The 69937-nt window shown below is 56.8% G+C and overlaps 1 protein-coding gene and 2 pseudogenes across 1 annotated transcript; 2 read left to right on the top strand and 1 right to left on the bottom strand.

The window, feature by feature from the left end:
- The window catches only part of LOC135974753 (fibrinogen-like protein 1-like protein), a 4707-nt pseudogene extending 526 nt beyond the window's left edge, over nt 1-4181 (bottom strand).
- Nucleotides 4182-36108: 31927 nt separating this feature from the next.
- LOC135974752 (fibrinogen-like protein 1-like protein) lies at nt 36109-40867 on the top strand. Its single transcript, XM_065563278.1, has 4 exons — nt 36109-36283; nt 37672-37815; nt 38584-38646; nt 39780-40867. Exons 1-4 carry the CDS (start codon nt 36280-36282, stop codon nt 40241-40243), a joined length of 675 nt encoding a protein of 224 aa, XP_065419350.1. The 5' UTR covers nt 36109-36279; the 3' UTR covers nt 40244-40867.
- A 6576-nt stretch (nt 40868-47443) lies between these two features.
- Nucleotides 47444-52142, top strand: LOC135974751 (fibrinogen-like protein 1-like protein; annotated as a pseudogene).
- The last annotated feature ends 17795 nt before the right edge of the window (nt 52143-69937 follow it).

Here is a 69937-nt window from a genome sequence, read left to right as displayed (position 1 = left end):
TTTATAGTTATGACAACTCTGGTTATACAGTGCTCTGTATACATCTGTGAAGCAGGAGTGCTGAAACCCCAGTCACAGACGGGGTCCAGCCTCAGAGAGCGCCAGCCTGGCCCTGGGGGGTGGGGGTGGGAGGGCGACATGGAGAGCAGTTTGGTCCGATGGAGGGCACTGCTGCCAGGTGGCTCATGGGGAGGGGAGGGGGTGGGCTGTGGCGTATGAAGAGTTCAGGTTGTTTTGGAAGGGGGGGGTAGCCATGTTCAGGGGGGAGTTGGGGTGTGGGTGGGACCCCAAGTTGGGGGGAATAGTGCAGGGGAACCCTGGGTTTGGCAAGGAGCCGCCAGTCAGCAAAACGGCTGAGCGAGCTGGTTGCCCGGGACAGGCTGAGGATGTCCCCGCTTGCAGCGTCATGCTCCAGCCTGGCGAGGGATGGCTGGCTGGGGAGGGCACCAAGCGCAGCCTGCAATGGGCAGAGTGGGGGGTGGGGGTGGCTCCCACCACGGACAGCGGAGATGGGAGGCGGGAAGGGGAGAGGTCAGTGCCCTGGGCAGGGGGATGCCCCGCTCCCCCACTGCAAAACAGCACACCCCCACCTCACCACCAGCAACCGAGATGGAGGGGACAGCTCAGTGCACGGGGGGGGCAGGGGTCCCTGATACTCCCAACTGGAAAATAGCAACCCCCTCCCCCCTGTCTGCACCCCAGATGCTGAGGAGGGAGGAGGAAACCTTCCAGCTGCACCTCAGCGGCTCCCAGCTTCCCTCCCCCTGAAAATATCCCTCTTTCCAAACCTGCCCCCCCAAACTCCCTCCTACGCATGCTCTCCATGCAGGCTCTGTCAGGAAGGCCAATTAGACAGGGCCTTGTGTCCTGGGGATGCACTGAAGGGCCATGGTCAGGAGGGGAATGGAAAGATGCAGTTTGGGGGGGGGGGGCAACACCCCTTCACATTTCCCCCCCCATCTTCACCCCTGCCAGTGGACCAGCCAGGGCTACGTCATGGCCCATCTTTGGGCTATAGCCCACGATTTGGGAGCCCTGCCCGAGGGTGAACTTCATCAGGCCCAGCTGACTTGAATCCATAGCGTTATTCTTTAGCCTGTTCGTTCCCTGTTCGGGGGGTGCTCCTGCCCCTGGCTGTTAGCATTAATGGTGTTCAGCATCTGGTCACAATGAACTTTGATTGAAGTGACTGAAGCCAAACAGGCAGGAAATGCTCAGAGATGCTCAGAGGACGTCAGCCTGACAGATAAATACACTGCTAGGAGCTGGATTATACCTTGTGATGGGTGGAGTTAAAATCTCATTGACACAGCTGTGAGGATGCACTCTTCATTTAAGACAGCTGGAAGCAACAGGTAAGGGGGCCTCATGTAGAACAAGCCATGATGGCGTGTGCCCAGAAACTAGCCCCCAGACTCCATTGCCAATTTCTGATCCCCATTGGAACATCCCCAGGGCCCCAAACTTTGACTAGCCCCTTGGGTTGAAGAGGGACACCAATATCTTTATTGTGCGGTTTCGTTGCACGTCTATCTAATCTCAATGGTTCATCAGCAACTAATTACTGTTGCAATGTTTTCTCATGTAATAACCATATTTATTAAAAACACAGAGGCCAGGTTTTTGAACCCAAACTCACCACTGCTAATACATGAAGGATTAAGATGTAAAGTCCTGGGTTTGAGTCATCTTCCCATTTAAATGCTCAATGACAGTTGCTAGAAATCCAGTGTCATGATTCATTGATCACTAATGCCAAGGGGCAGTGGCAGGGCTGGGAGAAGCAGAGGTTAATGTGGGTCTAAAGTTGTAGTGAGTGACATGGCTTCCAGCGAGGCAGAGTGGAAGTGGGGGTCCAGTTATACACACCAATCACACTCTTCGTGTCCTTTGAACGCACCAGCTGGGTCAACTCTCAGCATTTATTCCAGCGAATTTACCATGCAGAAGCCAACAGGGAAGGGGGTGAGCAGAGTGGAGGCATTGCAGGGACTGCACTGATTAGGTGGGGGATGGCGCGCCGTGTCTGATTTAATATTGTCTCCCCTTCTTAGCGGCGCCGGCTCCCAAGGAGGATGGGCTCCTCCTGCCGGACACAGCACACGTCTGTTGGCTTAACCAGGATGAGGGAAGACTTGCACTCCCCACTCTTACAGAACCCTGCCCAGTAGATGTAGCCTTTCCCATTGAGCAGGACATTCTGACACTTGTCGTACCACCAGCCTCCATAGCTACTTGCGCAATTCCCACTGGCCTGGTCCTGATCCTTGTCAGTCGTGCTGAACTTCATGTTGTCGTGTATGCCCCCCAGGCCGGAATGGTAGGTGGTGAGATAGTCCTTGCCGTCCCCAGAGTACCTGCCCAGCCTCAGAGGGTACCCGCTGGGCTCATCCTCGACACTGAAGATGTCGAACTCTGTGTAGCGGGTGTTGTTGAATTTGTCCTCCACGACAAAGCGGACCTTGTAGATGTTCTGCCGCGTGAGCAGGGACAGGTACTCGTTGCCCAGCCAGTAATCCTGCTGCACGTTCCCAAAGCCGTACTTGTAGGTGCTCCAGGACTCCTTCCAGGTGATCTCTGTGTTATAAGAATTTCTCTGGACAACGGTCCAGCCTTTGCCTTCGGTGTCCATGTCACACCACACCACTCGAGGGGGAGAGCCTGCCGGCTGGATGACATGGACCCCGCTGGGGCTGTCCCTGGGAATGTTGCTGCAGTCTTTGGGGAACCCTGAAATGCCACGAACATCAGGTTAAGGGGGCAGGTGTGGGGGGGGGGGGCGGGAGAGAGCGCTAGCTAGCTCGATCAAATCAGCCTGGGGTAACTGGAGGCTGGGTTTTAGAGGCAGGTCCTGTGTATTTCACAATACTACAGCCACAGAATCCACCCCGGCCATTCCTGGCCACAGAATCCGGCTCCAGATCTTACACTTTCATTTTACCAATAAAATAAAATAAGAATAGTTTCTTGCTCTGCTGGTTTTGAAGAAACCTTAAAGAGATGAATCAAGTGTAAACCAAGGCTCTGTATCCTTCCTGAGTCCGTACTGCTGAAGAAATCGTTTGGGGAGGGTGGGGGAGACGCTGCCAGATCCATCTCAGCGAATGTTAATTATGAAACCCATCAGTGAAAATTTAAATGGGAGTTTTCAAAGAGCCTAAGGGAGTTTGACACCCGACTGTGATTGGAATTCAGTGGGATTTAGGCACCCAACTCCCTGTGGAGCCTTTGAAACTTCCAGACATCCTATCGAGGGGCTTGTCTTTGGGGCGGAAATTGTCCCGAACTATCCTGGTAGAATGAGAGCACTGTGGTTATACTGCCCCTCCCCTCCCCAGGGTCCTCCCTCGAGCCTGAGCCCCCCCCAGCTCCCCTACCCCCAGACAATCCCCCTGTGTGCCCCTCCCCCATAGCTGAGCCGAGGGGGAGGAGCTGCTGAGCTCTGCGGGGGCAGGGGCTCAGGGCCAACTCTGGAGCTGGTTTGGCCCCTGGCCTGCCTGGGCAAGACCCTGAGCAGCTCCCAGAGCCGCTGGAGGTGTGGGGAGAAGGGAATGAAAACCCCTGACAAGGAGGAACTGGCTCTTCCTGCTGCCTGGACTCTGGGGGCAAGGCTTCTAGGCATGAGCGAGAGATCCCCAGCTGTTAGCCGGGGCTAGCCCTAGTATAGGAGTTGGTGAGATGGAAGGGTAGAACTCCCAGCCAATTTGGGGGGGGTGCCTGGTTCCCACACGCTGCCCTGCGGTTGGCACCAGCGCTCTTCAGTCACTGCCGGGGGCTTGGCAGCCGTTACCGGAGAAAGGGATAACGAAGCTGTGTAAAGCAAACAGCCAGTCGAGCAGCACCTCCCCCACCCCGGCTGGCCCATTCCCAGGCGCTGGAGGCCTGCGAATGGGAGTAGTGGGCTCACTAGCGCAGGCTGGCCTTGCGATCCCTTCGGAGAACTCAGCGTTTCTTTGGGCCCAGCGCTGGCGGGGGGGCTGGAAGGTGCATTCAGTGGATAAGTGGATCTAGGGGTGACCCCGGCATGGGGGAGAGGAGCAGAATCAGGCCCACGATGCCCTGATCTCGGATATGGCAGATGATAGAAGCCCTCCGACGGGTTCTCTACTTACCGCTCTCGACCTTCTTGTGGGCCAGGGCCCCGTTGCCCTGCACGGGGCTACGCAAAGGAGTGCCATCATGGACAGCGCAGACAGAAGCACGAGAGAGCTGGACTGGAACCCTGCAGGGGACAGAAACCACTGGACATGAGACCAGGAGAGAGTTTCACAAGTGCCTAAATCCCACTAGAAGTCACTGGGATTTAGGCACTTAAGTGACTTAGCCACTCTTGAAAATGTTACCCTTAGACGCTAAGGCCAGAGTTTTCAGAGGGCTCAACTACTGGGCCAGATTTTCAGAAGAGCTCAGCTCCCAGGTAGGCACCGCAGGACATGGCTGGATGTTCAAAGAGGCTCAGCATGGGGGGGGGGGGGGGGGGCCAAGTCTCTGGAGACGGGGTGAAGCCCACCATTCACCTCTCCCCCGGCCCGGCCACTGTCTCCGTCTCTGCAGCCGGCCCGATTAGCACACAGCTGGGACCCAGCTGCATGGTAAAAACCATTCAAAGATTGCGGCTCCGATGTCCTGGCTCCCGGGTCCCGGGCAGGTCAGGGCCGGCTGGAGCGCTCCCTGTGGTGGGGAAGGAGCTGCCTCCTCTCTCCCCGCGCTGCACCGCTGCAAGGGGACTGCTGCTCAGAGTAACCCCTTCTGTCCCAGCTCCCCCCGTCCACAGTCACTACCACCAGCCGGAGGGCAGTGCCCGCTCACCCACACAGAGACAGCAGCTGGGCAGCCTCCGGCAGGGCTCTGCCCCCCTCAGATGAGCGCCAGGTGAGAGGGGCCCAGGGCACAGAGCTGCTGTGTGCCCCACGCCAGGCACGCTGCCCCCTGCACTGCAGCCCAGCAGCCCAGAGGGGGACACGCTGCTGACACTGCAGCTGTTCTGTGGGCCCAGCTCAGGCCAGGCTTAAAGTGGGCAGAGTCACCAGGGGCCACAGTCCTGGCCAAAAAGAGTTCAAAATGGAGCCAGGTCCCCGAGGGGTGCACTGTAAGCGCTGCCCTAGCAAGGGCATGGCCATTTATTTCAGCCGGGATTAACATAGACACCCCTCCCCCTCCCCACACATGCTTTTCCCAGGCCACCTTCAGCACTCAGCGCAGGGATTCACAATGACCTTGCCGGGATCAGCAGCCCAGAGCAATCCAGACTCTTGGACAGAAACCGGCTCATTCACCCCCCGCCCTCCCCCCACCCCCAGGTATATCTATCACGGCCCTGGTATTACATCTTGTGTAGCTACAGCCCACATAACGCAGAGCACGGCATATGCAGCCCCCAATGGTAAATAGGTTGAGAACCCTACAGCAGAAGCTCACGTGTGAAGCTCCAGAGGTCCCAAGTTTGATTATAGCTGCTGCCGGCCCATGACAGTTGCAAAATGGCAGCTTTTTGCGGGGCGGGGCGGGGCGGGACGCGCCGGGCAGGGTGTGTGTGTGTGTGTCAAACCAGAACAGGCTAAAGCCGCACTGGAGTCCGGCACCGTGCTTTCTGTCAGCCATCAGTGTATTCATGTGGTGTTGCAAAGTTAGAAAGTCCACAACTAACCCCAAAAGTGACCGTGATACAAATGTGCAAATGAATTAGAGAGAGAGAGAGAGAACACCGTGTAAACGGCACACTGAAACACACTGTTGCAATGGAAACACTTTGCCCAGACATCATCCACAGACAGATTTAATTGGAAACACCTTCTTTTTGGAGCTGCCTGGACCCCAAATTCTTCAGACAATGTCACAACCCAAGTAACTGTGACATGCTGCCAGCAATCTCAGGTATCCCTGTGAGAGGGAGGAGAGAGGCGTAACCCATGGCAGGCAAAGGGTTAACGCTTTAAAGGAGAAGGATTTCAGTAAGTCTAACAAGCCAGAACTACAATGTTTGGAACTGAAGTGAAATAACAATCTGGAGTCACTCATCCTTGAAAACACGCCTCCCCTTCTCCGGACGCCCCAGAGGAGCGGGGACGCTGCCAGCTAGCAGCCGTTCACACACTGTAATAGTCTAAGACACAGAGGGCCTGAGTTTGACCTGTGACCTTGGAAAACTCATTACACTGCACCATACCTCAGTTTCCCCATTTTTAAAACATGGCTTATCCTAGTTCCTTTGTGTTCTAAAGTACTTTGGCCCCAATGCCCAGAGGTACCTGGGGCAGGGAGGGAGGATTCCTGCCTAGGGTCCAGCAGAGCGCTGGGCAGGGGATCCCCGCCAGGCTCCTGGTACCCCATGGCCCCGGGGCACTCTTTACCCACCAGGAGGCACTGCCAGACTCCTAGCTAGCCAGGCTCATGCTGCAGCATGCACTTGCTGGGGGAAATGCTGCTCCGTTTCAAAGGAAAAGCAGCATGTACCTCACTGCGCCCCCATCCCTTGTGCCTCGGCCAGGCAGGGTCGGGAAAGCAGAGGATGCACCAGGGCTCCCCTCCCCCTTGTGCACCTGCCCGGGCTGAGGGGCGGCACTGAGAGGAGTGCAGGCTGCCCCTCTCTATGCGGTAGTTACTGCGTCTGTCTGGGCATGTTCCTTCCTGTGCCCGGGCACTCAGGGCACATGGTGTCCCACAGGGGCCACATAGCATGCCCTGCCACTGCACCTCCCCCACGTGCCCACACCGCCTGGGGCTCTGGTGCCCACCACCAGGCTCTGGCCCTACATCTCCAGGCTGTGTGAAATACTGGGCATTTCAATAAAACTCACCCATCCCGACGCTGCAGCTGAGCGGGCGAGTTAGCAACCTGAAGTGTCCCACTTCCACATCAGAAACCAGAGCCAGGGCTCCATGCCTTTATGGGGAAAGCGCCACTCCACATCCAGCTTATCTTGCTTTCTCAACTGCTGGCCTCAAGCCTGGCCTGTGGGTAGGGAAGGAGCCCCCACCGGAACGTCTGCCCAGCCTTTATTTACCGCAGATACCAGATTTCTTGGGCTTCCTCCCTCCTCCCCGAGAACGCCAACGTTTCTGAAGCCGGGCAGGTGTGAGCCAGGGATTTAATTTCTCAGTGGGACTCTGCGGCATTACCGTATCATCGGCCTTCCAGACGAAGGACGCACTAAATGGAGAGGATCAAGTCAGAGGAGATGGCAGGAACGGGGGTTGTGCAGAACGTGATGGGGGTGTAACGCTTGTGCCAGGTGGTATTGGCAGTGACAAGGACGAGAATCAGGATCTCGGGGTTCCTCTTAGCATTACAAAGCAGAACCAGCTGGAGCGCCCCTCCCAGAAATCTGGGAAACTGACCAGCACGCCCCTAACAGGCAGCTGTTTCCCCGTTGCGAGCACTGAGTCTGTGTCCAACACACGAGAACTTTTATTCAGAGGAGAAAGAAACGCAGTATGAACTGGGGAAACCACCACAAGAGTGACTCAGCAGTACGTGAACTGTGAGTGAAACGCCCGCCCTACAATCCATTGGGCAGCAGCCCCTTGCCTCAGTTTCCCAGCTTGCGATGAGAGAGTCCAATGGACGAATGTCCCTTTGGCACACCCCTCCCATTTTCCCTCTGCTGTCCCCGTACCCGGTTTACGGGCCCAGCTCAGCAGAGTTTGAGAGTTCAGGGGATGTTGGGGGGGGGGGTTGGCCTCCTGCCCCAGGGAGAGAAGGGGTGGGCCAGGGATGCCTCTGCCTCTGCTCTGCACCGCTGCTGCTCCATGCTGCCGTCTCTGCCTGGAGCTGCGATGCCATGCTCTGAGGGGCCTCCAGCCCAGAGTGAGTCCAGCTCTTAGTGACTTCCCTGGCTAGGGGGAACCTCGCTGCTGCTCCCCCCTGTACTGTCTTTCACCACAGCACCGGCTCTATGGTGCCCAGGTCAACCGGCTTCACAGTGTTTTCAGCTCTAGGGATCACTGAGAAGAAACCAGGACTTCCAGCTGAGTCCAGTCAGCTCTGTCTTTAAGCACTGGGCAGACCCAACGTTTTGTAGGCGCCTTTCACCAAACCCACACACCCGGTGGGAACCCCTCTCCCCACCCCCCTCGGACTTTCAGTACCATTTGGTATCACTAACCCCTGCTTAGCACGTGAGGTTACAGAGACTGAACACCCGCTCCCGCCATTGTCCCGACAGGTCACGGCCGGGTGAGGAGATACCTGAGTGGGATGGGCTGGAGCGACACTGCGCTGCTGCTGCATCTGTCCCACAGGGAAGAGGATCAAACTGGATTCATTCAGCGACTGTCAAGGCAGCTGCTCTCTGTGTCCCAGCTCTCTGGCTGGGATACAGGGGGCAGGAACTGGTGCATTAGATGGAACAGCTCCACGTCTGTATAGTTCTGGAAAAGAGCACCCAGGCGGTTCACCCGCATGCACGCTTCTCGACCCTGCAACCTGCCAGCACCTGGCACACGCCATTGAAATGTGCAACAAAGGACACGAGATGGGACCTGTTTATTTTGTTGCACGTGGCACCAGTTTGTTTAGTGTGATGTGCTCCAGTCTGCTCATTTGGGGACCAGGTTTTGGGATGAGGGGGAGTTTGTGCTGTCACACAAACAACGAATGAATCTCCCACATGCAATTCATGCTGCCTCCCCCCCCCCGCCCGCACACCCCGAATGCCAGCTGCAGCCGGCCCCATAAGTCTGGCTGCCCCAACAAACTGGTAAAGCAGCTTCCAGTGGATTCTGGCTGATTCTGGCTACGCATCTGTGAGGAACTGGGACTGTTCTTACTGTGGTCTTTGAATGCTGACAGCGGAGTGTGGCTGGGATAGTCTGCATTGGGGGATGGGAGACTGACCGGAGAATACCTGAGCGTGTAACATGAGAACCCAGGAAGGGGTTAGAGGCCAGGTGACACCTTTGCCCAGGAAACTGAACAAAGGCTGTGGGAGGGGTCGCTGAAGGGAGAGTTTCAGGAGCTGGCTGGTGGAATGGCTGGGAGGCAGACAGGGCTCTGACCTCCCAAGGGGGCTGGGGTGCCCGAGGACCCCAAGATGGACCTAACTGAGGGGGTCCTGTTTTCTGTGCCTGCAGGACCTGTCTTGAACTGTGTCCCTGTCGTCTAAATAAACCTTCTGCTTTACTGGCTGGCTGAGAGTCATGGTGAATGGCAGGAAGCCGGGGGTGCAGGGCCCTGAGTCCCCCCACACTCCGTGACAGGATCACCCCCATCAGCTGGGCGTGCTGGGCCGACCCCATGCACAACAGGGGCAGCAGCGCGGCCACCCTCACGCTCTGATTGTGACTCGGGATTGTGGGGGCTTCTCACCTGTCCCATGGAATCGTGGCCAAAGGCGCCAATTGTCCCTTCATCAAAATGGTGCCATCTCCCACTGCTGCCAGTGGGGCTGAGGCCTGCGCGAGGGCCGCCCCGTCCCCACGCTCTGTCTGCATGTGGCAGGCAGGCTGCCCTCCTGACGCTGGCTGCCACCTCCCGCTGGGCTCCAGGAGGCTGAAGCCGAGCCCACAGGCAGACTGGCTGAGGCCATGGTTCAGGGCCTGGACAGCGCATGGGGACTGTGAGGGGATGTGGGGGGAAGGCTGAGCGGGTTGCAGGGGGGTGTGGGGGCAGGGATAGGGGGCAGGCTGAGGGGGACAGAGGGATATGGGCATGAGGGAGACAGAGTGTGCAGGGGGGACGCTGAAAGGGGTAGTAGGTGTGGGGGGCAGGGAGAAGGCTGAGGGGGCCAGGGAGTGTGGGGGGCAGGGGGAAGGCTGAGGGGGGCATGGGGATGAGGCAGAGGGGAGGCTGAGGGGGTTGGAGGTGATCATGTGGGATATAAGAGCGGCTGAGGGAGGTGCAGGGGCATGTGGGGGCAGGGGGCAGAAGAATGTGGGGGAAGGTTAAGGGGGCCGGGGTGTGGGGAGCCGAGGGAGGCTGAGGGGGGTACAGGGGGATGGGGACAGGAAGGAGGCTAAGGGAGGCAGGAGGGAGGCTCAGGGAGATGTGGGGGGCAGGGGAGAGGCTAGGGTTTGTGCACAGAGGACAGTCATAGAGTCATAGAATCATAGAATATCAGGGTTGGAAGGGACCTCAGGAGGTCATCTAGTCCAACCCCCTGCTCAAAGCAGGACCAATTCCCAACTAAATCATCCCAGCCAGGGCTTTGTCAAGCCGGGACTTAAAAACCTCCAAGGAAGGAGACTCCACCACCTCCCTAGGTAATGCATTTCGGTAGGGCTTAGGGGCCACAAACGAGACCAGGGCCCCCTGGTGCTAGGCGCTGTCCAAACACATGATAAGAGATTGGCCCCACCCCAGAGAGCCTACAGTCTACACAGACAAAAAGTGGCTGGGGAAACAGAGGCACGGAGAAATGAAGTGACCAAAGCTAAAGAGCAGGTCAGGAATAGAACCCAGGTGTCCTGACACCCAGGCCTGTGCCCTCAACCAAACCTCTACGGCTATCCTGAGGTCAGCACATCTTTCAAACGGGGACCTGTGCTCGGAACCAAATACAGGGCACATTCCTTTTGGCTTCTTTCTGATGAATAAAGGGTAGTTGTTGTTAAAGCCCTGTGGGGTTTGATTTGCTTTTACATTAGAAATGCAGATCTTGTCCACCCTTCTTTTTTCGTGGCTGGCTCTATGGGTGACGACAGAACTACTGGGTTGACGAGGTCGGTTTATTATTATTTAGCGTTTCTCTCGTGGTAGTGCTGAAAGACCATTATCAGCTGGGCCCTACTTTTGCTGGGCCTGTACAGTCATACCTCAAGTGTCACTCCCGTGCTATTCTGTTCTGTGCAGGTCATTATACCACGTTCACCACCACAGTATCACAGCACCTTCCAGTGGTGCATTACACTACATGACTAACACCCGTCACGTATTTGTTCCCTTGTCCTCTCCCAAGGGTGAGAAGTGTGTGCGATCAAGAGGGCTTTTTAATAATACATACACATAGCAACGTGTGTGTGTGTGTATATCAGAGAAGGCGCCGTAAAGAAATGCCTTGCATTGGAGCGGATGGTGGGGCAGTTTGGGATGGTCCTTAGTGGCACCTTAGAGACTAACAGGTATATACACAGCACATGAAAAGATGGGAGTTGTCTTACCAAGTGGGAGGTCAGTCTAATGAAGTCATCTGATGAAGTGGGTTCTAGCCCACGAAAGCTTATGCCCAAATATATTTGTTAATCTCTAAGGTGCCACAAGGACTCCTCGTTGTTTTTGCTGATACAGACTAACATGGCTACCACACTGAAACCTGTCTCTTGTTATAGCGTCCTACTGTGCCAGAGAAGCAAAACTATCACCCAGTCTGTGCCCCAGAGAACTTACAGTCCAAACAGGGTGACAGAGAAGTATACTAAGACGTGCACAGTACACTCAGTGTGATCACAGATTTGCACAGCTTTCTCACAAGTACCAAGGATATGAAACCTGAGTGATCAAGGGAGGAAGGAAGGGGGTTTTGGTCAGGCTGCTTGAAACAGGTGCATGGGGAGGAGGTCGGTTGTTCTGGTTGGCACCCATTTCACTCAAATGCCGAACACACAGTAGGGAGAAAAGCTCTCTTTGCTAAATATTCAGTGGTCATTCTCCTTTGGTTTGAGGGATTAGAAAACTCCCTCTGGAGCCCACCAGCAGAAACAGGGAAGCTAAGACTGGGTATGTCTAAAGTGAAAAACAAGAAAGAAACAATTTAAAAAAAAAGCCTTTTCATGCTTTCTTTATCCACCATAAAGAAGAAAAAAATAAGAGCTCAAACCCAATTGTTTAGCATGTCACCTTTAATGAGCAGAGGTGAACTTTGTTGAGATCCTAGGAACAGAGTGATGCACTGTATGATTATAGATGTGTCACTGTGTGTTTGTGTGTGAGTGCACCTTTGCTTACTCACCTATATCCACGCACATTTCAGAGGAGAGGGGAGGGAAAGGCAAGGCCGCCTCGGAAAGGTGAGCGGCGTCTGATATGGATTTTATTTGTGTGAACAATTTGGGTGGCCGACGCTCTCTTCCTTTCAGGCAGTATTTGCTAAATTAATGAGATGTCTCTGAGATGAATCACCGTGCAGCCTGGTGGCAGTACCTGCATTGCCGGCCGGCTTTGAACATTACTAGCGCACCTTTCACAGGAGTTTTACCTTCTCCCAGCAGCCGAGGCTGGGCCGTGCTGCAACGTTCCCAACTCTCAGGCAGGGCTGGCTCTAATTTTTTTGCCGCCCCAAGCAAAAAAAAAGAGTGCCGCCCTCCATAGCGCCGCCATAACACACGCCCTCAGCACCGCGACGCCACCCCACCAACGCGGAGCGCCGCGGAGCCGAACACCCCACCGCCGAGCCGTGCTGCCAAACACCGCCCCCGCCCCCCCGGAACGCCCCGCTTTGCCGCCACCCCCCCCGGGAGCACTGCTGCCGAATCCCACCCCCCAGTGCCCCCTACACGCCCAGCCGACGAAACAAAAACAACCCACCCCACCCCCAGCGACCAAACTCACCCCCCCCAAAAAAAACCCCACCACCCCAAGATTGGCCGCCCCTTATCAGGTGCCGCCCCAAGCACGTGCTTGGTCGGCTGGTACCTGGAGCCGGCCCTGCTTTCAGGGGCTGAGTGCGAGTCCCGGGCTTTGGGCACCAACAGGAGGAGCTGCCATGATAGTGGGAGAAGCTCCTTTGACGCCGTGATGTTCAGGGCTGGGCCTGAGGGCAGAGCTCTGTGCGAGAGCCCCGGGGCTGAGGGCACAGACCTGCCCTGCTCTCCCCGCGTGTCTGACCCCATAGCAGAGAGGGTGCCAGGGCAGGGCACGGGGGACCTCAGCAGAGGAGAGGGCAGTGGGAGGTAGAGGAGTGTTGCTGCTGGGTGCAGACAGTACCAGGCAGTGGCTGGCAGTTCCCCTGCCTTACGGGGAGGAGAGGGGAAGTGGAGTCTCCATCGGAGCAGCCAGCAGGAGCCGGGCATTACAGGCTGACTTTTCTACCTGGGATGATCACACCCATTGGCCGGGGAGTCAAAAGCCGGATGTAAAAACATGCTCTGATTTGTTTTCTTTTTAGAAGAAGGAACCCACCAGCCTCACTGTTCCTTCCCCCCCTCTGGTGAATACTGGGTCAGCCGCACGGACAAGCCAGTCTGGTGCCTTGCTTCAGGGCTCAGTTTCTTCTTCAGCTGAGGAGAAAGGAACCATGGAACAGCAACGTAACGTCACAGTCCCGTTCCCACCTGTCCTGTGGGGTCTTCTGGCCTTTAGAGCTACTGGTCAGGGCCTCCCCCAGTCTGCGGGGGGCCACAGGGCCTGCTGGCCTCCTCGCAGCCTCTGCTGAGGCTACAGGAGAGAGGCCTCTTCAGTTTGCAGAAAGAAAGAAATCTCTGGGGTGAGCACACAGCAGATGTCTGTTTTCCCAGGGCCAGATGCTGCCACCTTGTCACTGGAAGGACCCGTGTGACCTCTGATCACAGATGAGGGAGGACGCCCAGCCTGGCTAGACAGATTCCTTCCTGGCATGGCTGGGGACAGAAGCCTGCAGCCAAAGCTCACACTGCAGGAAACAACCTGCAGAGGCCTTTCATCTCCCCAGGGTCAGACGTCACCACTAGGAGAATGTGAGCGCCGGAGCACTGGGGGAGCTGGGCTGAGATGGCATCCCAGGGCACAACCACCTGTGTCAAGTCCATTCTGTTTCCACGCTCAGCAAAGATGCAGGGAGCTGTGCGGTCAGGAGAGGCGCTGGTCAGAATTTGCCAGTGGAACTGTTTTTCCATCAGAAATTGCCAGCTTGTCAAAATCCAAACGTTTCGTGGGAACACGTCGATGTGGACAAACCTTCAGACAGAAAGCAGGAAGGTTTTGCACGGAAAGCTGCTTGGCTCCCTGCCAGCTCGCCCGCCTGCCCACCTGCTTGACAGGCTGATGGGGGGCCTGGGCTTCCAGGCTGCTGAGAGAAGCCTTGGCTCCCAAGATCCCAGGGTCCCCGAAACCCTCTCCTCGCAGGGGTAATGTTCTGGTTACTGCACAGCTCTAGGAGGAGGGGAGGTATCCGATGCCCCACAAGCCACCAATCCTCCCTGCCCAGTAACTACGGTAGCCTGTGAAAACATCCTAAGCTTTAGGTCACTCTCCCTGCCAGGTGAAAGGGTGCGAGCTGGACCCCTCCCTGCCACCAGAGTCCAGCACTGCCGAGAAAGCCAAGTGTGGACTAAACTAAGCCCCTGGTTAACCCTTTCCCAGAGGAATCCAGAAGCCACTGATAATTGCAGGCTACATGGTGACCTCTCTCTCAGGTCACTCCCCCATCCTGGAATAGGGGTTGGTGAGTCCTGGACGAACGCCGTTCAGCTGGGAACATGCTCCCCCTTCTCGTGCCGAGGACTACATGAGATGGGTGTGGTGGGCACTCCCGATAAAGGGGACAGTGTGACAGCTGCCTTTCAAATAGGCCCCAGGCATGGGGGGGCCACAGCACCCAATTCCTCTGCCCCCCCAACTGCCTTCGCTGCTTTAACGTACAATCACAACCTGCTCCGCTGACACCTCTGACTCCTGAAAGCCCTAACGCTCCCGGGGAGCAGGCCATGCCCTGCCCTGCCCTGGCTGCCCCGGGTGTTACCTCGGAGGGAATCGTTCCAGATTCCAATGGGTGGCAGGTCCAGGGAAGAGCCTTATCTGGGGGAGGCTGTACCAGACCCGCCCGACCCAGGCAGGCTCCCAGGTACTCTCTGCTCGGGGCTGATAAGGCTCCTTAGCAGTTTCTCTCCAAACAAATTCCAGTTCAAGACACCTGAGAGCTCCACAGCAGGGCAGCATCCCCAGAGCGCAGCAGGGCGGGGGTTAGGAGGAGCAGTCGGTAGCAGCACCTGCCCCTCGTACGCAGGAGTGAGAAGTGCCAGCCTCTCTGCACAGAGCAGCAGCGTTCAGCCTGGGCCAGACGTGTTGCGGTAATGGGTAAGAGTGGGCTCAGAGAGCCAGAGGGTCTGTGGGGCAGCACTGGGCCCTTCTGCTCCGCACTAGGGCCGGGTGGGCGTGTTCAGCTGGGATTGGAACCCACCAGCACTTGTGGGTGCGAATGTGGGGCTGGAACGCAACGTGGAGCGCTCCCACCTTGCCCGGGGGCGACTGGAGGGAAGGGCAGAGAGACACCTGGGCTGAGACCCCAGCTCCAGGGAGACAGTCACCCCTGCCCAGCCGGGTTAAATTGCCCAGCTGTGTGACAGCCCCCCGATCCCCAAGGGGTCCCCCCCCGGTATGTCACAGCAGGGTAATGTGCGTATTGAACGGCCGGGGTTGCCAGAGACTGGCTGGGAGAGGCCTTTGGGGATGGAGTAAGCAGCACTAAGGTACATGCCAACCTCCCTACAGAGGAGGGGCCGTGCCCCGCAGGTGTGGGGCAGGGAGCTGGGACACTGCGCGGTGGGTCATTGTCTGGCCCAGGCCCTTCCTAGCCGGAGGCCGAGGCCGAGGCATTTCCTTCAGGTCACCTTCCGCTGCAGCTGGGCCACGGGCCCCCATAGCCACTAGCCCAGCCAGGGATCCCAAGTGGGGATTGTCACGGCTGGCTCCTCCCTGCCGCCAGCAGCTCTTCACTGCCAGGGAATTCCTGAAATCCTGTGTGCCCCTCCCCCACCCACCTCCTGGGGCTGTGAGTGCCCCCCCGGATAGCCCCTCCCCCCGAGCTCTGAGTGCCCCTGGCCAGTCCCTCCCCTCGCCCCCCCCACTTCCTGGGGCTCTGAGTGCCCTCAGCCTGTCCCCCTCCCACACCCCGGGGCTGAGTGACCTTGGCCAACCCACATCCCTTCAGGAGGAACTCCCAGTACCCACCCAGCCCCCACACCTCAGGGTTCCCCTCCCTGCGGCTCTGTGGCCATCCCCGCACCAGGGCCGGCTTTAGGCCAATTCAACCAATTCCCCTGAATCGGGCCCCGTGCCCAAGCCCCGGTACGGTGTACCGGCAAGAGCCTGTGCGCTGTACCAGGGTGGTCCGGCTTCCCCAGGGGGCAATTTAAAGGATCTAGGGCTCCCAGCAGGGGCCGGAGCCCCAGGCCCTTTAAATTGCCACCAGACCCCCACTGCTGCAGCCCTGGTGTAGGGTTGCGGGGCTCTGGGGGCTATTTAAAAAGTCCGGGGCTCCCGTTGCCTCTACCGCCCCGGCCCTTTAAATAGCCACTGGAGCCCCGCTGCTTCCCCAGGGCTCCCGCGGCTATTTAAAGGGCCGGGGTGGTAGAAGCAGGGGAGCCCTGGGCCCTTTAAATAGCCCCCAGAGCCCTGGGATAGTGGGGGGCTCGGGGGCTATTTAAAGGGCCGGGGCCCCAGCTGCCTCTGCTGCACCCCGTCCCCGCACCAGCCCCGCACCCCCTGCCCTGCCCGCAGCCAGCCCCCCCCCCGTGCCCTGCCTGCAGCCACCTCTGCACCCCCTGCCCAATGCCAGCCTCTGCCGCACCCCTTGCCCTGTCTCCAGGCAACCCCTGACGCACCCCCCTGCGGCCCTGCCCAAAGCCAGCCAGCCCCACACACCACTGTCTCCAGCCAGCCCCGCACCCCTTGCTCTGCCTGCAGCCAGACCCTATCTCCAGTGAGCCCCTGCCCTGCCTCCAGCCAGCCACATGTCCACTGGTGCCCTGCAGTTCCCAGGGCAGTAACTCTGCACACCTGCTTCAATGAGGGGGGCAGGGAGCAGCTGGGACCCACACATGTGCACACCACTAGGGTGACCAGACAGCAAGTGTGAAAAATCGGGACAGGGGATGGGGGATAATAGGATCCTATAAGAAAAAGACCGAAAAAACGGGACTGTCCCTATAAAATCAGGACATCTGGTCACCCTAGCACACCCCTACGGAGTGGCAGGGCCCACACACGTGAAACGGAGCTCATTAATAACCGATCAACAGCATATATGAAGCAATGTACATAATATATAATTTTATTATTTATATAGTTATGGAAAGTAAATAATACATGGAAGAAATGAAAGGCTTTTTTTTACATTATTTTTTTTGTTAGTCATCCCTGCCGGGGCCCCGCCAAAAATGTTCGAATTGGGCCCCGCCCTTCCTAAAGCCGGCCCTGCTGGAGAGAACAGGAGGATTCAGTCAGCAGGGGCTGTCGATCTGTCCCATTCACCAGGGCTGCCATCCTGCTGCTTCAGCATTAGTGGCTGGGGTGACTTGGGGAAAGGTCTCAACCTCCCCACATCCCACTTCACTGCTGCCAGAATCCCTCCTGCCCCGCCCCCGCTACAGTCCCCTCCCTACCCAACCCCGGTGGGGCTGTAGGAGAGGGGTCTGAGAACTTGAGCTGTGGATTGGAGGTGGAACAGCTGTCAGGGGTACTGAGAGGGAGGTGGCAGGAGCTCCCCATACAAGGACGGGGGTTGCCACTGGAGGTCACTAGGAAGGACAACAAGACTCCATCCTGGGGGTCAGGAGGGGGAATCCATCCCTCAGAGGTGGGCAGGGGCTGGGTGGAAATGCTGCTGGTTCCAGGGGCCGTTAATCCCCCCTGATTCCTCTGAGGCGTCTGAGTCTCAGACAGGTTCCCGTTCCCTTGCAGCAGGAGGACGTCACGGCCAATGTGATGCGCCAGCTCCGTATCATGCGGCACTTGCGCCAGGTGCCCGAGGCGCTGCAGGGCCTGTGCCTCTGAGGCCACCAGCAACTCCCGCTCCCTGCTGCAGGTACTGCTCTGGCTCTCTGTAAATGGGGAGCTAGTGGAAGGGGAAATGGAGCCCCCTGGCACTCACAGAAAGCTGATTACAGAATGAGCCCGAACTGAGAGGCACCATATCCGCCCCCCTAAAGAGCCAGACTTCAGTGGTGATACACCCCAGCTGGGGTAGCAACAGGATTGAGAACGAGGTAGGAAGTTCAGAGCAGCAAGGAAAGCCTGGAGGGGAACTTGAGAAGAGAGGTTGGAAAAGTGCAGCAAAGAGAAAGGTGCAGACCTAGCTGTTGGGTCCAGGGCCCTGAGCTGCTATCAATGTCAGGGTGGGACTGGGTTCCCCTACCGGCCCCAGAGGAGGCGGCGTACACGCACCTGGAGAGGGTTCCCAAGACGGTAAAGGCTTCAGAAGAGGCTCTGCAAGCTGCTGTTCATGAGACTGAGTGGCTGCAGGAAGAGCGTCGGGATACTGCAGAAGAGAAGGTTTGCCCCGAACGAGCTGGCAGTGGAGCTGCAGACACTGCGCACAGGCTGTACAAGCGCGCAGCCGGTGACAGCGATGAGATGAGGAGGGATGAAGCTTGGAGAAGAATAGAACTTGCCCCCGCGTGGGCCAGGTTCTAAGGAGGAGGGTATATAACGGGGGGCTTGGCCTGTGGGCTATAAAGCCTGGAGCTAGGCCAAATGGATTACAGAGTGAGCTCCAGCTGAGGGGAAACCAGGGGAAACCGCTACAAAGGTACAGGAGCAGGCCTAGCTGTTCGGTACAGGGCCTTGGGGCAGAACCTAGAATCCAGGGTAGGACTGGTTCTCCCACGGTCTCTAAGGAAGGGGATGTACAGGGCCATAGAAAGGGCTACCAAGGCCAGCAAGGGCAGGACGAGCCAAAGTCAGGCTGAGGAAAAGCCCCCAAGGGACAGAGGATCTTGTTTCAGTTCAAGACATTTTTTGACTTTTCGTTTGGGATGAGCGCGACCCAGGAAGGAGTGGACTAAAAGATGGTCGCCTGGCCGAAGGGCTGAGTTCCCAGCCAAAAACCTGCTGGCGAGCGTGCTAGCCCAAGAAATCTGTGACCCCAGGCCTTGAAGGAAGGGGCACCTATCGGTGAGTGAACTCTGTTACAAGCCTGCTTCCACTGTGGAAACAGCCTGGTATTGGAGAGTGGTGGGGATGGCCTGTGGGCGAGGATGGCTGGAAGGGTCATACAGGAGGGGCAGCAGCGTCCAGTGAGGAGATCAGGGAACGGAGTATTGGGGGACTCAGGGCCCTGCACCCCCGGCCTCCTGCGATTCACCATGACTCTCAGCCAGCCAGTAAAGCAGAAGGTTTATTTGGATGACAGGAATACAGTCCAAGACAGGTCTTGCAGGCACAGACAACAGGGCCCCCCTCAGTTAGGTCCAGCTTGGGGTCCAGGGCATCCCAGCATACCCCCCTTTGGGGGGAGGGGGTCAGAGCCATCTCTGCCTCCCAGCCATCTCTCCAGCCCGCTTCCCGCACACTGCCTTCAGCGACCCCTCCCACAGCCTTTGTTCAGTTTCCCGGGCTAAGGAGTCACCTGGCCTTCAACCCCTTCCTGGGTTCTCATGTTACACACTCAGGTATGCGCCTTCGGGCAGACTCAGACTCCCATCCCCCAATGCAGACTATCCCAGTCACACTCCCCTGTCAGCATTCACAGACCACAGTAAGAACAGTCCCAGTTCGTCACATCACAGACCACAGTAAGAACAGTCCCAGTTCGTCACAGAAGGGTCATACAGGAGGGGCAGAAGCGTCCAGTGAGGAGATCAGGGAACGGGTTGTTTGCAGTCCTGCCACTGAGCGGTAACGTGATCCTGGCCAGGTCACTCTCCCACCTGGTGCCTCACTTTCTCTATCTTTGAAATGGGGATCATCCCGACTCACATTAAGAAAGGGTTTGATCCTCTGCTCTTGCTTCCCAAATCCCTGCCCTCCTTGCGCCACACAGGCCTCTGCCCTGTTGCTCAAACTCCCATGCACATGTTAGTGCCTGTGTCACCCCCACAACTGCAAGGTCTCATGTACAGTCTCCTGCCAGCAAACTGAAGCTGCCACTAGATCCAGAATAGGAATCGCAGTTCCTGTGCGCTGCCCTGAATGGAGTCTAGACCCTGGGCATGGGGAAGGCCAACGCTCACATCCAGGTAGATCATCAACCTACTCCTCTGTCCCAGGAGCAGGAAGGCGTCTGGTTCGTGCTCCCTTCGGTAGCTGGAGCTGCTGAGTTGGGAGTGTGGTGGGCAGAGATGGGAACAGGCCATAGGATGAATCAAGTGTCAGGGGAAGACTCCCTGTGTGTGGGAGATGATGTTGCCCCTCTGTGGGGAATCCCTTCCTTGCAGATGCTGGGCTTTGGGTGCTGGACTCTGCCAGGAAGCCCAGCTCCCATCCCTAGCAGCTTGGCTGTTCCCTACACTGCTGTGCACCAGGCCCTCTGCAGAGAGCTGCTCTGGGCAAGGACTACAGAGCCTGCTGTCATCCTGGCAGGTGTCACAACAGGTTCCATAATCCTGACCCCTGGTCTCCCTCCGCTGGCAGGCTCTTGAGCAAGGCCTGCCCAGAGAACATGGATGACGAGCTCTCGATCCTGCTGACAGCAACCCCCAGCACAGACAAATTCCAGCACATCTTGGAGGTGAGCAGAATGGGGAGGGGCAGCAGGGGTTTTACCTTAGCCCTGGGGACTCCTAGAAAGAAGAGACTGGAAAATCCACTTTTCTATTCGATCCTTCCGAGTATGCATTCGTGATATAAACTCACTGGGTGACCTTGGGGTAACTCACTTCCCCCTTACGGCATCAGTCTTCTCCACTATCAAATCTACACTGGGGAAGAAGGACAGAAGCCCCGACAATCACCTTCACCTCTGGGTGTCTGGTCCTGGGAACTGAAACCAACTGGACTATCTGTCCCATCTCCTAAACTGCCCTGTCTTTCCCTCCTAGGGCCTGGTCCTTAGTGCTCAGCCTGGCCCCTTCCCAGCTTGTCCCTCACCTTTAAAGGACGCTTCAAGCCCCTCCCATGCCTGCTTCCCTTGGGTTCTCTCTCCTGGCTGAGCACAGGCTGCCCTTCTATCTCTCAGCAGGCCTGGGTCCTAGTCACAGGCTGCGTCTTGTCACGTGACACCCACACTTATTCCCTTCACCCTAGGGAGCTGCATCACCTGGGCCAGGTGCAGTTGAGCTCCAACCCCTTTCCTGGCCATCTCACCCTGGGACAGGTTGAAACTGGTAAGCTGTGGGTAACAGTAACTCTTTGCTCGCAAAGGTGCTGAAGACACAATGGAAGAGGAAATCCTTTGGCCTGGATTGAAATTATTCCGACTGAAAGTGAATGAGAGAAAATAGGTCCAGAGTTCTCTTCCTAGCAGCAGAAAATGTAGCAATTGATAGAGGTTCAGGTCAGAAAGGACCATTATGTGCATCTAGTCGCCCCTCCTGTATAACTCAGGACATAGAATGTGACCGGGTGGTTCCTTCAGCCAACTATAGCATGGGACTGAGCCAGAGCACGTCTTTTGGAACCACATCCACATGCAGGAGAGCCAGCTGGCTACCAGAAAATCTCTCTTCTGCAGTGACGTGGGGTTAAGGGACACGGGGGAAAAGACATGGAGGCTGTGACTAAACTTAGAGCAGGGTGGGGAACCGAGACACAGTTGGGACCTATGTACACTACAGGTCTGTTGTGCATTTGTAATCTGCTGACCCCCACATGTTGTTCAGAGCCTATGGACAACACAGCTCCTAAAGGTATGTTTGTTCTGTGCTTATCCCCTATGTACCAGCAGGGCTGGACAGCATTTCTCACTGTGATGTGGGGAGCAGGTCCTGGGTACTAAGGGTCTGAAGAAGCTCTCAAGGACTAATTTTTTAAAATAATTGTTATCAATGACTTGGGAGAAAACATACAATCACTGCGGATAAGATTGGGGGGTGACAAAATACAGGCAGAGTGGTAATTCCTGATGGGGAGAGGGCAGTGATACAGAGCGATCTGGCTCATTCGGCCAGCTGGACCCATTCAAAGAAAACAAATTTGAGCAGAGCCCAATGCAAGGTCCTATACGTGGCAACAAAGCACGCCGGCCACACCTCCAGAATGGGGACGTGTATCCAGGAAAGCAGTGACTCTGAAAAGGATTTAGGGGCCAGAGTGGAGAAGCCACTCAACATGAGCTCCCAGTGCGATGCTGTGGTGAACAGGGCTAAAGCCATCATTAGACGAAGGAGCAGAGCCGTGAGTAGGATAGGGAGGTGACACAGCAGCAGTGAGACTGCTATTGGAATACTGCCTCCAGTGTTGGTGTCCTCCTTTGAAAAAGATGGTCCTAGAAATTGGAGCTGGGGAAGAAAAGAGCCACCAAATGTTCTGAGGGCTGGAGAAAAATGCCTTCTAGTGAGCTATTGAAAGAGCTCAACCTGTTTAGCTTATCAAAAAACGATTGAAAGGTAACTTCACTGAAGTGTTGAAATGCCTTAATGGAGAGAAAATATTGGGTATTAAAGGGCTCTTTAATCGAGTAGAGAAAGGCAGATCAAGACCCAATGGCTGGAAGGTGAAAAGAGACATATTCCTATGACAAATAAGGCACAAATATTCAACAGCGAGGATGATTGACAACAGGAAGAAGCTACCATGGAAAGTGGTGGATTCTCCATCTCTGGATGTCATTAATAAAGACTAGATGCCTTTGCGGAATGTGTTTGCCTCAAAAGTAGCTATTGTGGTAGACAGGAGGCCTGTGATATGCAGGGGGTCAGATTAGATGCTCTAACGGTCTCTGCTGCCCATAAAGTTTACTCATTTCTGAGAAACCGAGTGTAGCATTGGGAGCAGCCTCTGCTTATTAAACAATCAGTTTGTCAGCACCTGCAGGACAATTTGGTTCTTAGGACTAGTGAGCATGGACTTGTCAAGAACAAATCATTCCAGACCAATCCTAGCTCCTTCTTTGGCAGGGTTAGGGGCCTAGTGGAGGTGGGTAAACAGTAGATGTGATCTATCTTGGTGTTAATAAGGCTTTTGACACAGTCCCATAGGACATTCTCACAAGCAAACAGATGCTGCTTAGCACTGTCAGAACAGCTTTTGCTGGGGGATTCTCCCAGCACTTTCCAATAGTGGGAAAGTATGAAATCCCCATTTGACTGCTGGGGACAGAGCCTAGAGGGGGCAGCAACTTACCCCAAGTCCACAGGTCAATAGGAAACCAGCAATGGAACCCAGGAGTCCTGACTCCCAGTTCCCTGCTCCAATCACTCCAGCGGAGCACACTCCCTCTCAAAGCAGGGGGACCGGACATGAGGGCCTGGTTGTAATTGCCAGCTGTGGGAGGGAGTGTGCAGCAGTGGTTAGCGAAGGGGCCTGGAAATAAGGACTGCTGGGTCTATTGGAGAGTGTCACTAGGAGCAGTGCATAAGATGTGGTGTCCTATCATGTTTACTCAGATCAGATTAGGACATAATAGAATGGCTGAAATAGTTTATTTTATTTGTATTGTATTATTTTGCAATTGTTAAGAGCAGCAACTACTTAGCTCAGACTGAAGCATCTTATCTAATTTTTGAGATCTAAGTGTCTCCTCTTTGAGTGCGACGAGACAATTTAACACATTGTGACAAAGAATTTTCATTGCCACTTGTTATGATTTCAAGAAACAAACTGGTTTAGTTTGAATAGGATTTTCGGTCAGAAACGGTTTCAATGAAATTTCCCCACCATCTCGATTCCTGGGCTCTATCTCTGCCTTTCGGGGGAGGTTGCTGTCTGTTAGAACAGGAGTCTGATTTGGATAGGGATAGAGACCTCTTCAATGTTTTTAATGAAGTAAATACTAATGGGAATTGTGTGATCATGGGAGACTTTAACTTCCTAGATATAGACTGGAGGACAAGTGCTATTAATATAATAGGGCTCAGATTTTCCTAGATGTGATAGCTGATGGATTCCTTCACCAAGTAGTTGCTGAACCAACATGAGGGGATGCCATTTTAGATTTGGTTTTGGTGAGTAGTGAGGATCTCTTAGAAGAAATGGTTGTAGGGGACAGCCTTGGTTTGAGCGATCATGAGCTAATTCAGTTTAAACTAAATGGAAGGGTAAACAAAAATAGATCTGTGACTAGGGTTTTTTTTTTCAAAAGGGCTAACTTTAAAAAATTAAGGAAATTAGTTAGGGAAGTGGATTGGACTGAAGGACTTGTGGAACAGATGGATCAGACTGAACAGGTTCCAAACCTCTCGGAGGCTCTTACCTTCTAAACAGGGACGTCTGTTTTCTAGTGAAATCAGGAAAAAAAAGGAGAAAACTCAAAAGAGGTTCCTCCTTGCACTCATGTACGTGAACCTAAATACTCTCTCAGTCCTCAAAGAGAGACCTCGAGAAAGAGACTTGCTGAAGGAAAGCTACAGGGGACTCAGAGGTTTCTCTGGCCCTGTGCCCCTGTCCTGCCTGACTGATGTCAGCATCCCTCTGTGAGGTCACCACCTCCCCTGCACCTTTGGCCAATAGGTGAGGTCCTGCAAAAGGCCTTTGTGATGTCACTGTCACACCCACCCCCTGCAGTGCTAATGTCCTGCCGCAGGCCAGACCCTTTGGAGGTTTGAGCTACTCCCTGTGGATCACCCCGCTCAATGAGTGTTCATTCTAGGAAGCAAGCCGGCTAGACAGTAAAACAGCAGAGGCTGCTCCCAATGCTACACTCGGTTTCTCAGAAATGAGTAGACTTTTTGGGCAGAAGAGACAGTTAGAGCATCTAATCTGAGCCCCTGCATATCACAGGCCTTTCTGCACCATATGGGGCAGGCAGAGCTCTGCCTGGGTGCAGGGGGAATGGGATGGGGGTAGATCAAGGAAAGGGGGGAGGGGAATGGGTGTGAGGGAAAGAGCTCCTGTCCCAGATGAAGGAATTTGGGGGCAGAGGAAAGGACCCTGCTCCACAGAGAGGGGAGAGGGTTTCTGTGAGTGCCAGGGGGCTCCATTTCCCCTTCCACTAGCTCCCCATTTACAGAGAGCCAGAGCAGTACCTGCAGCAGGGAGCGGGAGTTGCTGGTGGCCTCAGAGGCACAGGCCCTGCAGCGCCTCGGGCACCTGGCGCAAGTGCCACATGATACGGAGCTGGCACATCACATTGGCCGTGACGTCCTCCTGCTGCAAGGGAACGAGAACCTGTCTGAGACTCAGACGCCTCAGAGGAATCAGGAGGGATTAACGGCCCCTGGAACCAGCAGCATTTCCACCCAGCCCCTGCCCACCTCTGAGGGATGGATTCCCCCTCCTGAGCCCCAGGATGGAGTCTTGTTGTCCTTCCTAGTGACCTCCAGTGGCAACCCCCCTCCTTGTACGGGGAGCTCCTGCCACTTCCCCCTCAGTGCCCCTGACAGCTGTTCCACTTCCAATCCACAGCTCAAGTTCTCAGACCCCTCTCCTCCAGCCCCACCCAGGTTGGGTAGGGAGGGGACTGTAGCGGGGGCGGGGCAGGAGGGATTCTGGCAGCAGTGAAGTGGGATGTGGGGAGGTTGAGACCTTTCCCCAAGTCACCCCCATCCCATTTCCCTTTCCCTAGCCACTAATGCGGAAGCCGCAGGATGGCAGCCCTGGTGAATGGGACGGATCGGCAGCCCCTGCTGACTAGGGTTACCATACGTCCGTTTTTTCCCGGACATGTCCTGCTTTTCGTCAATCAAACCCCCGTCCGGGGGGAATTGCCGAAAAGCCAAACATGTCCGGGAAAATGCCGGCCGGGCACTTCCCCTCCCGCGGCTGCTCTGCTCCGCTCCTCCCCTCTCAGACTTCAAGAGCCGAGCTGCCCAAGCCAGCCCTTCGGGCAGCCCCCTCTGCCTCCGGGCCCCGAGCCACGGGCCAGGCACTTCTCCTCCCCGGCTCCAGCTGAGCTGCTCCGCTCCTCCCCTCTCAGACTTTAAGGTTCCAGCTGCGCTGGGGAAGCGCCGGCCGGGGGCGCAGGGTCTGGGGGCTGCCCGGCAAACCCTGAAGCCGGTAGCACTGGGGCAGCCCTTTCCCCATGGCTGGGAGTGGGAGGGAGGAGGGGGAGGAGTTAGGGCGGGGAAGGAGCGGAGTTGGGGCAGGGCTAAGGGTGGGGAAATGTTCGGGGCCAGGGCCCGTGGAGGGTCCTCTTTTTTTATTTATTAGACATGGTAACCCTACCGCTGACTGAATCCTCCTGTTCTCTCCAGAACGGGTCCAGCCTTGCCAGCAGCAGGACAAGCATCCCCTGCCCATGTGCCTCAGCCCTGCCTGGTCAGACGCCATCACCCGTCAGTCCTTGGCCTCCCAGGCTGCCAGTGATGGGAGCAACTCTGGGTGGTGGCTCGGGTGACACAGACACCAGACAACTAGGAATTGGGTGCGGCCCTGTGGGACAGGAGAGTCTCACAGAGGGCACTTGGGGGACTCTCCTGCCCTTCCCAAGAGCGATAGCACCCTGTCCTAAGAACATAAGTCTGGGATGAGGCAAAGCTTGTCGTTAATTAGCCTGGCTAAAGAGCTGGGTGGAGCTGCTCCGCGGACAAGCTGGCTCGCTCCTGCTCATGGAGGTGAATTCATCTCCCTTCCCAGGAGCACCTGCTCTCCCTTTCATTCCCCACCAGGCTCCTTGTGCCAGGCCAGCGAAGGGCCACAGGATGGGAATGAGGCCTGGGGCCCGCCCCAATCTCCTGTGTCTAATGCAGCTGTTCACCTTGTCCCCCATTAGCTGCTGGGTTTCCCCCAGGAGGGAGTAGGTGACAGGGAGAGAGACACATACACACATTTGTCCTTCTGGTTGCAGGGCTTCTGTCCTTCCAATCCCATTGGTGGCTGCACAGTGGGAAGAGTCCTCGCTGCGTGCCCGGCCCAACAGAATTGCAGGGCGTGGTGTGGAACACAGAAAGAGATAGAGAGACTCATCCTCCAGCCGGGGTCAGTCTGAGAGAAATTGGCTGGGGTCCCAGTCTCACTCTTCTAGCGGGTGCCATTTCCCAGCTGGGTTCCTTACCCCTCTGGTGCAGCAGCAGCTGGTAGAGCCTGTAAACCACCTCCCTGGCCTGCCGGCTGATGTCCTTGGCTGGGTCACTGACGGACAGAGCTAGCTGTGCCATGTGGTGACCCATCCTGGGGAATTCCGCTGAGTTCTAATGGATGGGAGAGGGAGAGGGGACTCCATCAGCATTTTCCTGTCAGCTCCCAGTCCCCCCCGGGCCAGGACTCTCCTTCCCCTCAGCCCCTCTGCAGGAGATGCTAGAGGATAGGAGCTAGAGCCAGACCCTTAATTTCCTCTGCCCCAAAGGAAGCCTGGAGCACAGGGCTGTGGGCAGGGCCCTCCATGAGGACTTGCTTTCTGCTGCTCCAGGATGACAGGGAGGCATGAACCTGGAGCACAGCCCCCTTAAAAGCCCAGAGTCACCACTTAACTAAAACAAGAAGAACTTGACTCAAGCCAGGCTCACTCTCTGCTCTGCCTCTGCCTCCCCAAGAGGAACACTCCTAACCCACAGCCCCTGCAGCAGCAGATCCTACAGTCCGTCGGAGCCAGCTCACCTACCCCTGGAGTCAGGAAGCTGGGGTCAGAGGTCACTTACGTCAAACTCAGGGAGGGTGATGGTGGATCTGAGCAGGGCCGTGCTGCTCTTAACGGCCCTGGCTCTCTCTCGTGGCCCCCTGGACACGATCCAGTAGTTAATGTGCTCTGGGGAAAGGAGGCATTGCACTGACTGCCCTGACCAAGGATGCCCACTGGGGGCCCAGCTAGGAGGACGGACTGGAAAATGGATCTAAGAGTGAAGGTAAAATTGCCCCCATCCCTCTCATCGGGCTCACCTCCAAGATGTACTGGAGCCTGTCGGTGTCTGGGGACTCTGCCAGCAGGTTCCCCAGCATGGCGTCCAGGAGGTCTGGCAAGACCCTAGGCAGATCCTGAAAGCAAGGGAGAGCCATGGGTCAGAGTTAGGGAAACTGGGGCTACATCTGCCACAGGATGGGAAGTGGGGTCTCTGGGAAGCACTGGTGAGACCCCAAACACATATCCTGGCCTCTCTCATTCACATCCCACTGCAGGCAATTAGCAAGGATTCATGGCAGGATGACAGCTGGCTCATCTATCCATGACTTTAGCATGATCTACCTGCACTTGGGCGGTGTCCTTCTCCATGCCCAGGGTGAAGACGGCGTGCAGGGCAGCTCGGAGGAGGTGGGTCTCCAGCTCTGGCTCCTGGGCAGGCGTCATGGTGCTGGCAAGAGAGAGGAGCCGGTATTAGACTGTGCAGTGCGGGGATGGGACTGGCACCAACACGCAGGTGAAACTGCAGTGAAATAGGCACAGGCTGGCAAGAAGGGAAACTGAGGCACCGAGCCAGGGAATGACAGGGCCAAAGTTTCTCAGACAGACAGTGGCAGGGCAGGAATAGCACCTGTTCCCTGGACCCTGCTGCCCCTCTGTATCTGATCCTGGGAGTGAGCCTCTTCCCAAAGCCAACTCCTTCAGGAGCCCATAGCAAAGAGACCCCCCCAGACTGTCCTGGACTCCCTGAGAGGTGCCTCCCCCGAACTGGAGCACCAAGGACCAAAGTGGCAGCATCTAGTGTCAGTGGGGTTCATGTGGCTCAGGCCAGACCCCTGGGCTGGGGACCCACCCCCATAGCACTGATCGAGGGCCTGGGCCCAGGGTGTTCACAGCCCCGCCCTCACCTCTCCCTGAGCCCAGCCTGACTCCTCACCTGGAACAAAGCTGCGGCGTCCATCGGCCTCGCTGCTGCCCGAGTCCCAGGCACTGCTGCTGTCCCATGGGGAGCGGGCCGAGCTGCTGGTGGTGGGACAGGGATCCTCCACCTCCTGCCCTGGGGAGGCTGGAAGGTCCTCACTGACGGGGCAGGGCGATGCCTCCTGCTGGGAATCAGGGCTGGGCTCCTGGGGCCGCTGCTGCCCACACAACATGCCCCAGAGTCACCCTGCCCGGCTCCCCTCCTGCGCTGGGTCCTGCCTGCCCAGCCGCATCCTGGCCCAGCTCCATTTCGACCTGGCCTCTCCCACCTCGGCACCTGTGCTGGGAGCGGGTTTTCTCCGCCAGAAGGCTGGGCACTTCCACCTCCTGGCCTGGCCGGGAGCTCCTTCCCCGCCAGTGGGGACGGAGGAGCCGCTCTGCTCCTGGGGAACATGGCAGCTGCTTCCCTCAGGCTCTGGGGCCACCTGCAGAGCCTTCTTCCTGAACATCCTCAGGAGCCTGGCCATCCTGGAACCGAGCGGGGAGCGGGCGTGAGTCTGGGGTCAAGGCAGCCTCTCACTAACCAGCCTGTTTGGTCCCTCCCCATCCCTGCCCCAGCCAGAGCAGCTCCTCCTCCCCCACAGGGGTGCACGTAATGCAATCTACACGCACTGGCAGGAGTTCATTGCATGATCTGCTTCCTGCTGTTTGGTTCTGGGCTGTTGGAGTATGGGCTTGCAACCATCTGTGCACACATATTATACTAATTGCATCTAGACCACATCTCCCTAGTTTGTTTGTGAGAATGTCCTTATTAACATCAAGATGGATCACATCTACTGTTTACCCACCTCCACTAGGCCCGTAACCCTGCCAAAGAAGGAGCTAGGATTGGTTTGGAATGATTTGTTCTTGATAAGTCCATGCTCACTAGTCCTAAGAACCAAATTGTCCTGTAGGTGCTGACAAACTGATTGTTTAATAAGGAGTTCCAGTATCTTTCCAGGTATGTTAATGGATGGGAAGATGTTCTTTTTCAGGGATCTCTGACGAGAACTGGGGCACAGCACTTAGTTTGTTGAGGCCATAAAATGGAGACAGGCACCTCTTTTCTTCTCCCAGCACCCCAGATACCTAAAAGGGTGGGACTCACATCCCTCAATGGGCTTTAAAAAAGACAATGGTTACAATGTGGCTTCGACCATTTCTGGTTTCTGCAGACTAGATGTTTTAGCAAACTTTAGAATTCCTTGGTGCTCAATACTGTGAAACTCCCCTTTCTCCTTCACAAAGGGCTTTAACGCCCCTTATCTCACCCAGGCTCTCGACTGCCCAAAGTTGGAGAATTGTCCCTGTTCCCACTGCAGAGCACTCCCAACGACACACACACAGAGTCCTCCTGGTGGTGGGAGGGGAACAGAGGAAAGGACAGAAGATGTAAGAGATGAAGAGAAAGGAGGGAGGGATGGAGGAAAAGGTAAAACAAAAAGGACAAACCCTAATGTCCCCAGTGATTCTAAGGGACAAAATCCCAGGTGAGGAATAAAATTCGACCACCTTAAGCTAGTGTTTTCCATGCCTAGAATTCAGCTGGCGCCAGATACATCAGACTGAACAGGTTCCAAACCTCTCGGAGGCTCTTACCTTCTAAACAGGGACGTCTGTTTTCTAGTAAAATCAGGAAAAAGAAAAGAGAAAACTCAAAAGAGGTTCCTCCTGGTGGTCACATACATGAACCCAAATACTCTCTCAGACCTCAAAGAGAGATCTCGAGAAGGAGACTTGCTGAAGCAAAGCCACAGGGGTTTCTGAGGTTTCCCTGGCCCTGCGCCCCTGTCCTGCCTGGCTGATGTCAGCATCTCTCTGTGAGGTCACCACCTTCCCTGCACCTTTGGCCAATAGGCTGAGGTCCTGAAAAAGGCCTTTGTGATGTCACTGCCACACCCACCCCTCCCCTGCAGTGCTAATGTCCTGCCACAGGGCAGACACTTTGGAGGTTTGAGCTACACAAAGAGGAAACACTTAGATCTCAAAAATTAGATGAGATGTTTCAGTCTGAGCTAAGTAGTTGCTGCTCTTAACAATTGCAACATAATAAAAAATAAAATAGACTATTTCATCCATTCTATTATGTCATAATCTGATCTGAGTAAACACGATAGGACACCTCATCTTATGCACTGCTCCTAGTGACACTCTCCAATAGATCCCCATCCTCCACCAGCCGGGAGGTAGGTAGGGGCGGATTGTTATCACTACTTGAAAGAGGGAGAAACTAAGGCTGAGAAAGGAGAATTGACTTGTCTTAGGTCACACAGCCAGTCCGTGGCAGAGTTGGGAATAGGACCCAAGAGCCCTGATTTTCAAACTAACCATCGGATCTTGAATTTCAGACATTGAATGACCTGACTAAAGTGCTCTCAAGTGAGTTCCAGACCAGCAAGAGTTCATAGTAATTATTCAGCAAGTATTTTAGGAGAACTGGAATGGTAGAGAAAATAATGAACTGCAGAGAAGCAGCAAAATTTGTCAAACATATGACTGGTTATGACTATTTACTTGGTCTTAAAAGAAAACAACAGGGACCTGAGTCTCCTCCCTGTCAATAACCCCCTGCTCAGCCAATCAGGGTAGAGACCGAGGGGCGGGAGGATGAGGGTTCTCACCAGAGAGCCCAAAGGATGGCCCAGGTCACCGCTGGGGATCACTGTCTGAGCACTATTTCAGCCCCACATTTTTCGGTGGACCTCCCACAATGGGAGTTGTAGCGCACCTCCCACGACACAGACACACCCCTCCTGGTGGTGGGAGGGGAACAGGGAAAGGACAAAAGTAGTAAGAGATGAAGAGAAAAGAGGGAGGGATGGAGGAAAAGGTAAAAGAAAAAGGACAAACCTTAATGTCCCCAGAGATTCTAAGGGACAAAATCCCAGGTGGGGAATAAAATTTGGCCACCTTAAGCTAGTGTTTTCCATGCCTAAAATTCAGCTGGCACCAGATGCAGCAGACTGAACAGGTTCCAAACCTCTCGGAGGCTCTTACCTTCTAAACAGGGACGTCAGTTTTCTAGTGAAATCAGGAAAAAGAAAGGAGAAAACTCAAAAGAGGTTCCTCCTGGTGGTCACATACATGAACCCAAATACTCTCTCAGACCTCAAAGAGAGATCTCGAGAAGGAGACTTGCTGAAGCAAAGCCACAGGGGTTTCTGAGGTTTCCCTGGCCCTGCGCCCCTGTCCTGCCTGGCTGATGTCAGCATCTCTCTGTGAGGTCACCACCTTCCCTGCACCTTTGGCCAATAGGCTGAGGTCCTGAAAAAGTCCTTTGTGATGTCACTGCCACACCCACCCCTCCCCTGCAGTGCTAATGTCCTGCCACAGGGCAGACACTTTGGAGGTTTGAGCTACTCCCTGTGGATCACCCCACTCAATGAGTGTTCATTCTAGGAAGCAAGCCGGCTAGACAGTAAAACAGCAGAGGCTGCTCCCAATGCTACACTCGGTTTCTCAGAAATGAGTAGACTTTATGGGCAGAAGAGACAGTTAGAGCATCTAATCTGACCCCCTGCATATCACAGGCCTCCTGTCCACCACAATAGCTACTTTTGGGGCAAACACATTCCGGAAAGGCATCTAGTCTTTATTAATGAAATCAAGAGATGGAGAACCCACCACTTTCCTTGGTAGCTTCTTCCTGTGTTCAATCATCCTCGCTGTTGAATATTTGTGCCTTATTTGTCATAGGAATTTGTCTCTTTTCACCTTCCAGCCATTGGGTCTTGTTCTGCCTTTCTCTGCTAGACTAGAGAGCCCTTTAATACCCAGTATTTTCTCTCCATTAAGGCACTTCAACACTTCAATGAAGTCCCCTTCAATCTTCTTTTGATAAGCTAAACAGGTTGACCTCTTTCAATAGCTCACTAGAAGGCATTTTTCTCCAGCCCTCAGAACATTTGGTGGCTCTTTGCTGCCCAGCTCCAATTTCTAGGACCATCTTTTTCAAAGGAGGACACCAACACTGGAGGCAGTATTCCAATAGCAGTCTCACTGCTGCTGTGTCACCTCCCTATCCTACTCACGGCTCTGCTCCTTCGTCTAATGATGGCTTTAGCCCTGTTCACCACAGCATCGCACTGGGAGCTCATGTTGAGTGGCTTCTCCACTCTGGCCCCTAAATCCTTTTCAGAGTCACTGCTTTCCTGGATACACGTCCCCATTCTGGAGGTGTGGCCGGCGTGCTTTGTTGCCACGTATAGGACCTTGCATTGGGCTCTGCTCAAATTTGTTTTCTTTGAATGGGTCCAGCTGGCCGAATGAGCCAGATCGCTCTGTATCACTGCCCTCTCCCCATCAGGAATTACCACTCTGCCTGTATTTTGTCACCCCCCAATCTTATCCGCAGTGATTGTATGTTTTCTCTCAATTCATTGATAACAATTATTTTTAAAAAATTAGTCCTTGAGAGCTTCTTCAGACCCTTAGTACCCAGGACCTGCTCCCCACATCACAGTGAGAAATGCTGTCCAGCCCTGCTGGTACATAGGGGATAAGCACAGAACAAACATACCTTTAGGAGCTGTGTTGTCCATAGGCTCTGTGGGGGTCAGCAGATTACAAACGCACGACAGACCTGTAGTGTAGACAGGTCCCAACTGTGTCTCGGTTTCCCACCCTGTAAAATGGGGAGAACAAACAAAACCTTGATTAGCTCCATTTGATAGCTGGGGAAACCGTGGCACCCAGCGGTGCAGAGACTCGCTCATGGTCCCAAAGCCAGGAATAGAAAACAGCAGATCTGATAGCCAGGCCTGGGATCTAACCCTGGTTTTCCTGGCCTTGCTGCTCTAAGTTTAGTCACAGCCTCCATGTCTTTTCCCCTGTGTCCCTTAACCCCACGTCACTGCAGAAGAGAGATTTTCTGGTAGCCAGCTGGCTCTCCTGCATGTGGATGTCGTTCCAAAAGACGTGCTCTGGCTCAGTCCCATGCTATGGTTGGCTGAAGGAACCACTTGGTGACATTCTAGGCCCTGAGTTATACAGGAGGGGCGACTAGATGCACATAATGGTCCTTTCTGACCTGAACCTATATCAATCGCTACATTTTCTGCTGCTAGGAAGAGAACTCTGGACCTATTTTCTCTCATTCGCTTTTAGTCAGAATAATTTCAATCCAGGCCAAAGGATTTCCTCTTCCATTGTGTCTTCAGCACCTTTGGGAACAACCAGTTACTGTTACCACAGGTTACCAGTTTCAACCTGTCCCAGGGTGAGATGGCCAGGAAAGATGTTGGAGCTCAACTGCACCTGGTCCAGGTGATGCAGCTCCCTAGGGTGAAGGGAATAAGTGTGGGGGTCACGTGACAAGACGCAGCCTGTGACTAGGACCCAGGCCTGCTGAGAGATAGAAGGGCAGCCTCTGCTCAGCCAGGAGAGAGACCCCAAGGGAAGCAGGCATGGGAGGGGCTTGGAGAGTCCTTCAAAGGTCAGGGACAAGCTGGGAAGGGGCCAGGCTGAGCATTAAGGACAAGGCCCTAGGAGGGAAAGACAGGGCAGTTTAGGAGATGGGGCAGATAGTCCAGTTGGTTTCGGCTCCCAGGACCAGACACCCAGAGGTGAAGGTGATTGTCGGGGCTTCTGTCCTTCTTCCCCAGTGTAGATTTGATAGTGGAGAAGACTGATGCCGTAAGGGGGAAGTGAGTTACCCCAAGGTCACCCAGTGAGTTTATATCACGAATGCATACTCGGAAGGATCGAATAGAAACATGGATTTTCCAGTCTCTTCTTTCTAGGAGTCCCCAGGGCTAAGGTAAAACCCCTGCTGCCCCTCCCCATTCTGCTCACCTCCAAGATGTGCTGGAGTTCGTCTGTGCTGGGGGGTGCTGTCAGCAGGATCGAGAGCTCGTCATCCATGTTCTCTGGGCAGGCCTTGCTCAGACCCTGCCAGCGGAGGGAGACCAGGGGTCAGGAGCCTGCATTAGCACCGGTGTGCCATTGACCAGGAGCTGGCTTAGGTAAGCGCCGCCTGGCCGGAGCTCGCACCCAGAAACCCTGCCCCAGGTCGGAACCCCCTCCCACACCCAAATTCCCTCCCAGTCCTCACACCCGGCACCCCAACCCCCTGCCCCAGGTCGGAACCCCCTCCTGTACCCTAATCCCTCCCAGACCCCACACCCCCACTCGCACCCCAATCCCCTACCCCAGCCCTGAGCCCACTCCCGCACCCAAACTCCCTCCCAGAGTCCGCACTCCAACCCTCTGCCCCAGCCCGGATCCCCCTCTGGCACCCCAAACCCCTAATCTCCAGCCCAATCCCAGAGCCCGCATCCCCACCGGAGCCCTCACCACTCCCTGCACTCCAACCCCCAGCCCCAGCCCAGTGAAAGTGAGTGAGGGTGTGAGAGCGAGCGACTGAGTGAGGTGGGCTGGGCTGGAGTGAGTTCGGGTGGGGCCTTGAGGAAGGGCATGAAAGGGGTTAGGTCAAGGGCATTTGGTTTTGTGCAAGAAGAAAGTTGACAACCCTACTTAAGGACCTTTGAAAAGCAGCCTCCTTTGCACCGCTCCTGATACCAGGGGCCAAGGCTCCCCCGGACATGAGAACCACAATAGGCCAGAGCAAAACGCTGCGTTAGAAATCGGAGCTCAGGCTGCCTAGCGAACGATAGCTGACAGACAGGAGATGTGGGAATTAAGGTTGTGCCTTCAGCCAGCAACTGGTGTTCATCCGTTTGCACCACACACACACCTGTAGGCAGGGCCACTATTTCCTTGTCTGTCTGCCTGTTTAGCGTCTCTCGGTCCTTACTGTGCCCATCACCGTGGTGTCTGAGTGGCAAACCAAGGGTTTGACGTGTGCATATGAAACTGCCTGACTGGAAGGACGTGGTTTGGTGTGGATCAGTGACTGCTGGGGCGATTGGTGGCAGAAGGCTCTGAGGGCCTGGCTCATTCCGACCTGGCTCATTCCAATGGCTTCTACAGCTGACAGCAGCCCAGTCTCCTGCCTGGGTCCGACGCAAACCAGGAAGTACAGGACCACTTTTAATAAGAGCAGCTCAAAAGATCTGAGCCCAGCCCTGCACAGATTTCCAGCTTAGGTTTGCATTTTCAGCAAAAGTTCTTCTTGATTATTTTCTCCCAACCCCCTTCTGCCTCCATAATAGCCAGCCACCCCGTCAGTCGCATCCTGGGGCGCTCCAGGGACAGCGTATGTGCGTGTATGTGTACGTCTGTATATATATGTATGTGTACATGTGCGTATGTGTGTACGTGTATGTGCACATGAGTGTGTGCACATGTGAGTGTGCGTGTGTATGTGTACATGCATGTGCACATGAGTGTGTGCACATGTGAGTGTGCATGTGTATGTGTGTACATGTACCCCAGTCAGATGTATACATCTGGATTTCCTTTGAAAGAATTTTCAAATTGAGCTGATCAAGTGCAATGGCAAAGCACCCAATTCCTCTGCCCCCCAACTGCCTTCGCTGCTTTAACGTACAACCTGCTCCGCTGACACCTCTGACTCCTGAAAGCCCTAACGCTCCCGGGGAGCAGGCCGTGCCCTGCCCTTCCCTGGCTGCCCCGGGTGTTACCTCGGAGGGAATCGTTCCAGATTCCAATGGGTGGCAGGTCCAGGGAAGAGCCTTATCTGGGGGAGGCTGTACCAGACCCGCCCGACCCAGGCAGGCTCCCAGGTACTCTCTGCTCGCAGCTGATAAGGCTCCTTAGCAGTTTCTCTCCAAACAAATTCCAGTTCAAGACACCTGAGAGCTCCACAGCAGGGCAGCATCCCCAGAGCGCAGCAGGGCGGGGGTTAGGGGGATCAGTCGGTAGCAGCACCTGTCCCTCGTACAGCAGGAGCGAGAAGTGCCAGCCTCTCTGCACAGAGCAGCAGCGTTCAGCCTGGGCCAGACGTGCTGCGGTGATGGGTAAGAGCGGGCTCGGAGAGCCAGAGGGTCTGTGGGGCAGCGCTGGGCCCTTCTGCTCCGCACTAGGGCCGGGTGGGCGTGTTCAGCTGGGATTGGAACCCACCAGCACTTGTGGGTGTGAATGTGGGGCTGGAACGCAACGTGGGGCGCTCCCACCTTGCCCGGGGGCAACTGGGGGGAAGGGCAGAGAGACACCTGGTCTGAGACCCCAGCTCCAGGGAGACAGTCACCCCAGCCCAGCTGGGTTAAATTGCTCAGCTGTGTGACAGCCCCCCCATCCCCAAGGAGTTCCCCCCCCGGTATGTCACAGCAGGGTAATGTGCGTACTGAACGGCAGGGGTTGCCAGAGACTGGCTGGGAGAGGCCTTTGGGGATGGAGGAAGCAGCACTAAGGTACATGCCAACCTCCCTACAGAGGAGGGGCCGTGCCCCGCAGGTGGGGGGCAGGGAACTGGGACACTGCGCGGTGGGTCATTGTCTGGCCCAGGCCCTTCCTAGCTGGAGGCCGAGGCATTTCCTTCAGGTGACCTTCCGCTGCAGCTGGGCCACGGGCCCCCATAGCCACTAGCCCAGCCAGGGATCCCAAGTGAGGATTGTCACGGCTGGCTCCTCCCTGCCGCCAGCAGCTCTTCACTGCCAGGGAATTCCTGAAATCCTGTGTGCCCCTCCCCCACCCACCTCCTGGGGCTGTGAGTGCCCCCCCCGGACAGCCCCTCCCCCGAGGTCTGAGTGCCCCTGGCCAGTCCCTCCCCTCAGCCCCCCCCCCCCACTTCCTGGGGCTCTGAGTGTCCTCAGCCTGTCCCCCTCCCACACCCCGTGGCTGAGTGACCTTGGCCAACCCCCGTCCCTTCAGGAGGAACTCCCAGTACCCACCCAGCCCCCACACCTCAGGGTTCCCCTCCCTGCGGCTCTGTGGCCATACCCCCCACCCCCCTGTCCGTGGGGCTCTCATTACCCACCCTTCAGGCCTTCCCAGGGCTCTCAGTGCCCCCCCAGCCCCAATCTCCATTTTCCCTTTCTCTCACCTACTCTCCCGCCCTTCCCTGCCCGGTTATTTCCATGGCACAGGAGTGTCTCTGTGGGGCGGGAACATTTCTCCAGGGCGAGTCCCAAACTCCTCAGCACCCGCCCCCCTCCTGGGAGTCTCTGTCCCAACGGGGCCGGTTCCTAGCGTCTCCTCTCTGCCCCGTGCATGCCTGGCCGGTGGCCGGCTGCCCAGCCAGACTGATGAGTGAGGGCGGCAGTGCCAGGCTGTGCTGGGCGAGGCGGGAGGGTCCAGCAGTCCCAGCTCTCGGTTGTGCTGTTCCCGGGCAGAGGGAACTGGGAGTCGCGGCTCCTGAAGGGCGGGTTTGTGTTCCCAGCTTCTCACCGGCTCTTCCCTTTTGCAGCTCCCCGGTGCCCTCGTCTCCTGCTCCTCGCCGGCCTGCTGGCCCTGTCAGCCCCAGTTCTCACCCTGGAAATACACAACCTGAACATCTTAAAGGGACCCACCCATGCAATCCGGAACATCCACCCAAAGCACCTGAAGGCAGGTGTGTCATGTGTCTGCTTCTATAGCCCTCCCCTCTGGCCCTAGGGATCCCTGCCAGCCCTGGGGCCCCAGGACGTCACTCACTGGCTGCCTGGGGATTATGGAGGCCTGAAGCCACTGGGAGAAATTACAATCCAACCGTAGCTCTCTATTCAAACCACGCTGAGCTCTTTGGTGGTTTGAGGGAGGGGAGGGAGGGAGGGAAGTTCGGAGGGGCACAGGGGCTGGCCCATTGCAGTGCAGGGAGCAGCATGGGACAAAGCCAGGAGGTGCTGGTTGCCTTGGGCAGCAGAGGGGGCGCGGAGGAGTGAACTGGTGCAGCGTGGGCCCGAGCCAGGCAGGGGCAGAGGGGATGAGATGGGGGTGCTCGGGCAGCAGGGCGACTGGTGCAGAATTAACACAGAGCTCGAGCTAGGCAGGGCAGGGCTGTGCAGAGCTGGAGGGGAGGCGCGGGGGCTGGAAGCTGCTGCAGGAGGAGCTGCAGAGCCAGGGAAGGGACTGGAAAGCACAAGTTGGTGTGGGCAGAGCCACGGGAGCGGGCGGTGAGTTTGGTGGCTGCATTTGGGCCAGACTGGAGAGGAGCAGACGGAAGTCAGGTAGAGCGGTGAGGGGGGTTTACAGAAGTGTGGGCAGAAGAACGGTTTGTCCTGGATGAGGGTTTCAGGGACACGGAGAAGGGGAGGCGAATGCACTGCTAACACTCTCTGGTGCTTGGGAGTCTCTGAAAACCCCTCATGTCACGCGGATCTCCCAATTCCTGTCCCTACAGATCAGGGGAAAGGGAACCTGCGGCACAGCCGAGCCAGTGACCCGCAGTTACCAGAGGCCCACGGTAAGAGTATCCCACGCTTCACCTATCCACGCCTTGCAGAAATGAGATGCAAGAACAACAAGAAGCAACAGAGAGTCCTGTGGCACCTTTAAGACTAACAGAAGTATTGGAGCATGAGCTTTGGTGGGTGAATGCCCACTTCATCAGACGCAAGATTCACCCACGAAAGTTTATGCTCCAATACTTCTGTTAGTCTTAAAAGTGCCACAGGACCCTCTGTTGCTTTTTACAGATTGAGACTAACATGGCTACCCCTCTGATATGAAGAACAACAAGAGTTATTCACACAGCTTCTCCCTGCAGGGCAGAACAAGGCATTGGGATGCATTGTCTGACCGGGCCATAGGGGAATCCCCAGGGATTATACAGGCCCCTGGGAGCAGGAACTCTGGTGACAGAGGGTGGGAGGGTGTGGGGGAAAGGGCTTGATACACACAGGCTGTAACGTGTCCTGCAGAGGAGAAGCTTTGGGTCATGATCTTTCTGCAGGAAAAGTGGCACCACTGATAGACTGTGTGGGATCCAGGACCCAGGGCTGTGACCCACTGGGCCATGTCCCTCACTACTGCAGGTGTGGGGAGTTTGCAGCCAAAATTTGGGATGAGTGGCAAGATCCTTTGACTCCACAGACTCCTCCTTTCCCTTGCAGCTGGTGTCGGTGGCCTCAGCACACACGCCCTGTTGGAGAGCCCTTGGCACAGGAGTTTGCTGAGAGCTGAGGGGGTGCAGAACCCGCTGCTGTAAGATACAGTCACCCCACAGGACACACGGTGCTGTTAGCTCGCAGTGTCCCACGCATCATGTCTGCCGTGTTAAACACCTCCCCGAAAACCCCTGCAGAGTATGAACAGGGGCCTGTTTGTCTTCTGGGAAACCTATGTGTGCACGTGCAAAGTAGCTAGTTAGAGAATAAACTGCCCAGGAGTGGGTGACAGGACTGTGCCAGCAGATTCGGGCTCAGTGTCTGCATCCCTTCTTTGACAATGGGCTGGCAAAGCATGCGGGGTGTCAGTGCAGACACTGCTGTCTGTGACACACCGGAGGGGCCCTTTCTCACTGACCCAGGGTGGGAAGAGCTGAGCAGGGTTCTGTTCCACGGGGTTTAGTGAAAGCGATCTCTCTCTTGTGCACAGTCTGGCCCAAGGACTGCAGCGAGATAACCTGGAACAGGGTCAGTGGCGTCTTCGTCATCCAGCCCACAGGATTCCACCAGATTGTCGTTTACTGTGACTTGAACAGCACCAGCGAGGGCTGGACGGTCCTCCAGCGGAACCGGCACGACACACAGATCACCTGGGCTGAGTCCTGGAGCACCTACAAGTACGGCTTTGGCAACGTGCAGGATGACTACTGGCTGGGGACGGAGTACATCTATCGGATCGCCAAGCAGAACGTCTACCAGGTCAGGTTTGTCATCCACGATTCATCCAGCACCATGAAATACGCAGATTACAACCTCTTTGGTCTGGAAGACGAGTCCAAAGGCTACAGGCTGAGGCTGGGCTCTTACACTGGGACTGCAGGGGACGCCATGACTTCAAACAATCCTACCACCGTGCATGACAACATGAAGTTCTCCACTAAAGACCTGGATTAGGACACTTACGGTGGGAACTGTGCGTCTAGCTATGAGGGGGGCTGGTGGTACTCGGCTTGTCATTCTGTTCGACTGAACGTCAAAGGGAGCATCACTTGGGGTAGTTTCTGTAGTGGGAACTGCCAAGCCTCCGCCATCCTCATCAAACCAGCGTCCTACTGTTAGTCACCCCTTCCCCACCCTCCTGTCTGCAGTGAGGCCAACCCCTGCTCCACGAAGGGAGGGAAAAGGGTCAGCGTGTGTCATGGCCAAACCTCACACCCAACTCGGAGGGGGAAGTATCATGTTTATCCAAAATGGGGCAACTTTCTCTTTTCTTTTCTTCCGTGCACTTTCCGAGCTAATCTCTGCTGGGCACTTGTGCTTTGCATTGACTTGACATAGTGATTTTCGTAATCAGAAGAATCATTTGCAAAACCTGCAGTATGCAGATGTAGAAGCTCCGGGGAGAGTAAATGCCTCGGATCCGTAGTGACTTTTCAGTGTCTTTTGCTCTCAGACTCATGGGCAGTTCCAGAGGTCACAGGGGTGGGGAAATCCAGAAACACAGAAGGGTTTTTATAAACACCCGCTCTACTGCTCATTAGCAGGGATTAAAGCTTCACATTAAAAAGGCATTTTAAATGTGGTGGCCCCGGTTGGTAACTTTCTTTTGCGTGCCACTTACTCTCTGCTGTGCTCTCGTGGGCACCGTACTGCGTAGATCCATTCCCAGTATTCTCAGCCGTCCTGCCTTGGGGGAGTTGGGCTGGTAGACCTGGCTGGGTTCCTTGCCCCACAGTCTTAGGGGTCTGTGGTTGCTGTGAGGGAATTTTCGGCAATGGCCTAGCAGGATTTGAAAGCCAGGCCTGCACGTCTGACGATATCTGGGTAGCTGCAGCATTGGCCTGAGGGGCCCTTTAATCAGTACCTTGAATTACTGTCCACGTGTGCAAGTAGGTCCTAGTCCAAAGCCAGTTGATAACAGACAATCTTCCATTGACTTCAGTGGGCGTTGGATCAGGCCCTAGTGTAGGGTTGTTGGGATGGGCCCGTTGCTGCCAACTGCACCAAGAGTAACTCCTTGGGCCACCAGTCCTTTCTCACGTTGGGGGGAGGAGAGACTGGGATGCTGGGAGAGGAGACTATGGGCTACCTGCTGTCGATACAATACCCAGAGAGAGCCTGTGGGGCAGACACGGGGTGTATTCCACTCCCACAGCAGGTGGAGCCGCTCCTCAGCCTGAGAATCAGGGCTCTGCCCCCAGCTTTGCCTGGCCATGTGCTTCGGTGAAGAGGTCACAGACCCAGGGGCTGTCTCCTGTAAGGGCTGTTGCTTGCTGGCCGCAGTAGGACACTCACATAGCAACAAGCAAAAATGGGGGAAGGGATTTTCCAAAGGTCACGAGTTACTTAGGAGCACAGAGCCCATTGAAAGTCAATGAGCAGGGCTGGATTTGGGAGTGGGCAACCGCCCAGGGTGCAATGGTCCAGGAAGGCTCCGTGGTCAGGGGACTGTCCATGCCCGTGGGACCCATGTGTGTGGGGAGGCCTGGGCAGTTGGAGAGCGGCGGCTGCTGGCCGGGCACCCAGCTCTGAAGGCAGTGCTGCCGTCAGCAGCAGCGCAGAAGGAAGGGTGGCATGGTAGGGTGTCTTGTCATCCTTCTGCAGGGAGTGGAGCTGGGGCGGCTGCGGCTGTGGCTGGGGCACGCAGCTCGAGCCTGTTCACCTCAGCCAATCTCCGGCCGAGCCAGTAGCCAGGCCCTCCCCATCCTCCTTGCCCGGCGCTCCAAAAGGCAGCGACCCCCGGCCACAGCGGGAGTCGACCTCACGGAGATCCTACCTGCTCCCTCACGGCTGCTGCTGCTCTATAGGGAGCTCATCCCCCCCACACCCTGGGGCCTGTCTGCTAGGGTTACCATATTTCCACAATCAAAAAAGAGGACGGGGGGGGAGCCCCGCTCTAGCCCTGCCCCCGCCCTGCCCCGCCCCCATCCACGCCCTCCCACTTCCCACCCCCTGACTGCCCCGCTCAGAACGCCCAACCCCCCCACTCCTTGTCCCCTGACTGTGCCATCCTGGGACCTCTGCCACTAACTGCCCCCTAGGATCCCACCGCCATCTAGCCTCCCTGCTTCTTGTCCCCCGACTGTCCCCTCCTGAGAACCCCCCACCCTAACTGCCCCCCTAGGACCGTACCTGTCCCCTGACTGCCCTGACCCTTATCCACACCCCCACCCCATATTCACACCCCTACCCCCAGATAGACCCCAGGGACTCCCATGCCCTATCCAACTGCTCCTTGCTCCCTGACAGGACCCCCAGAACTCCTGACCCATCCAACCCCCTCTGCTCCCTGCCTCCTTGACCCCTCTCCACACCCCTGCCCCCCTGACAGCTCCCCCAGAACCCCCGACCCATCTAACCACCCCACTCCCTGTCCCTGCCTGCCTCGACCCCTCTCCACACCCCTGCTTATACAGGGTAAACTCAGAAATTGTTTGCCCTCTATAACACTGATAGAGAGATATGCACAGCTGTTTGCTGCCCCCCCCCCCAGGTATCAATACATACTCTGGGTTAATTAATAAGGAAAAAGTGATTTTATTAAATACAGAAAGTAGGATTTAAGTGGTTCCAAGTAGTAACAGACAGAACAGAGTGAATTACCAAGTAAAATAAAATAAAACACGCATGTCTGAGTCTAATACAGTAATACAACTGAGTACAGATAAAAACCTCACCAGTTCCAGAATGCTCCTTTTTACAGACTAGTGTCCTTCTAGTCTGGATCCAGCAATCACTCACACTCCCTATAGTTACTGTCCTTTGTTCCAGTCTCTTTCAGGTATTATTGGGTGTGGAGAGGCTATCCCTTTAGCCAGCTGAAGACAAAATGGAGGGGTCTCCCAGGGGGTTAAATAGACTTTCTCTTGCGGGTGGAGACCCCCTCCTCTCTCCTATGCAAAGTCCAGCTCCAAGATGGAGTTCTGGAGTCACATGGGCAAGTCACATGTCCATGCATGAGTCAGTTTTTACCAGCCAAGCCACATTCCTGGGAAGGCTCTGATGTGGATTGGTATCTTCAAGTTCATTGTTGGCTGAAGTGGTTTTTGATTGGGCACCTAATTTGCACTTTTCTCAGGAAGCTGACCAAATGCTCTACTAGGCTAGTTAAAATCAAGCAAGTATACAGCCAATATTCCTAACTTCAAGTACAAAAATGATACATTCACACCAAGAGGATTAATAGGTTCAGTAGATCATAACCTTTACAGAGATATGTTACATGGCATATGTAGCATAAAACATATTCTAGTTATGTCATATATACATTCATAAGCACATTCCATAAAGCATTGGGGGGGGGGCACCATCACACAAGGAAATTGCTCCAGCTGGGCAAAACTTTTTCCATCAGAAATGTGGTTTCGGGGAAAGCAAAATTTTCTGTGGGAAAAAGTCAACTTTGTTGCAATGGCAAATACGGCAGGAGAGGGGGCAGCATGAGAGCTGAACAGGCCGTTTGCTCATGTACACACAGCACAAGAGAGAAACACAGGAGAATGGATCTGCTCTGCTCCGGGCTGGGAATTGCTTTGTTTGTTCTCTAGAGAAGGGAATGCAAACTGTTCAGCAATCCCTCCCCACAACCCGTAAGAAAAGTTAATGCTGAACGTGTGTCAGTGGGGCCATCTACCGTCCAAAGCAATACTACATTTTCTGGACAAAACAATGAGGCCTTTGGACACCGAACGTCAGGAAGTCTGGAGACGGACAATGAAAGGAACCCAGCACCGCCCCACTGGTCTAGGACCTTCCACTCCAGCAGTCTGACACCGGCCACTCAACTTTGTCCCCTGAAACTGACAACACGTCCAACTAGTTTCCTTGCCTCAACTCCCATTGCTCTGCAACCTGCACTGCAGAGCTTCCTAAAAACGTCCCTTGTCCAGCCGTGCATCCCACCCCGTTTCCAGGGCTGTTCACAGACCAAAGGGCAGCCTGGCCAGAGGGCAGAGCAGCCAGGCTAAGCCTGTGGAGTGACCCCGGTGATGTGACCGGGGGGAACTGGCTGAATCCCTGAATTGTCCGTTTCCAGACTTTGTGCAGTTTGGGGCTTGAGAAGCTGCAGTAGTTCTGTGCAGAAAGTGCATTTAGGGGCCGTTAACTAGACCGTTCTGCATTGATGCCCACACGACCCCTCCTTCCGTGCACTACCCTCCCCTCGTCCCTCCAGGCTCCCGCCCCGCTGTGCCTTTCTAAGGGGCTGAGGGGTTTAATCACAGAACTCTTGTTTTACTGCTTCAAAGGAACTAGTTTATTTGGCCATGTAGCAGATCGCTGACTCACTGGCGCGGCGCCTCCTGCTGGTCATCCAGGAATTAGTTCAATTCCAGCACTAGGAGCGCCTCCTGCTGGCCGGTGTCTCTCCTGCTTCAGGCCCCCATGTCCCTCACAGACCCCAGTGCCCCTTACCTTGGGGTGCTGTCCCAAAGCAGTGCCCCCACACTCTGGCTCTCCCTTCCCAGGGGAACCCTCTCCCCCATGCCCACCTTGCCTCAGTGGCTACTGCCAGTCGTCATCTAGCCCCCTTTCTCTGGGGCAGACTGCATAGGGTTACCACATGTCCGGTTTTTCCCAGACATGTCTGGCTTTTCGGCAATCAAACCCCCGTCCGGGGGGAATTGCCAAAAAGCTGAACATGTCCAGGAAAAATACCGGCTGGGCACTTCCCCTCCCGCGGCTGCTTTGCTCCTCCCCGGACTCAGACTTCGGCTCTGTTTAAGAGCCAAGATGCCCGAGCCAGCGCTACCGGCTTCGGGCAGCCCCCTTGCCTCCGGACCCCAGCTGTCGGAGCAGAGCAGCTGGAGCCGGGGAGGGGAAGTGCCCGGCCGGCGGCTGGGGTCCGGAGGCATGGGGCTGCCCGAAGCCGGTAGCGCTGGCTCGGGCAGCTTGGCTGTTAAACAGAGCCGAAGTCTGAGTCCAGGGAGGAGCAGAGCAGCTGGAGCCCAGGAGAGGAACTGCCCGGCCAGGGGCGCAGGGTCCGGAGGCATAGGGGTTGCCCAAAGCCCGAGCGCTACCGGCTTCATGGTTGGCCGGTCAGCCTCCAGACCCTGCGCCCCCAGCTGGGCGCTTCCCCTCCCGGGCTCCAGCTGCGCTGGGGAAGCTCCGGCCGGGGGCGCAGGGTCTGGAGGCTGCCCGGCAAACCGTAAAGCCGGTAGCGCTCGGGCAGCCCTTTTCGCGTGGCTGGGAGGGAGGAGGGGGAGTTAGGGCAGGGACTTTGGGGAAGGGGCGGAGTTGCGGCGGGGCCGGGGGTGGGAAAGGGGCGGGGCCGGGCCCATGGAGTGTCCTCTTTTTTTATTTTTTAAATATGGTAACCCTAAGACTGCATCTGTCATGGCCACTCATCGCTGCCAAGGGGGTTGGATCAGCTGCTTCTGCCTATGCCCAGGTGGCACCTCTGCAGCCCCAGTACCACCCTGGGCCTTACCAAGCCTCTGCCTGGGGAATTGCCAAGCTGGAGCTCCCCAGCTCCTCTTGCCCATCCCCAGCCCTGCTCTGTTTCAGGTCCCCTGTGCTCTCCGGCAGCCAGGCCCTTCCCACTCCCAGCCCGGTACTGCGACCCCGGCTCCTGGCCCGGCCGCGCGCCCGGCTCCCGGCATGGCACCGCGACCCCGGCTCCCGGCATGGCATCGCGACCCCCGCCCGGCACCGCGGGCCCGGCTCCCGGCCCGGCACCGCGAGCCCGGCCCCCGGCCCGGTACTGCAACCCCGGCTCCTGGCCCGGCCGCGCGCCCGGCTCCCGGCATGGCACCGCAACCCCGGCTCCCGGCACGGAACCACGACCCCCGCCCGGCACCGTGCGCCCGGCTCCCGGCACGGCCTCGCAACCCCGGCTCCCGGCACGGCACCGCGACCCCCGCCCGGCACTGCGGGCCTGGCTACCGGCCCGGCACCGCGCCCCCGACCCGGCTCCCGGCCCGGCACCGTGAGCCCGGCCCCCGGCCCAGTACTGCGACCCCGGCTCCTGGCCCAGCCACGCGCCCGGTTCCCGGCATGGCACCGCAACCCCGGATCCCGGCACAGCACCGTGACCCCCGCCCGGCACCGCGGGTCCGGCTCCCGGCCTGGCCCCGCGCCCCCGGCCCGGCCCCCGGCCCGGCTCCCGGCCCGGCGACCCCGGCCCCACGGGCCTGGCCCCCGGCCCAGTACTGCGACCCCGGCTCCTGGCCCGGCCGCGCACCGGGCTCCCGGCATGGCACCACGACCCCGGCTACCGGCATGGCACCGTGACCCCCGCCCGGCACCGCGGGCCCGGCTCCCGGCCTGGCCCCGTGGGCCTGGCCCCCAGCCCGGTACTGCAACCCCGGCTCCTGGCCCGGCCGCGCGCCCGGCTCCCGGCATGGCACCGCAACCCCGGCTCCCGGCACGGCACCGCGACCCCCGCCCGGCACCGTGCGCCCGGCTCCCGGCACGGCCTCGCAACCTCGGCTCCCGGCACGGCACCGCGACCCCCGCCCGGCACTGCGGGCCCAGCTCCCGGCCCGGCACCGCGCCCCGAGCCGCGGCTCCCGGCCCGGCCCCGCGACCCCGGCCCCCGGCCCAGTACTGCAACCCCGGCTCCTGGCCCGGCCGTGCGCCCGGCTCCTGGCATCGCACCGCGACCCCGGCTCCCGGCACGGCACCGCGACCCCTGCCCGGCACCGCACCGGCCCCGGCCCCGCACCCCCGGCTCCTGCCGAGCACCGCCGGCCCCGGCCCGGCCCCGCACCACCAACCCCAGCCCCAGAGGCCCCGGCCGAGCACTGCCGAGCCCTCCGTCCCTCCTGATTTTCCCGGACATGTCCGGTTTTTGGGGATTTCCCCCCGGATGGGGATTTGAGCCCCCAAAAGCCGAACATGTCCGGGAAAATCCGGACGTATGGTAACCCTAAGGTAATGAGCCGATGGAGCTGTTTTGCCAAAGGGATCCGTTTTGGGTGCTGTTGGGCAGGGGCGGCTCTAGGCACCAGCAAAGCAAGCACGTGCTTGGGGCAGCCCATTTGCAGGGGCGGCAGGGATCCAGCCTGGGAGCTGAGAACCAACAGGGGGTCCTAGGAGCTGTAGTTCCTTGGTTAGCTCCCTTCCTATAGAGCTAGCCCTGGAGCAGGGAAAGAACTACATTTCCCAGCATTCCTTTGGCCACTACCAACAGGAAAGAGGGGGAGGGAGGGAGGGAGGTAAGACCTCATGCTGCAGCCTGCTATGAATGGAGAGCTGCACTCTGAAGGGTAGGGATACCATATTTTAACATTCAAAAAATAGGACAGTCCACAGGGAGGGTAGCCCCCCCCGCCACCATCCACCTCCTCCAACTGCCCCCCACAGAAACCCCAACCCATCCAACCCCCCCTGCACCCTGTTCCCTGATCACCCCCTCCCGGGACCCCTCTCCCTAACTGCCCCCCAGGACCCCACCCCCTATCTAAGCCTCCCTTCTCCTTGTCCCCAACTGCCCCCTCCTGAGACCGCCCCAACTTTCCCCCTAGGACCCCACCCCCTACCTGTCCCCTGACAAACTCCCGGGACTCCCATGCCTATCCAACCGCTGCCTGTCCCCTGACTGCCATCCCAACCCCTGACCCATCTAACCCCCCCTTCTCCCTGCCCCTGACTGCCCCCCCAAACCTCCGCCCCATCCAACCCCCCAGCCCCCTTATCATGCCACTCAGACCAGCCTGTCTGGCTCCGCGCAGTGCCAGACACACTGCTGCATACATGCTGCCGTGCTCCCCTGCGGAGCCACAGCTCCCCCCCGCACCTGCCTTCCAGATTTGAACACCTCAAAATTCAGGAGTGCTCAAGCTCAGTTTGGGCAGCTGTTACTTCATTTCTCCCAAATCAAATCTACTGATCCACTGTAACTTGCTGTAGAAAAAGTAGGATAAAACTGAGCAAGAAATGCTTCCCAGTGGTTATTAGGACTGGAATTGCTATTTTCAACAGCCATTGCCTTTTTGTTCGTTTGTTTGTTTGTTTGTTTAAAAGGAAGACAGTGATATTGCATTGGCAAATTCCCCATAGAAAGAAAGAGTGGAAGAAAAGAATAATAAAGGCACCTCAACTTTTCCTCATTTATGTATGTCAGTCTTATAATATGCATCCAGATATCCTCCAATCACACAAGCTGAAAATCGTTCCACTTTACTGCAGTTCTGTAACCATATGGGAACCAATCCTGTCTGTGTTCTGTGCACATGTAAAATTCATGCTGAATGACCTGCCGTGGGAACGAGTTACCAGTGACCCAGGGCTGCAGCGGAAGGAGGTGCAGGTGGGGGAGGGGAGGAGAGAGCCCAGGGCTGGGGCGGCAGGAGGTGTGTGTGGGGGGCAATGAGGGAGCCCAGAGCTGGGGCGGCAGGGGGTGGGGAGAACCCAAAGCTGGGACAGCAGGGGGGTGCAGCGAGGAGCCCAGGGCTGGGACGGGGGGCAGCCAAAAATTTTTTTGCTTGGGGCGGCAAAAAACCTAGAGCCGGCCCTGCTGTTGGGTACAGTTCACGATAGTGTTGAGTGCAGGGGTGCTGAAGTGCTGTTATCCGTATGAGTAAAGGGTGGCAGAACCAATGGGAGATTAATGCACAGGCCCACAGGGCCCGTGCCTAGGGGCGCCAGCCAATTTGGGGGCCCCTGCAGGAGCGCCGGAACCTGTGCAGAAGTGAGGGTGCCACTGGCTCCAGAACTGTGGCCCCGCTTGTCCTCTTCCCCTGTGGCTCTGTCCCCTGCCAGGCTGGAAGCTGGAGCCTGGCTGTGGTAAGAGGCGCCCAGGGAGCCGGGGCCAGTTGTGGGGAGCCCTGGCCCCTCCACCTGCCCAGGGTGGGGGCCAGGGAGCCTGAGAGCAGCCCACAGTCTGTATCCCCAGGGTAGGTGGAGAGTCCGGGCCTCCCCACTGTGACTTGGGCTACCTGGGCAGCTCTTACCACAGGCCAGCTTCCGGCCAGGCCTGGGAGTGGAGCCTTGTGGGGGAAGAGGAGGACCAAGAGGCAGGACCCCATGGTGAGGGGAGCTGGGGAGACCAAATGTTCTTTGTACCCAGCTCCCCAATAAACCTTAATCGGCCTCTGGGTGGTGTGGGCAGAGCCACGGGAGCGGGCGGTGAGGTTGGTGGCTGCATTTGGGCCAGACTGGAGGGCAGCGGCCAGGAGCCAGGTAGAGCAGCTAAGGGGAGTCTGGGTTAGTCGAAGTCATGACACCCGCACTGGATGGATCAGGAGCAGTGCTTTGAGGACTGGCCCTGCCGCCATAGCCCTGATTGGCTGGGGATGGGCACACAGGAGAAGCTGGCCTCCCGCCCCGTCCCTCAGAGCCCTGGCTGGCTGGAGAGCTGGCAGGAAATCCTGCCTCTCCTGCCTGCTGCCAGCCCTTCTCCCACCCTTCGAGAAGGGGCTGTCGGAGAGACATGTGCTGTCCCTGCAGGGACACAGCAGGGCCCAGGGGAGCCTGAGCTCAGGGCTGGGAGCTGGGCCCAGGGAGCCTCCCTGCGCATGTGCGAACGGGCCCTGGCCCAGAGGGAAGGAGCCTGTTGGTGCCCGATGCAGGCAGAGCCTATCAGGCCTCTGGGACTGGTGCCCGGCCCCCTCCTGCTGATGGTTCTTGGCAGCGACGCGGGGCTGTGGCCAGGCTGAGGAGGGTACCAGGGTGGGTCTCTGCTCTGGAGGGATTCTGGGTGAATTCCTGCCTCCCCGCGGGTGTCAGAGTTTGGAGCAATCCAGCAGGGAGAGGCGCCCCAGTGCCCAGCGATAACTGAGGCCTACAGCTGGGCCAGCGGAGGGACAGGGAGGCGAATGTGCTGAGAATACGCCCAGCTGTGGAGCTGGGAATATCCTCTGTAAAGCCCTCACGTCACTCGGCTCTCTCCTCCCCACACAGATCAGGGGAAAGGGAGCCTCCGGCGCAGCAGAGCCAGTGACATGCGGGTAGCCCAGGGTAAGTGGTAAGTGTGTCCCGCTTGCATTGTCCCCCCTCACAGGGGTGACACACACACACACACACACACACACTGCAGAGATCTGGGAGCAGAGTGCCAGTGGTGAGAATTCCCTCAGACACAGCTATGGGGACATCAGTCTGGCGCGAGGCTAGAGACCAGAGCTCACCTCCAGGACTCCTCAGCGCAGCCTGATCTGGCCAAGATGCAGCTGCTATTCCTCGGTGGAGGAGTTGGGAAGGAGGCCAAGGAAAGTTTTTATGGAAACTCCACTGTGATCATAACTCTTAGCGGGGTTTTGTTCCATGACGTTTTGTTCTTGACAACTTGTTTCGTTTTGCCCACAGCCTGGCCCAAGGACTGCAGCGAGATAACCTGGAACAGGGTCAGTGGCGTCTTTGTCATCCAGCCCACAGGACTCCATCAATTCGAGGTCTACTGAGAGCTGAACAGCACCAGTGAGGGCTGGACGGTTCTCCAGCGGAACCGGCACAACACACAGATCACCTGGGCTGAGTCCTGGAGCACCTACAAGTACGGCTTTGGCAACGTGCAGGATGACTACTGGTTGGGGACGGAGTACATCTATCGGATCGCCAAGCAGAAGGTCTACCAGGTCAGGTTTGTCATCCACGATTCATCCGGCACCATGAAATACGCAGACTACAACCTCTTCGGTCTGGAAGACGAGTCCAAAGGCTACAGGCTGAGGCTGGGCTCTTACACTGGGATTGCAGGGGACGCCATGGCTTCATACAATCCTAGCACCATGCATGACAACATGAAGTTCTCTGCTAAAGACCTGGATCAGGACACTTCCAGTGGGAACTGTGTGTCTAGCTCTGGTGGGGGCTGGTGGTACTCGGCTTGTCATTCTGTTCGACTGAACATCAAAGGGAGCATCACTTGGGGTAGTTTCTGTAGTGGGAACTGCCAAGCCTCCGTCATCCTCATCAAACCAGCGTCCTACTGTTAGTCCCCCCTTCCCCACCCTCCTGTCTGCAGTGAGGCCAACCCCTGCTCCACGAAGGGAGGGAAAAGGGTCAGAGTGTATCATGGCCAAACCTCCCGCCCGCTTTCACAGGCCTTGCTGGGGGAAGTATCAGAGTTACCCAGGAAACGGGGACACTTTCCTTCTCCTCTCCCTCCCTGCAGACTTTCTGAGCTTTTTTCCAGTGGGCCTTTCTCCGCTGGGCTGACTCCCATGCACCAGCGTTCGGCTGGAGTGACTCTTCCGCGTCATTTTAGCTCGGCGATGCGATGAGCAGGCCTAGAGGTCACTGGAAAGGTGAAATCCCAAGCATGGCGGGAGCTTCTCAAACACCCTCTGCATGGCCCTGCCTCGGGATCCAGGCTTTGAAATAAACACACACTTCTAAGCAGTGAGGTCTGCAGATGGTAATTCTGTGCCCTGCTGTCACTGTCTCTCCGGGTGCTCCCATGGGCACCACGCTGCTGGAGAACATGCCTGGCGTTACCAGGTTCACAGGCAGAGCATACGGGGCTGCTGGGATGGGTCTGCAAGAGTAAATCTCCAGGCCACCAGCCCTTCCATTTGGGGCGGGGAGGAGGAGAGACTGGGGCCAGAGGGATTTTCTGGGGGAGGAGAAAGAGGGGATGTGAGCGGGAGGAGAGACTTGGGCCCTTAGTGCTGGGAGAGAGGAGTCCTTGGGCCCCCTGCCCTCCGGACCACATCCAGAGAGCCTGTAGGGCGGAGGCAGCGTCCATCCCACTCCCACTGCAGGCGGAGCCGCTCCTCGCCTGAGACTGAAGGCTCTGCCCGCAGCTCTGCCTGGCCACGTGCAGACTCCTGGAGCAGGAGTGCGGTGCCTCATACCAGGGCATCCTGTGGCAGCCCCCATCTATGGGGTATCACGCTGGGCCTAAATGCTGCGGCCAGGTCCCTGGATTCTGCAGCACTTCATTTAAATTAAAGAATGGTGCCCAGGGGCTGGGGCCGAGGGCATCTTCGTGGGGTTGGACCTTGCTGGCTGGAGCCATGTGCCAGCAGGGACCGGGTGGGGAGGCCCCAGACCACTGGGCCGAATGCATCCCACTGCTTGTGTGGTAAAATGCAGCCTGTTTCCCCAGCTAGCACATGGTCCCATGGCAGCTTGCACACTAGTTAGCTAGGAGTCTGGCCGCACCCCTTGGCGGAGGACAATGCCCCTATGGCGGCCCGCAGGCCTGGTGCAAGGACTGGTCCCTTTCCCTAGTGCTGTCTGGGCCCAAGGTAGGAACCCTGCCCCACTCCTGCACAGACAGGGGGAGGGGAGGAAAGAGGCCCCTGGTGCTCCCATGCCACCTAGCACAGGGCCTGGCTCTTCATCTCTACATCCGTCCTGCCCCTGCAGTCAGCAGGGCCCAGTTTTCTGAAGGGATCAGTGCCCCCTCCCTCGGCATCACCGTGGAGCTGCTCCGTGTAACACCATCATTCAGCTTGTGCCGATCAATCCTTTCATAGGAAACATTTGAAAATGCTTTGAAATCTCCCGGCTCCCTCCCAATCCGGGGCTCCTGGCCGGCCCCTGCCTGTCGCCACGGGCAGGTTCTCACACTCCCCTCAGAGCACACGGGGGGATGGGGACCTGGGACGTTAGACAGTGGTCTGGCCAGCGAAATCCCTGTTCTTTGTTCCTGAGCCGCACCTGGCACTGATGCCAGTCCCATTCCCAGGCCGTGAGCTCACACGCAAGCTGCCAACAGAAAAGGGGCATGTTCATCTTCCCTCTTCAGCAGCATTGGCTGATCCCACTGCGCCCTGCAGAGCCACAGTGAGCCAGGGATGCTGGCTGGGCAGCACGGGGTGTGGGCTGGGCCCTGGGAGACAGGCCATGGGCGGAGCAGGGGTGGGGGCAGGCAGGGCTAAGCAGGGCTCTGGAAATCTGTGGGGAGGATGTCTGTGTGTAGGGGGATGGACGGGGGAGCCTGACTGTGGGATTGGCCTGAGCTGGGAATCTGGGCTGGGCAACAGTGACTGTCTCCACAGTAAGGCAACTAGGGCTTCCCATAGGGCTGTGCCAGGGAACAGAGGCTGCAGCTTCAAGCAACCATGCAGGGGGCTCCCCAGAACCACAGGTTCCCCCACAACCCTGGTCCAGTCCTCCAGACACTCCTCCCCCAATGCTCTTCTCTCCCATAATTCCCCTTATCCCGGTCACCACCTTGCCCCCACGTTCCCAATCGCCCCGCCTGGCTCCCCAGCTCCCCTCCCCTCTGGGCTGCTGTGAGCGCGGAGCCGCGGAGCGTGCTCTTAGCTGGCTGCTCCAGGGACACTGTCCTGGCAGAGGGAACTGGGAGTCGCGGCTCCTGAAGGACGGGTTTGTGTTCCCAGCTTCTCACCGGCTCTTCCCTTTAGCAGCTGCCCGGTGCCCTCGTCTCCTGCTCCTCACCGGCCTGCTGGCCCTGTCAGCCCCAGTTCTCACCCTGGAAATACACAACCTGAACGTCTTAACGGGACCCACCCATGCAATCAGGAACTTCCACCCAAAGCATCTGAAGGCAGGTGTGTTGTCTTGTTGTCACATTCCCAGCTTTGCCCAGCTGGCAGAGCGTTTGTGGCTCCCAAGCGCTGTCTCTGTGTCTCACCCGACATTCATCCAGGAGGGATGGGGAGTAGCTTGTGGCTGTGGTCACCGTGTGATTGTGCTCAGTGGCCCCTTGGCCTGTGGTTTGCGGTCCGGCCCTGCCAGCATCTCTTGAAAACTTACAGGAGCCAAACCCCCTCCAGGCCAACCATCTTTGTGGGTGTTTGTCCCCAGGGGGGTGGGAGGGAGGACAGGCCAGGATCGCCGGGCCATGAGGCTGGGGTCAAGTCAGAACATTGGTTATATGCCCAGTGCTCGGCCCTCGGCTGACAGTCAGATCCAGGGTGTGCCCAGAACAGGGCGGCCCGGGTGGGCTCCATGTGGCCAGGAGAACACACACGCATGTGTCCCTGGCACTGGTCACACGGACGCTGAGCTCCCCCAGGATAACAAACCTGCGGGATTCCAACCCCATTAGACACTGTGGGACACAAGCAAATCCACAGCATGGACCCACCCAAAGCCGGAGGACAGATAATGATAACACAACTCAGACAGTAATAACAGCAACCCGTGACATCTTCCTACTGCAGCGTTACCCAGAGGCCCCAGTTGTCACGGAGGATGGGGGAGCCAGGGCCCTGCACCCCCCACTTCCTGCAATTCACTGGGACTCTCAGCCAGCCAGTAAAACAGACGGTTTATTAGACGACAGGATCACAGTCCAAAACAGAGCTTGTAGGTACAGAGAACAGGACCCCTCAGTCAGGTCCAACTTGGGGGTAGGGGGCCCAGACCCCGGTGCTGGGCCTCCCTCCGTTTCCCCAGCCAGCTCCAAACTGAAACCCTCCAGCCTTTGTCTCTTTCCTGGGCCAGGAGGTCACCTGATCTCTTTGTTCTCCAACACCTTCAGTTGGCACCTTGCAGGGGAGGGGCCCAGGCCATCAGTTGCCAGGAGACAGGGTGTCGGCCATTCTCTGTGGAGACCCCTGCACGGCCCTGCCCTCTCGGGCTCTGCAACAATCACACCATTATCCCATCACCTAGATACTTAAGAAATGCATAGGGGAAACTGAGGCACCCACATTATTCAGAGAAAGCATAAGACCATTCCCACTTAGTCACACCCAGTCTGGAGGCAGGGTGCCTAGGACTGGACACTGCACCCCCAGGGACAAGAGGACAGGCCCTGTGGCAAGGAACTCACGCTCTAGGGTCACAACACCCCACACCGGGCAGATGAAGCAGGTAAAAGGGGGGGGGTCGGGATGGGGTGCAGGAAAAGGTTAAGGGAGCTCATTTAGCGCAGGAGGCTGGAGGTTTAGCTCACTCACAAATCAGGGCCTTCGACACAGGGTTGGCAGGTGTCGGGTTTTTGACCAGAACGCCTGCTCGAAAAGGGACCCTGGCAGCTCTGGTCAGCACCGCCCACCGGGCCATTAAAAGTCTGGCCGGTTGGTGGCGCAGCGGGGCTAAGGCAGGCTCCCTTCCTGACCTGGCTCTGTGGGGTTCCCGGAAGTGGCCGGCACGTCCCTGCAGCCCCTAGGCGCAGGGGCGATCAGGAAGCTCCACGCGATGGCCTCATCCCGAGTGCCGGCTCTGCAGCTCCCATTGGCCGGGAACCATAGCCAATGGGAGCTGCAGGGCCTGTGGGCGCAGGCAGCACACAATGCTGCCTGGCCATGCCTCCTCCTAGGGGCTGCAGGGACGTGCTGGCCGCTTATGGGAGCCCTGCGGAGCCAGGGCAGGCAGGGAGCCTGCATTAGCACCGGTGTGCCGTTGACCAGGAGCCGGCTGAGGTAAGCGCCGCCTGACCGGAGCTCGCACCGAGAAACCCTGCCCCAGGTCGGAACCCCCTCCCACACCCAAATTCCCTCCCAGACCTCACACCCGGCACCCCAACCCCCTGCCCCAGGTCGGAACCCCCACCTGTACCCTAATCCCTCCCAGACCCCACACCACCACTCGCACCCCAATCCCCTTCCCCAGCCCTGAGCCCCCTCCCGCACCCAAACTCCCTCCCAGAGTCCGCACTCCAACCCTCTGCCCCAGCCCGGATCCCCCTCTGGCACCCCAAACCCCTAATCTCCAGCCCAATCCCAGAGCCCGCATCCCCACCGGAGCCCTCACCCCTCCCTGCACTCCAACCCCCAGCTCCAGCCCAGTGAAAGTGAGTGAGGGTGTGAGAGCGAGCGACTGAGGGAGGTGGGCTGGGCTGGAGTGAGTGGGGGTGGGGCCTTGGGGAAGGGCATGAAAGGGGTTGGGTCAAGGGCGTTTGGTTTTGTGCAAGTAGAAAGTTGACAACCCTACTTAAGGACCTTGGAAAAGCAGCCTCCTTAGCACCGCTCCTGATACCAGGGGCCAAGGCGCCCCCGGACATGAGAACCACAATAGGCCAGAGCAAAACACTGCGTTAGAAATCGGAGCTCAGGCTGCCAAGCGAACGATAGCTGACAGACAGGAGATGCGGGAATTAAGGTTGTGCCTTCAGCCAGCAACTGGTGTTCATCTGTTTGCACCACACACACACCTGTAGCCAGGGTCACTATTTCCTTGTCTGTCTGCCTGTTTAGCGTCTCTCGGTCCTTACTGTGCCCATCACCGTGGTGTCTGAGTGGCAAACCAAGGGTTTGACGTATGCATATGAAACTGCCTGACTGGAAGGACGTGGTTTGGTGTGGATCCGTGACTGCTGGGGCGATTGGTGGCAGAAGGCTCTGAGGGCCTGGCTCATTCCGACCTGGCTCATTCCAATGGCTTCTACAGCTGACAGCAGCCCAGTCTCCTGCCTGGGTCCGACGCAAACCAGGAAGTACAGGACCACGGTTAATAAGAACAGCTCAAAAGATCATTTTCGCTGAGCCCAGCCCTGCACAGATTTCCAGCTTAGGTTTGCATTTTCAGCAAAAGTGCCTCCATAATAGCCAGCCACCCTGTCAGTCGAATCCTGGGGCGCTCCAGGGACAGCGTGTGTGCGTGTATGTTTACGTCTGTACATATGTGTATGTGTACATGTGTGTATATATGTGTGTACGTGTATGTGCACATGAGTGTGTGCACATGTGAGTATGCGTGTGTATGTGTACATGTATGTGCACATGAGTGTGTGCACATGAGTGTGTGCATGTGTATGTGTGTACATGTACCCCAGTCAGATGTATACATCTGGATTTCCTTTGAAAGAATTTTCAAATTGAGCTGATCAAGTGCAATGGCAAAGCACCCAATTCCTCTGCCCCCCAACTGCCTTCGCTGCTTTAACGTACAACCTGCTCCGCTGACACCTCTGACTCCTGAAAGCCCTAACGCTCCCGGGGAGCAGGCCGTGCCCTGCCCTGCCCTGGCTTCCCCGGGTGTTACCTCGGAGGAAATCGTTCCAGATTCCAATGGGTGGCAGGTCCAGGGAAGAGCCTTATCTGGGGGGAGGCTGTACCAGACCCGCCCGACCCAGGCAGGCTCCCAAGTACTCTCTGCTCGCGGCTGATAAGGCTCCTTAGCAGTTTCTCTCCAAACAAATTCCAGTTCAAGACACCTGAGAGCTCCACAGCAGGGCAGCATCCCCAGAGCGCAGCAGGGCGGGGGTTAGGAGGAGCAGTTGGTAGCAGCACCTGCCCCTCGTACAGCAGGAGCGAGAAGTGCCAGCCTCTTTGCAAAGAGCAGCAGCGTTCAGCCTGGGCCAGACGTGCTGCGGTGATGGGTAAGAGCGGGCTCGGAGAGCCAGAGGGTCTGTGGGGCAGCGCTGGGCCCTTCTGCTCCGCACTAGGGCCGGGTGGGCGTGTTCAGCTGGGATTGGAACCCACCAGCACTTGTGGGTGCGAATGTGGGGCTGGAACGCAACGTGGGGCGCTCCCACCTCGCCCGGGGGCGACTGGGGGCAAGGGCAGAGAGACACCTGGGCTGAGACTCAGAGGAGCAGAGACCCCAGCTCCAGGGAGACAGTCACCCCGGCCCAGCTCGGTTAAATTGCCCAGCTGTGTGACAGCCCCCCCATCCCCGAGGGTTCCCCCCCCCGGTATGTCACAGCAGGGTAATGTGCGTATTGAACGGCAGGGGTTGCCAGAGACTGGCTGGGAGAGGCCTTTGGGGATGGAGGAAGCAGCACTAAGGTACATGCCAACCTCCCTACAGAGGAGGGGCCGTGCCCCGCAGGTGTGGGGCAGGGAGCTGGGACACTGCGCGGTGGGTCATTGTCTGGCCCAGGCCCTTCCTAGCCGGAGGCCGAGGCCAAGGCATTTCCTTCAGGTCACCTTCCGCTGCAGCTTGGCCACGGGCCCCCATAGCCACTAGCCCAGCCAGGGATCCCAAGTGGGGATTGTCACGGCGGGCTCCTCCCTGCTGCCAGCAGCTCTTCACTGCCAGGGAATTCCTGAAATCCTGTGTGCCCCTCCCCCACCCACCTCCTGGGGCTGTGAGTGCCCCCCACACAGCACCCCCCCCCAGCTCTGAGTGCCCCTGGCCAGTCCCACCCCTCAGCCCCCCCCCCCCCACTTCCTGGGGCTCTGAGTGCCCTCAGCCAGTCCCCCTCCCAGATCCCGGGGCTGAGTGACCTTGGCCAACCCCCGTCCCTTCAGGAGGAACTCCCAGTACCCACCCAGCCCCCACACCTCAGGGTTCCCCTCCCTGCAGCTCTGTGGCCATCCCCCCACCAGGGCCGGCTTTAGGCCAATTCAACCAATTCCCCTGAATCGGGCCCCGGTACGGTGTACCGGCAAGAGCCGGTGTACTGTACCAGGGTGGCCCGGCTTCCCCAGGGGGCAATTTAAAGGACCTAGGGCTCCCAGCAGGGGCCGGAGCCCCAGGCCCTTTAAATTGCCACCAGACCCCCACTGCTGGAGCCCTGGGGTAGGGCTGCGGGGCTCTGGGGGCTATTTAAAAAGTCCGGGGCTCCCGTTGCCTCTACCGCCCCGGACCTTTAAATAGCCACTGGAGCCCCGCTGCTTCCCCAGGGCTCCCGCGGCTGGGATAGCGGGGGACTCGGGGGCTATTTAAAGGGCAGGGGCTCCAGCTGCCTCTGCTGCACCCCGTCCCCGCACCAGCCCCGCACCCCCTGCCCTGCCCGCAGCCAGCCCCGTCTCCAGGCAGCCCTGCACCCCCTATCCGCAGCCAGCCCCTGCTGCACCCCTGCCCTACCTCCAGCCCCGCCCCCCCTGTTCTGCCCGCACCAGCCCCGCCCCCCTGCCCACAGCCAGCCTCTGCCGCACCCCCTGCCCTGTCTCCAGGCAACCCCTGCCGCACACCCCTGCGGCCCTGCGCAAAGCCAGCCAGCCCCACACACCCCTGTCTCCAGCCAGCCCCGCACCCCTTGCCCTGCCTGCAGCCAGACCCTACCTCCAGTGAGCCCCTGCCCTGCCTCTAGCCCGCCCCATGTCCACTGGTGCCTTGCAGTTCCCAGGGCAGTAACCCTGCACACCTGCTTCAATGAGGGGGGCAGGGAGCAGCTGGGACCCCCACATGTGCACACCACTAGGGTGACCAGACAGCAAGTGTCAAAAATCGGGACAGGGGGTGGGGGATAATAGGATCCTATAAGAAAAAGACCCCAAAATCGGGACTGTCCCTATAAAATCAGGACATCTGGTCACCCTAGCACACCCCCAGGGAATGGTGGGGACCCACACAAGTGAAACGGAGCTCATTAATAACCGATCAACAGCATATATGATGCAATGTACATAATATATAATTTTATTATTTATATAGTTATGGAAAGTAAATAATACATGGAAGAAATGAAAGGCTTTTTTTTACATTATTTTTTTTTTGTTAGTCATCCCTGCCGGGGCCCCGCCAAAAATGTTCGAATTGGGCCCGGCCCTTCCTAAAGCCGGCCCTGCTGGAGAGAAAAGGAGGATTCAGTGAGCAGGGGCTGCCAATCTGTCCCATTCACCAGGGCTGCCATCCTGCGGCTTCAGCATTAGTGGCTGGGGTGACTTGGGGAAAGGTCTCAACCTCTCCACATCCCACTTCACTGCTGCCAGAATCCCTCCTGCCCCCCCGCTACAGTCCCCTCCCTACCCAACCTGGGTGGGGCTGGAGGAGAGGGGTCTGAGAACTTGAGCTGTGGATTGGAGGTGGAACAGCTGTCAGGGGTACTGAGAGGGAGGTGGCAGGAGCTCCCCATACAAGGACGGGGGTTGCCACTGGAGGTCACTAGGAAGGACAACAAGACTCCATCCTGGGGGTCAGGAGGGGGAATCCATCCCTCAGAGGTGGGCAGGGGCTGGGTGGAAATGCTGCTGGTTCCAGGGGCCATTAATCCCCCCTGATTCCTCGGAGGAGTCTGAGTCTTCCCTTGCAGCATGAGGACGTCACGGCCAATGTGATGCGCCAGCTCCGTATCATGCGGCACTTGCGCCAGGTGGCCGAGGTGCTGCAGGGCCTGTGCCTCTGAGGCCACCAGCAACTCCCGCTCCCTGCTGCAGGTACTACTCTGGCTCTCTGTAAATGGGGAGGTAGTGGAAGGGGAAATGGAGCCCCCTGGCACTCACAGAAAGCTGATTACAGAATGAGCCCGAACTGAGAGGCACCATATCCGCCCCCGTAAAGAGCCAGACTTCAGTGGTGATACACCCCAGCTGGGGTAGCAACAGGATTGAGAACGAGGTAGGAAGTTCAGAGCAGCAAGGAAAGCCTGGAGGGGAACTTGAGAAGAGAGGTTGGAAAAGTGCAGCAAAGAGAAAGGTGCAGACCTAGCTGTTGGGTCCAGGGCTATGCCCATGGACAAAAAGAGCAGAGAAGGAGAGCATGCCTGGGCTGTGCTGAGAAGGTTAGCCCAGGGAGAAGGGCATGAGAAAGTGTACAAGCGTGGCCTAATTCCAAGATGGGAGCAAGAGTTCTTTGTTTTGGGGGCAGAGAAGCAGGCAATATCAAAAGACACGGCCTGCTTAGGAAATTGCTGAGTGGCTGAACGAGGGGCCAGGGCCCTAAGAAGTTAGAAAGAAAGGAGAAGGTGTCCTCTGACACAAACCCCCATGAGGCAGGCAAGGTGGAGGTGGCTGGGGTGGCCATGGACCTTGCAGACCCTCCACCAACACACCCTGTCGGGTGCTGCAGGGAGATGAAGGACGAAATGATTGGCCCAGAGATGAAGCAGACTGGAGGAGGGACAAACACAAGGGTGGAGCAGTCCATGGTGGGTTCTCAGACCCTGACCGAAAAGGTTTTGGCATATGCAGCGGCAGTAGCAAAAAGGCAACAGAAGACGCTAAAGGCTTCAGAAGAGGCTCTGCAAGCAGCTGTTCATGAGACTGAGTGGCTGCAGGAAGAGCGTCGGGATACTGCAGAAGAGAAGGTTTGCCCCGAGCGAGCTGGCAGTGGAGCTGCAGACACTGGGCACAGGCTGTACAAGCGCGCAGCCAGTGACAGCGATGAGATGAGGAGGGATGAAGCTTGGAGAAGAATAGAACTTGCCCCCGTGTGGGCCAGGTTCTAAGGAAGAGGGTATATAACGGGAGGCTTGGCCTGTGGGCTATAAAGCCTGGAGCTAGGCCAAATGGATTACAGAGTGAGCTCCAACTGAGGGGAAACCAGGGGAAACCGCTACAAAGGTACAGGAGCAGGCCTAGCTGTTCGGTACAGGGCCTTGGGGCAGAACCTAGAATCCAGGGTAGGACTGGTTCTCCCACGGTCTCTAAGGAAGGGGATGTACAGGGCCATAGAAAGGGCTACCAAGGCCAGCAAGGGCAGGCCGAGCCAAAGTCAAGCTGAGGAAAAGCCCCCAAGGGACAGAGGATCTTGTTTCAGTTCAAGACATTTTTTGACTTTTCGTTTGGGATGAGCGCGACCCAGGAAGGAGTGGGACTAAAAGATGGTCGCCTGGCCGAAGGGCTGAGTTCCCAGCCAAAAACCTGCTGGCGGGCGTGCTAGCCCAAGAAATCTGTGACCCCAGGCCTTGAAGGAAGGGGCACCTATCGGTGAGTGAACTCTGTTACAAGCCTGCTTCCATTGTCGAAACAGCCTGGTATTGGAGAGTGGTGGGGATGGCCTGTTGGCGAGGATGGGTGGAAGGGTCATACAGGAGGGGCAGCAGCGTCCAGTGAGGAGATCAGGGAACGGGTTGTCTGCAGTCCTGCCACTGAGCGGTAACGTGATCCTGGCCAGGTCACTCTCCCACCTGGTGCCTCACTTTCTCTATCTTTGAAATGGGGCTCATCCCGACCCACATTAAGAAAGGGTTTGATCCTCTGCTCTTGCTTCCCAAATCCCTGCCCTCCTTGCCCCACACAGGCCTCTACCCTGTTGCTCAAACTCCCATGCACATGTTAGTGCCTGTGTCACCCCCGCAACTGCAAGGTCTCATGTACAGTCTCCTGCCAGCAAACTGAAGCTGCCACTAGATCCAGAATAGGAATCGCAGTTCCTGTGTGCTGCCCTGAATGGAGTCTAGACCCTGGGCATGGGGAAGGCCAACGCTCACATCCAGGTAGATCATCAACCTACTCCTCTGTCCCAGGAGCAGGAAGGCGTCTGGTTCGTGCTCCCTTCGGTAGCTGGAGCTGCTGAGTTGGGAGTGTGGTGGGCGGAGATGGGAACAGGCCATAGGGGGAGACTCCCTGTGTGTGGGAGATGATGTTGCCCCTCTGTGGGGAATCCCTTTCTTGCAGATGCTGGGCTTTGGGTGCTGGACTCTGCCAGGAAGCCCAGCTCCCATCCCTAGCAGCTTGGCTGTTCCCTACACTGCTGTGCACCAGGCCCTCTGCAGAGAGCTGCTCTGGGCAAGGACTACAGAGCCTGCTGTCATCCTGACAGGTGTCACAACAGGTTCCATAATCCTGACCCCTGGTCTCCCTCCGCTGGCAGGCTCTGAGCAAGGCCTGCCGAGAGAACATGGATGATGAGCTCTCGATCCTGCTGACAGCACCCCCCAGCACAGACAAACTCCAGCACATCTTGGAGGTGAGCAGAATGGGGAGGGGCAGCAGGGGTTTTACCTTAGCCCTGGGGACTCCTAGAAAGAAGAGACTGGAAAATCCATGTTTCTATTGGATCCTTCCGAGTATGCATTCGTGATATAAACTCACTGGGTGACCTTGGGGTAACTCACTTCCCCCTTACGGCATCAGTCTTCTCCACTATCAAATCTACACTGGGGAAGAAGGACAGAAGCCCCGACAATCACCTTCACCTCTGGGTGTCTGGTCCTGGGAGCCGAAACCAACTGGACTATCTGTCCCATCTCCTAAACTGCCCTGTCTTTCCCTCCTAGGGCCTTGTCCTTAGTGCTCAGCCTGGCCCCTTCCCAGCTTGTCCCTGACCTTTAAAGGACGCTCCAAGCCCCTCCCATGCCTGCTTCCCTTGGGGTCTCTCTCCTGGCTGAGCACAGGCTGCCCTTCTATCTCTCAGCAGGCCTGGGTCCTAGTCACAGGCTGCGTCTTGTCACGTGACCCCCACACTTATTCCCTTCACCCTAGGGAGCTGCATCACCTGGGCCAGGTGCAGTTGAGCTCCAACATCTTTCCTGGCCATCTCACCCTGGGACAGATTTAAACTGGTAACCTGTGGGTAACAGTAACTCTTTCCTCGCAAAGGTGCTGAAGACACAATGGAAGAGGAAATCCTTTGGCCTGGATTGAAATTATTCCGACTGAAAGTGAATGAGAGAAAATAGGTCCAGAGTTCTCTTCCTAGCAGCAGAAAATGTAGCGATTGATATAGGTTCAGGTCAGAAAGGACCATTATGTGCATCTAGTCGCCCCTCCTGTATAACTCAGGGCCTAGAATGTGACCAGGTGGTTCCTTCAGCCAACCATAGCATGGGACTGAGCCAGAGCACGTCTTTTGGAACGACATCCACATGCAGGAGAGCCAGCTGGCTACCAGAAAATCTCTCTTCTGCAGTGACGTGGGGTTAAGGGACACGGGGGAAAAGACATGGAGGTTGTGACTAAACTTAGAGCAGGGTGGGGAACCGAGACACAGTTGGGACCTGTCAACACTACAGGTCTGTTGTGCATTTGTAATCTGCTGACCCCCACATGTTGTTCAGAGCCTATGGACAACACAGCTCCTAAAGGTACGTTTGTTCTGTGCTTATCCCCTATGTACCAGCAGGGCTGGACAGCATTTCTCACTGTGATGTGGGGAGCAGGTCCTGGGTACTAAGGGTCTGAAGAAGCTCTCAAGGACTAATTTTTTAAAATAATTGTTATCAATGACTTGGGAGAAAACATACAATCACTGCGGATAAGATTGGGGGGTGACAAAATACAGGCAGAGTGGTAATTCCTGATGGGGAGAGGGCAGTGATATACAGCGATCTGGCTCATTCGGCCAGCTGGACCCATTCAAAGAAAACAAGTTTGAGTAGAGTCCAGTGCAAGGTCCTATACGTAGCCACAAGGCACACCGGCCACACCTCCAGAATGGGGATGTGTATCCAGAAAAGCAGTGACTCTGAAAAGGATTTAGGGGCCAGAGTGGAGAAGCCACTCAACATGAGCTCCCAGTTTGATGCTGTGGTGAACAGAGCTAAAGCCATCATTAGACGAAGGAGCAGAGCCGTGAGTAGGATAGGGAGGTGACACAGCAGCAGTGAGACTGCTATTGGAATACTGCCTCCAGTGTTGGTGTCCTCCTTTGAAAAAGATGGTCCTAGAAATTGGAGCTGGGGCAGCAAAGAGCCACCAAATGTTCTGAGGGCTGGAGAAAAATGCCTTCTAGTGAGCTATTGAAAGAGCTCAACCTGTTTAGCTTATCAAAAGAAGATTGAAAGGTGACTTCACTGAAGTGTTGAAATGCCTTAATGGAGAGAAAATATTGGGTATTAAAGGGCTCTTTAATCGAGCAGAGAAAGGCAGAACAAGACCCAATGGCTGGAAGGTGAAAAGAGACAAATTCCTATGACAAATAAGGCACAAATATTCAACAGCGAGGATGATTGACAACAGGAAGAAGCTACCATGGAAAGTGGTGGATTCTCCATCTCTGGATGTCATTAATAAAGACTAGATGCCTTTCCGGAATGTGTTTGCCCCAAAAGTAGCTATTGTGGTAGACAGGAGGCCTGTGATATGCAGGGGGTCAGATTAGATGCTCTAACGGTTTCTGCTGCCCATAAAGTTTACTCATTTCCGAGAAACCGAGTGTAGCATTGGGAGCAGCCTCTGCTTATTAAACAATCAGTTTGTCAGCACCTGCAGGACAATTTGGTTCTTAGGACTAGTGAGCATGGACTTGTCAAGAATAAATCATTCCAGACCAATCCTAGGTCCTTCTTTGGCAGGGTTAGGGGCCAAGTGGAGGTGGGTAAACAGTAGATGTGATCTATCTTGGTGTTAATAAGGCTTTTGACACAGTCCCATAGGACATTCTCACAAGCAAACAGATGCTGCTTAGCACTGTCAGAGCAGCTTTTGCTGGGGGATTCTCCCAGCACTTTCCAATAGTGGGAAAGTATGAAATCCCCATTTGACTGCTGGGGACAGAGCCTAGAGGGGGCAGCAACTTACCCCAAGTCCCACAGGTCAATAGGAAACCAGCAATGGAACCCAGGAGTCCTGACTCCCAGTTCCCTGCTCCAATCACTCCAGCAGAGCACACTCCCTCTCAAAGCAGGGGGACCGGACATGAGGGCCTGGTAGTAATTGCCAGCTGTGGGAGGGAGTGTGCAGCAGTGGTTAGCGAAGGGGCCTGGAAATAAGGACTGCTGGGTCTATTGGAGAGTGTCACTAGGAGCAGTGCATAAGATGAGGTGTCCTATCATGTTTACTCAGATCAGATTAGGACATAATAGAATGGCTGAAATAGTTTATTTTATTTGTATTGTATTATTTTGCAATTGTTAAGAGCAGCAACTACTTAGCTCAGACTGAAGCATCTTGTCTAATTTTTGAGATCTAAGTGTCTCCTCTTTGAGTGCGACGAGACAATTTAACACATTGTGACAAAGAATTTTCATTGCCACTTGTTATGATTTCAAGAAACAAACTGGTTTAGTTTGAATAGGATTTTCGGTCAGAAACGGTTTCAATGAAATTTCCCCACCATGTCGATTCCTGGGTTCTATCTCTGCCTTTCGGGGGAGGTTGCTGTCTGTTAGAACAGGAGTCTGATTTGGATAGGGATAGAGACCTCTTCAATGTTTTTAATGAAGTAAATACTAATGGGAATTGTGTGATCATGGGAGACTTTAACTTCCTAGATATAGACTGGAGGACAAGTGCTATGAATATAATAGGGCTCAGATTTTCCTAGATGTGATAGCTGATGGATTCCTTCACCAAGTAGTTGCTGAACCAACAAGAGGGGATGCCATTTTAGATTTGGTTTTGGTGAGTAGTGAGGATCTCTTAGAAGAAATGGTTGTAGGGGACAGCATGGGTTTGAGCGATCATGAGTTAATTCAGTTTAAACTAAATGGAAGGGTAAACAAAAATAGATCTGTGACTAGGGTTTTTTTTTTCAAAAGGGCTAACTTTAAAAAATTAAGGAAATTAGTTAGGGAAGTGGATTGGACTGAAGGACTTGTGGAACAGATGGATCAGACTGAACAGGTTCCAAACCTCTCGGAGGCTCTTACCTTCTAAACAGGGACGTCTGTTTTCTAGTGAAATCAGGAAAAAGAAAGGAGAAAACTCAAAAGAGGTTCCTCCTTGCACTCATGTACGTGACCCCTAATACTCTCTCAGTCCTCAAAGAGAGACCTCGAGAAGGAGACTTGCTGAAGGAAAGATACAGGGGACTCAGAGGTTTCCCTGGCCCTGTGCCCCTGTCCTGCCTGGCTGATGTCAGCATCCCTCTGTGAGGTCACCACCTCCCCTGCACCTTTGGCCAATAGTCTGAGGTCCTGCAAAAGGCCTTTGTGATGTCACTGTCACACCCACCCCTCCCCTGCAGTGCTAATGTCCTGCCGCAGGCCAGACCCTTTGGAGGTTTGAGCTACTCCCTGTGGATCACCCCGCTCAATGAGTGTTCATTCTAGGAAGCAAGCCGGCTAGACAGGAAAACACTCAGAAATGAGTAGACTTTATGGGCAGAAGAGACAGTTAGAGCATCTAATCTGACCCCCTGCATATCACAGGCCTTTCTGCACCATATGGGGCAGGCAGAGCTCTGCCTGGGTGCAGGGGGAATGGGATGGGGGTAGATCAAGGAAAGGGGGGAGGGGAATGGGTGTGAGGGAAAGAGCTCCTGTCCCAGATGAAGGAATTTGGGGGCAGAGGAAAGGACCCTGCTCCACACAGAGGGGAGAGGGTTTCTGTGAGTGCCAGGGGGCTCCATTTCCCCTTCCACTCGCTCCCCATTTACAGAGAGCCAGAGCAATACCTGCAGCAGGGAGCGGGAGTTGCTGGTGGCCTCAGAGGCACAGGCCCTGCAGCGCCTCGGGCACCTGGCGCAAGTGCCGCATGATACGGAGCTAGCTCATCACATTGGCCGTGACGTCCTCCTGCTGCAAGGGAACGAGAACCTGTCTGAGACTCAGACGCCTCCGAGGAATCAGGGGGGATTAACAGCCCCTGGAACCAGCAGCATTTCCACCCAGCCCCTGCCCACCTCTGAGGGATGGATTCCCCTCCTGACCCCCAGGATGGAGTCTTGTTGTCCTTCCTAGTGACCTCCAGTGGCAACCCTGCCACTTCCCCCTCAGTGCCCCTGACAGCTGTTCCACCTCCAATCCACAGCTCAAGTTCTCAGACCCCTCTCCTCCAGCCCCACCCAGGTTGGGTAGGGAGGGGACTGTAGCGGGGGGGGCAGGAGGGATTCTGGCAGCAGTGAAGTGGGATGTGGGGAGGTTGAGACCTTTCCCCAAGTCACCCCCATCCCATTTCCCTTTCCCCAGCCACTAATGCGGAAGCCGCAGGATGGCAGCCCTGGTGAATGGGACGGATCGGCAGCCCCTGCTGACTAGGGTTACCATACGTCCATTTTTTCCCGGACATGTCCTGCTTTTCGGCAATCAAACCCCCGTCCAGGGGGAATTGCCGAAAAGCCAAACATGTCCGGGAAAATGCCGGCCGGGCACTTCCCCTCCCGCAGCTGCTCTGCTCCGCTCCTCCCCTCTCAGACTTTAAGAGCCGAGCTGCCCGAGCCAGCGCTACTGGCTTCGGGCAGCCCCCCCTGCCTCCGGACCCCGAGCCACGGGCCAGGCACTTCTCCTCCCCGGCTCCAGCTGAGCTGCTCCGCTCCTCCCCTCTCAGACTTTAAGGTTCCAGCTGCGCTGGGGAAGCGCCGGCCGGGGGCGCAGGGTCTGGGGGCTGCCCGGCAAACCGTGAAGCCGGTAGCGCTGGGGCAGCCCTTTCCCCATAGCTGGGAGTGGGAGGGAGGAGGGAGCGGAGTTAGGGTGGGGAAGGAGCAGAGTTGGGGCGGGACTAAGGGCGGGGAAATGGGCGGGGCCAGGGCCCGTGGAGGGTCCTCTTTTTTATTTATTAGACATGGTAACCCTACTGCTGACTGAATCCTCCTGTTCTCTCCAGAACGGGTCCAGCCTTGCCAGCAGCAGGACAAGCATCCCCTGTCCATGTGCCTCAGCCCTGCCTGGTCAGACGCCATCACCCATCAGTCCTTGGCCTCCCAGGCTGCCAGTGATGGGAGCAACTCTGGGTGGTGGCTCGGGTGACACAGACACCAGACCACTAGGAATTGGGTGCGGCCCTGTGGGACAGGAGAGTCTCACAGAGGGCACTTGGGGGACTCTCCTGCCCTTCCCAAGAGCGATAGCACCCTGTCCTAAGAACATAAGTCTGGGATGAGGCAAAGCTTGTCGTTAATTAGCCTGGCTAAAGAGCTGGGTGGAGCTGCTCCACGGACAAGCTGGCTCGCTCCTGCTCATGGAGTTGAATTCATCTCCCTTCCCAGGAGCACCTGCTCTCCCTTTCATTCCCCACCAGGCTCCTTGTGCCAGGCCAGCGAATGGCCACAGGATGGGAATGAGGCATGGGCCCCGCCCCAATCTCCTGAGTCTAATGCAGCTGCTCACCTTGTCCCCCATCAGCTGCTGGGTTTCCCCCAGGGAGGGAGCAGGTGACAGGGAGAGAGACACACACACATTTGTCCTTTTGGTTGCAGGGCTTCTGTCCTTCCAATCCCATTGGTGGCTGCACAGTGGGCAGAGTCCTCGCTGCGTGCCCGGCCCAACAGAATTGCAGGGCGTGGTGTGGAACACAGAAAGAAATAGAGAGACTCATCCTCCAGCCAGGGTCAGTCTGAGAGAAATTGGCTGGGGTCCCAGTCTCACTCTTCTAGCGGGTGCCATTTCCCAGCTTGGTTCCTTACCCCTCTGGTGCAGCAGCAGCTGGTAGATCCGGTAAACCCCCTCCCTGGCCTGCCGGCTGATGTCCTTGGCTGGGTCACTGACGGACAGAGCTAGCTGTGCCATGTGGTGACCCATCCTGGGGAATTCCGCTGAGTTCTAATGGACGGGAGAGGGAAGGGGACTCCATCAGCATTTTCCTGTCAGCTCCCAGTCCCCCCCGGGCCAGGACTCTCCTTCCCCTCAGCCCCTCTGCAGGAGATGCTAGAGGATAGGAGCTAGAGCCAGACCCTTAATTTCCTCTGCCCCAAAGGAAGCCTGGAGCACAGGGCTGTGGGCAGGGCCCTCCATGAGGACTTGCGTCCCGCTGCTCCAGGATGACAGGGAGGCATGAACCTGGAGCACAGCCCCCTTAAAAGCCCAGAGTCACCACTTAACTAGGACAAGAAGAACTTGACTCAAGCCAGGCTCACTCTCTGCTCTGCCTCTGCCTCCCCAAGAGGAACACTCCTAACCCACAGCCCCTGCAGCAGCAGATCCTACAGCCCGTCGGAGCCAGCCCACCTACCCCTGGAGTCAGGAAGCTGGGGTCAGAGGTCACTTACGTCAAACTCAGGGAGGGTGATGGTGGATCTGAGCAGGGCCGTGCTGCTCTTAACGGCCCTGGCTCTCTCTCGCGGCCCCCTGGACACGATCCAGTAGTTAATGTGCTGTGGGGAAAGGAGGCATTGCACTGACTGACCTGACCAAGGATGCCCACTGCGGGCCCGGCTAGGAGGACAGACTGGAAAATGGATCTAAGAGTGAAGGTAAAATTGCCCCCATCCCTCTCATCGGGCTCACCTCCAAGATGTACTGGAGCCTGTCGGTGTCTGGGGACTCTGCCAGCAGGTTCCCCAGCATGGCGTCCAGGAGGTCTGGCAAGACCCTAGGCAGATCCTGAAAGCAAGGGAGAGCCATGGGTCAGAGTTAGGGAAACTGGGGCTACATCTGCCACAGGATGGGAAGTGGGGTCTCTGGGAAGCACTGGTGAG

The sequence above is a fragment of the Chrysemys picta genome, chromosome 12 (genome assembly GCF_011386835.1).
Source record: "Chrysemys picta bellii isolate R12L10 chromosome 12, ASM1138683v2, whole genome shotgun sequence".
Taxonomy (NCBI): domain Eukaryota; kingdom Metazoa; phylum Chordata; order Testudines; family Emydidae; genus Chrysemys; species Chrysemys picta.
The sequence above is the reverse complement of the archived record's forward strand: the minus strand, read 5'-3'. Positions and strand labels throughout refer to the sequence as shown.

Coding starts and splice junctions, on each gene's coding strand:
- LOC135974752 (XM_065563278.1), top strand. Junction 37,816..38,583: donor CCCAAAGCACCTGAAGGCAG/GTGTGTCATGTG, acceptor CTGTCCCTACAG/ATCAGGGGAAAGGGAACCTG. Junction 38,647..39,779: donor GCAGTTACCAGAGGCCCACG/GTAAGAGTATCC, acceptor TCTTGTGCACAG/TCTGGCCCAAGGACTGCAGC.